This window comes from Ascaphus truei, unplaced genomic scaffold, assembly GCF_040206685.1.
Source record: "Ascaphus truei isolate aAscTru1 unplaced genomic scaffold, aAscTru1.hap1 HAP1_SCAFFOLD_2056, whole genome shotgun sequence".
NCBI classification, from domain to species: Eukaryota; Metazoa; Chordata; class Amphibia; order Anura; family Ascaphidae; genus Ascaphus; species Ascaphus truei.
In genome coordinates this window covers 1-51,268 of record NW_027454964.1, presented here as the reverse complement: position 1 = coordinate 51,268, position 51,268 = coordinate 1, and the positions used below count along the sequence as shown (strand labels likewise).

Sequence of the window (51,268 nt, the reverse complement as noted above, 5' to 3'; positions counted from 1 at the left end):
CAACACAGACCCCTCCCTCTTCCTGATCAGCAGAGATAAGCTGCGACACCCCCAACACAGACCCCCCTCTTCCTGATCAGCAGAGATAAGCTGCGAGACCCCAATCATTTCCACTTTTACATCTGATAAAAATTGTGGAAAATCAGTCTTGTTTGACCTGAGCAAAGAAACGTATCACATAATATTAGACTGTAAGCTCTTCGGGGCAGGGACTCCTTTCACTTAATGTTACTTTAATGCACGAAACATTTACTCCTATTATTTTATCACGTAAAGTGCTGTGTACATGGGAGGCACTATACAAATAAAGATATACATACTGAAGTACATTTATTCTGCACCTGAACCAACACGGTTCCCTCACACGCTCAGCTTCCCTCCCCCACACGCTCAGCTTCCTTCCCCCCCCCCCCCACACACGCTCAGCTTCCTTTCCCCACACACACACACACGCACGCACGCACGCACGCACACACACACACACACACACGCACACACGCACAGCTTCCAACACGGTTCCCTCACACGCTCAGCTTCCCTCCCCCACACGCTCAGCTTCCTTCCCCCCCCCCACACACACACGCACACACGCACGCACGCACGCACACACGCACACACGCACACACGCACAGCTTCCTTCCCCCCCCCCCACACACACACACCCACTCAGCTTCCTTCACCCCCCGCTCAGCTTCCTTCCCCCCTCCCCCACACGCTCAATTTCCTTCCCCCACGCCACACACACACACACACACACACACACACACACACACACACACACACACACACACACACACACACACACACACACACACACACCTCCCCCCCCCACACGCGCCACGCTCCACACACACACACACCTCAACTTCCTTCCCCCCACACGCTCAACTTCCTTCCCCCCACACGCTCAACTTCCTTCCCCCCCACACGCTCAACTTCCTTCCCCCCCCACACGCTCAACTTCCTTCCCCCCCCCACACGCTCAACTTCCTTCCCCCCCCCCACACGCTCAACTTCCTCCCCCCCACCACGCTCAACTTCCCCCCCCCACACGCTCAACTTCCTCCCCCCCACACGCTCAACTTCCACCCCCCCACACGCTCAACTTCCTTCCCCCCCCCCCACGCTCAAATTCCTTCCCCCCCCACGCTCAAATTCCTTCCCCCCCCCACACGCTCAACTCCCCCCCCCCCCACACGCTCAACTTCCCCCCCCCCCACACGCTCAACTTCCCCCCCCCCCACACGCTCAACTTCCTTCCCCCCCCCCCCCCACACGCTCAACTTCCTTCCCCCCCCCCCCCCACACGCTCAACTTCCTTCCCCCCCCCCCCCACACGCTCAACTTCCTTCCCCCCCCACACGCTCAACTTCCTTCCCCCCCCACACGCTCAACTTCCTTCCCCCCCCACACGCTCAACTTCCTTCCCCCCCACACGCTCAACTTCCTTCCCCCCCCACACGCTCAACTTCCTTCCCCCCCACACGCTCAACTTCCTTCCCCCCCCACACGCTCAACTTCCTTCCCCCCCCACACGCTCAACTTCCTTCCCCCCCCCCACACGCTCAACTTCCTTCCCCCCCCCACACGCTCAACTTCCTACCCCCCCCACGCTCAACTTCCTACCCCCCCCACGCTCAACTTCCTTCCCCCCCCACACGCTCAACTTCCTTCCCCCCCCCCACACGCTCAACTTCCTACCCCCCCCCACACGCTCAACTTCCTACCCCCCCCACGCTCAACTTCCTACCCCCCCCACGCTCAACTTCCTTCCCCCCCCCACACGCTCAACTTCCTTCCCCCCCCCCCACACGCTCAACTTCCTTCCCCCCCACGCTCAACTTCCTTCCCCCCCACGCTCAACTTCCTTCCCCCCCCACGCTCAACTTCCTTCCCCCCCCACGCTCAACTTCCTTCCCCCCTCACACGCTCAACTTCCTTCCCCCCCTCCACACGCTCAACTTCCTTCCCCCTCCCCCCCCCACACGCTCAACTTCCTTCCCCCCCCCCCCACACACACGCTCAACTTCCTTCCCCCCCCCACACGCTCAACTTCCTTCCCCCCCCCACACGCTCAACTTCCTTCCCCCCCCCACACGCTCAACTTCCTCCCCCCCCCCACACGCTCAACTTCCTTCCCCCCCCACACGCTCAACTTCCTTCCCCCCCCCACACGCTCAACTTCCTTCCCCCCCTCACACGCTCAACTTCCTTCCCCCCCTCACACGCTCAACTTCCTTCCCCCCCTCACACGCTCAACTTCCTTCCCCCGCTCACAAGCTCAACTTCCTTCCCCCCCTCACACGCTCAACTTCCTTCCCCCCTCCCACGCTCAACTTCCTTCCCCCCTCCCCACGCTCAACTTCCTTCCCCCCTCCCCACGCTCAACTTCCCCCCTCCCCCCACGCTCAACTTCCCCCCTCCCCCCCACGCTCAACTTCCCTCCCCCCCACGCTCAACTTCCCTCCACCCCCACGCTCAACTTCCCTCCACCCCCACGCTCATTCCCTCCACCCCCACGCTCAACTTCCCTCCACCCCCACGCTCAACTTCCCTCCACCCCCACGCTCAACTTCCCTCCACCCCCACGCTCAACTTCCCTCCACCCCCACGCTCAACTTCCCTCCACCCCCACGCTCAACTTCCCTCCACCCCCACGCTCAACTTCCTCCACCCCCACGCTCAACTTCCCTCCACCCCCACGCTCAACTTCCTTCCCCCCCACACGCTCAACTTCCTTCCCCCCCCACACGCTCAACTTCCTTCCCCCCCCACACGCTCAACTTCCTTCCCCCCCACACGCTCAACTTCCTTCCCCCCCCACACGCTCAACATCCTTCCCCCCCCACACGCTCAACATCCTTCCCCCCCCACACGCTCAACTCCTTCCCCCCCCACACGCTCAACATCCTTCCCCCCCCACACGCTCAACTTCCTTCCCCCCCCACACGCTCAACTTCCTTCCCCCCCCCCACACGCTCAACTTCCTTCCCCCCCCCCACACGCTCAACTTCCTTCCCCCCCCCCACACGCTCAACTTCCTTCCCCCCCCCACACGCTCAACTTCCTTCCCCCCCCACACGCTCAACTTCCTACCCCCCCACGCTCAACTTCCTTCCCCCCCCACGCTCAACTTCCTTCCCCCCCCCCCCACACGCTCAACTTCCTTCCCCCCCCCACACGCTCAACTTCCTTCCCCCCCCCCACACGCTCAACTTCCTTCCCCCCCCCCACACGCTCAACTTCCTTCCCCCCCCCCCACGCTCAACTTCCTTCCCCCCCCCACGCTCAACTTCCTTCCCCCCCCCACGCTCAACTTCCTTCCCCCCCCCACGCTCAACTTCCTTCCCCCCCCCCACGCTCAACTTCCTTCCCCCCCCCCACGCTCAACTTCCTTCCCCCCCTCACACGCTCAACTTCCTTCCCCCCTCACACGCTCAACTTCCTTCCCCCCCTCACACGCTCAACTTCCTTCCCCCCCTCACACGCTCAACTTCCTTCCCCCCCTCACACGCTCAACTTCCTTTCCCCCCCTCACACGCTCAACTTCCTTTCCCCCCCCCCCTCACACGCTCAACTTCCTTCCCCCCCTCACACGCTCAACTTCCTTCCCCCCCCTCACACGCTCAACTTCCTTCCCCCCCCTCACACGCTCAACTTCCTTCCCCCCCTCACACGCTCAACTTCCTTCCCCCCTCACACGCTCAACTTCCTTCCCCCCTCACACGCTCAACTTCCTTCCTCCCCACGCTCAACTTCCCTCCCCCCCACGCCCCACGCCCCACACACACACACACACGCTCAACTTCCTTCCCCCCCACACGCTCAACTTCCATCCCCCCCACGCCCCACGCCCCACACACACACACACACGCTCAACTTCCTTCCCCCCACACGCTCAACTTCCATCCCCCCCACACGCTCAACTTCCTTCCCCCCCACACGCTCAACTTCCTTCCCCCCCCACACGCTCAACTTCCTTCCCCCCCCACACGCTCAACTTCCTTCCCCCCCCACACGCTCAACTTCCTTCCCCCCCACACGCTCAACTTCCTTCCCCCCCCACACGCTCAACTTCCTTCCCCCCCCACACGCTCAACTTCCTTCCCCCCCCACACGCTCAACTTCCTTCCCCCCCCCCACACGCTCAACTTCCTTCCCCCCCCCCACGCTCAACTTCCCTCCACCCCCACGCTCAACTTCCCTCCACCCCCACGCTCAACTTCCCTCCACCCCCACGCTCAACTTCCTTCCCCCCCCACACGCTCAACTTCCTTCCCCCCCCACACGCTCAACTTCCTTCCCCCCCCACACGCTCAACTTCCTTCCCCCCCCACACGCTCAACTTCCTTCCCCCCCCACACGCTCAACTTCCTTCCCCCCCCACACGCTCAACTTCCTTCCCCCCCACACGCTCAACTTCCTTCCCCCCCCACACGCTCAACTTCCTTCCCCCCCACACGCTCAACTTCCTTCCCCCCCACACGCTCAACTTCCTTCCCCCCCCACACGCTCAACTTCCTTCCCCCCCACACGCTCAACTTCCTTCCCCCCCCACACGCTCAACTTCCTTCCCCCCCCCCACACGCTCAACTTCCTTCCCCCCCCCCCACACGCTCAACTTCCTTCCCCCCCCCCACACGCTCAACTTCCTTCCCCCCCACGCTCAACTTCCTTCCCCCCCCCACGCTCAACTTCCTTCCCCCCCCCACACGCTCAACTTCCTTCCCCCCACACGCTCAACTTCCTTCCCCCCCCCACACGCTCAACTTCCTTCCCCTCACACGCTCAACTTCCTTCCCCCCCTCACACGCTCAACTTCCTTTCCCCCCCCCTCACACGCTCAACTTCCTTTCCCCCCCCCTCACACGCTCAACTTCCTTTCCCCCCCCCTCACACGCTCAACTTCCTTCCCCCCCCCTCACACGCTCAACTTCCTTCCCCCCCCTCACACGCTCAACTTCCTTCCCCCCCCCCTCACACGCTCAACTTCCTTCCCCCCCTCACACGCTCAACTTCCTTCCCCCCTCACACGCTCAACTTCCTTCCTCCCACGCTCAACTTCCCTCCCCCCCACGCTCAACTTCCCTCTCCCCCCACGCCCCACGCCCCACACACACACACACACGCTCAACTTCCTTCCCCCCCACACGCTCAACTTCCTTCCCCCCCCCACACGCTCAACTTCCTTCCCCCCCCCCCCACACGCTCAACTTCCTTCCCCCCCTCACACGCTCAACTTCCTTCCCCCCCTCACACGCTCAACTTCCTTCCCCCCCTCACACGCTCAACTTCCTTCCCCCCTCCCACGCTCAACTTCCCCCTCCCCACGCTCAACTTCCCCCCTCCCCCCCACGCTCAACTTCCCTCCCCCCCACGCTCAACTTCCCTCCCCCCCACGCTCAACTTCCCTCCCCCCCACGCTCAACTTCCCTCCCCCCCACGCTCAACTTCCCTCCACCCCCACGCTCAACTTCCCTCCACCCCCACGCTCAACTTCCCTCCACCCCCACGCTCAACTTCCCTCCACCCCCACGCTCAACTTCCCTCCACCCCCACGCTCAACTTCCCTCCACCCCCACGCTCAACTTCCCTCCACCCCCACGCTCAACTTCCTTCCCCCCCCACACGCTCAACTTCCTTCCCCCCCCACACGCTCAACTTCCTTCCCCCCCCACACGCTCAACTTCCTTCCCCCCACACGCTCAACTTCCTTCCCCCCCACCACACGCTCAACTTCCTTCCCCCCCCCACACGCTCAACTTCCTTCCCCCCCCCACACGCTCAACTTCCTTCCCCACACGCTCAACTTCCTTCCCCCCCCCACACGCTCAACTTCCTTCCCCCCCCACACGCTCAACTTCCTTCCCCCCCCCCCCCACACGCTCAACTTCCTTCCCCCCCTCACAAGCTCAACTTCCTTCCCCCCCTCACAAGCTCAACTTCCTTCCCCCCCTCACAAGCTCAACTTCCTTCCCCCCCCCCCCACACGCTCAACTTCCTTCCCCCCCCACACGCTCAACTTCCTTCCCCCCCCCCCCACACGCTCAACTTCCTTCCCCCCCTCACAAGCTCAACTTCCTTCCCCCCCTCACAAGCTCAACTTCCTTCCCCCCCCCACACGCTCAACTTCCCTCCACCCCCACGCTCAACTTCCCTCCACCCCCACGCTCAACTTCCCTCCACCCCCACGCTCAACTTCCCTCCACCCCCACGCTCAACTTCCCTCCACCCCCACGCTCAACTTCCCTCCACCCCCACGCTCAACTTCCCTCCACCCCCACGCTCAACTTCCCTCCACCCCCACGCTCAACTTCCTTCCCCCCCCACACGCTCAACTTCCTTCCCCCCCACACGCTCAACTTCCTTCCCCCCCCACACGCTCAACTTCCTTCCCCCCCCACACGCTCAACTTCCTTCCCCCCCCACACGCTCAACTTCCTTCCCCCCCCACACGCTCAACTTCCTTCCCCCCCACACGCTCAACTTCCTTCCCCCCCCACACGCTCAACTTCCTTCCCCCCCCACACGCTCAACTTCCTTCCCCCCCCACACGCTCAACTTCCTTCCCCCCCCCCACACGCTCAACTTCCTTCCCCCCCCCCACACGCTCAACTTCCTTCCCCCCCCCCACACGCTCAACTTCCTACCCCCCCACGCTCAACTTCCTTCCCCCCCCCACGCTCAACTTCCTTCCCCCCCCCACACGCTCAACTTCCTTCCCCCCACACGCTCAACTTCCTTCCCCCCACACGCTCAACTTCCTTCCCCCCCCCACACGCTCAACTTCCTTCCCCTCACACGCTCAACTTCCTTCCCCCCCTCACACGCTCAACTTCCTTTCCCCCCCCCTCACACGCTCAACTTCCTTCCCCCCCCCCTCACACGCTCAACTTCCTTCCCCCCCCTCACACGCTCAACTTCCTTCCCCCCCCCTCACACGCTCAACTTCCTTCCCCCCCTCACACACTCAACTTCCTTCCCCCCTCACACGCTCAACTTCCTTCCTCCCCACGCTCAACTTCCCTCCCCCCCACGCTCAACTTCCCTCTCCCCCCCACGCCCCACACACGCTCAACTTCCTTCCCCCCCACACGCTCAACTTCCTTCCCCCCCACACGCTCAACTTCCTTCCCCCCCCACACGCTCAACTTCCTTCCCCCCCCACACGCTCAACTTCCTTCCCCCCCCACACGCTCAACTTCCTTCCCCCCCCCCACACGCTCAACTTCCTTCCCCCCCCACACGCTCAACTTCCTTCCCCCCCCACACGCTCAACTTCCTTCCCCCCCCACACGCTCAACTTCCTTCCCCCCCCACACGCTCAACTTCCTTCCCCCCCCCCCACACGCTCAACTTCCTTCCCCCCCCCACACGCTCAACTTCCTTCCCCCCCCCCCACACGCTCAACTTCCTTCCCCCCCCCCCACACGCTCAACTTCCTTCCCCCCCCCCCACACGCTCAACTTCCTTCCCCCCCCCACACGCTCAACTTCCTTCCCCCCCCCCCACACGCTCAACTTCCTTCCCCCCCTCACAAGCTCAACTTCCTTCCCCCCCTCACACGCTCAACTTCCCCCCTCCCCACGCTCAACTTCCCCCCTCCCCCCCACGCTCAACTTCCCTCCCCCCCACGCTCAACTTCCCTCCCCCCCACGCTCAACTTCCCTCCCCCCCACGCTCAACTTCCCTCCCCCCCACGCTCAACTTCCCTCCACCCCCACGCTCAACTTCCCTCCACCCCCACGCTCAACTTCCCTCCACCCCCACGCTCAACTTCCCTCCACCCCCACGCTCAACTTCCCTCCACCCCCACGCTCAACTTCCCTCCACCCCCACGCTCAACTTCCCTCCACCCCCACGCTCAACTTCCCTCCACCCCCACGCTCAACTTCCCTCCACCCCCACGCTCAACTTCCTTCCCCCCCCACACGGTCAAATTCCTTCCCCCCCCACACGCTCAACTTCCTTCCCCCCCCCACACGCTCAACTTCCTTCCCCCCACACGCTCAACTTCCTTCCCCCCCCCCACACGCTCAACTTCCTTCCCCCCCCCCACACGCTCAACTTCCTTCCCCCCCCCCACACGCTCAACTTCCTTCCCCACACGCTCAACTTCCTTCCCCCCCCCCACACGCTCAACTTCCTTCCCCCCCACACGCTCAACTTCCTTCCCCCCCCCCACACGCTCAACTTCCTTCCCCCCCTCACAAGCTCAACTTCCTTCCCCCCCTCACAAGCTCAACTTCCTTCCCCCCCTCACACGCTCAACTTCCTTCCCCCCTCCCCCCCACGCTCAACTTCCCCCCTCCCCCCCACGCTCAACTTCCCTCCCCCCCACGCTCAACTTCCCTCCCCCCCACGCTCAACTTCCCTCCCCCCCACGCTCAACTTCCCTCCCCCCCACGCTCAACTTCCCTCCCCCCCACGCTCAACTTCCCTCCACCCCCACGCTCAACTTCCCTCCACCCCCACGCTCAACTTCCCTCCACCCCCACGCTCAACTTCCCTCCACCCCCACGCTCAACTTCCCTCCACCCCCACGCTCAACTTCCCTCCACCCCCACGCTCAACTTCCCTCCACCCCCACGCTCAACTTCCCTCCCCCCGCCACGCGCCACACACACACACACACACACACACACACACACACACACACACACACACACACACACACACTCCTTCCCCCCCACACGCTCAACTTCCCCCCCCCCCCCCAGAGGCTCAACTTCCCTCCCCCCCCCCCACAGGCTCAACTTCCCTCCCCCCCCCCACAGGCTCAACTTCCCTCCCCCCTACAGGCTCGACTTCCCTCCCCCCCACACGCTCGACTTCCCTCCCCCCCACACGCTCGACTTCCCTCCCCCCCACACGCTCGACTTCGCTCCCCCCCACACGCTCGACTTCGCTCCCCCCCACACGCTCGACTTCCCTCCCCCCCACACGCTCGACTTCCCTCCCCCCCACACGCTCAACTTCCTTCCCCCCCACACGCTCAACTTCCTTCCCCCCCCACACGCTCAACTTCCTTCCCCCCCCACACGCTCAACTTCCTTCCCCCCCCACACGCTCAACTTCCTTCCCCCCCCCCACACGCTCAACTTCCTTCCCCCCCCACACGCTCAACTTCCTTCCCCCCCCACACGCTCAACTTCCTTCCCCCCCCACACGCTCAACTTCCTTCCCCCCCCACACGCTCAACTTCCTTCCCCCCCCCCCACACGCTCAACTTCCTTCCCCCCCCCACACGCTCAACTTCCTTCCCCCCCCCCCACACGCTCAACTTCCTTCCCCCCCCCCACACGCTCAACTTCCTTCCCCCCCCCCCACACGCTCAACTTCCTTCCCCCCCCCACACGCTCAACTTCCTTCCCCCCCCCCCACACGCTCAACTTCCTTCCCCCCCTCACAAGCTCAACTTCCTTCCCCCCCTCACACGCTCAACTTCCCCCCTCCCCACGCTCAACTTCCCCCCTCCCCCCCACGCTCAACTTCCCTCCCCCCCACGCTCAACTTCCCTCCCCCCCACGCTCAACTTCCCTCCCCCCCACGCTCAACTTCCCTCCCCCCCACGCTCAACTTCCCTCCACCCCCACGCTCAACTTCCCTCCACCCCCACGCTCAACTTCCCTCCACCCCCACGCTCAACTTCCCTCCACCCCCACGCTCAACTTCCCTCCACCCCCACGCTCAACTTCCCTCCACCCCCACGCTCAACTTCCCTCCACCCCCACGCTCAACTTCCCTCCACCCCCACGCTCAACTTCCCTCCACCCCCACGCTCAACTTCCTTCCCCCCCCACACGGTCAACTTCCTTCCCCCCCCACACGCTCAACTTCCTTCCCCCCCCCACACGCTCAACTTCCTTCCCCCCACACGCTCAACTTCCTTCCCCCCCCCCACACGCTCAACTTCCTTCCCCCCCCCCACACGCTCAACTTCCTTCCCCCCCCCCACACGCTCAACTTCCTTCCCCCCCCCCACACGCTCAACTTCCTTCCCCACACGCTCAACTTCCTTCCCCCCCCCCACACGCTCAACTTCCTTCCCCCCCACACGCTCAACTTCCTTCCCCCCCCCCACACGCTCAACTTCCTTCCCCCCCTCACAAGCTCAACTTCCTTCCCCCCCTCACAAGCTCAACTTCCTTCCCCCCCTCACACGCTCAACTTCCTTCCCCCCTCCCCCCCACGCTCAACTTCCCCCCTCCCCCCCACGCTCAACTTCCCTCCCCCCCACGCTCAACTTCCCTCCCCCCCACGCTCAACTTCCCTCCCCCCCACGCTCAACTTCCCTCCCCCCCACGCTCAACTTCCCTCCCCCCCACGCTCAACTTCCCTCCACCCCCACGCTCAACTTCCCTCCACCCCCACGCTCAACTTCCCTCCACCCCCACGCTCAACTTCCCTCCACCCCCACGCTCAACTTCCCTCCACCCCCACGCTCAACTTCCCTCCACCCCCACGCTCAACTTCCCTCCACCCCCACGCTCAACTTCCCTCCCCCCGCCACGCGCCACACACACACACACACACACACACACACACACACACACACACACACACACACACACACACACACACACACACACACACACACACACACACACACACACTCCTTCCCCCCCACACGCTCAACTTCCCCCCCCCCCCCCAGAGGCTCAACTTCCCTCCCCCCCCCCCACAGGCTCAACTTCCCTCCCCCCCCCCACAGGCTCAACTTCCCTCCCCCCTACAGGCTCGACTTCCCTCCCCCCCACACGCTCGACTTCCCTCCCCCCCACACGCTCGACTTCCCTCCCCCCCACACGCTCGACTTCGCTCCCCCCCACACGCTCGACTTCGCTCCCCCCCACACGCTCGACTTCCCTCCCCCCCACACGCTCGACTTCCCTCCCCCCCACACGCTCAACTTCCCTCCCCCCCACACGCTCAACTTCCCTCCCCCCCACACGCTCAACTTCCCTCCCCCCCACACGCTCAACTTCCCTCCCCCCCACACGCTCAACTTCCCTCCCCCCACACGCTCAACTTCCCTCCCCCCCACACGCTCACGCACACACGCTCAGCTTCCCGTCCCTCACACCCAGCTTCCTCTCGTGCCCCTCGCACCCAGCTTCCCCCCACCCCCCCTCGCACCCAGCTTCCCCCCTCCCCCTCAGCTTCCACCCCACCCCCCTCGCACCCAGCTTCCCCCCCTCCCCCTCAGCTTCCCCCCCTCGCACCCAGCTTCCCCCTCCCCCTCGCACCCAGCTTCCCCCCCTCCCCCAGCATCCCCCGTCCCCTCTCGCACCCAGCTTCCCCCCATCCCCCCTCGCACCCAGCTTCTCCCCATCCCCCCTCGCACCCAGCTTCCCCCCATCCCCCCTCGCACCCAGCTTCCCCCCATCCCCCCTCGCACCCAGCTTCCCCCCACAATCTCAGCTTCCACCAATCCCCCTCTCAACCAGCTTTCTCCCGTCCACCCCCGCTTTCCCCTGTCCCAGATTTCCCCCGTCCCCCCTGCTTTTCCCCGTCCCCCCCGCACCCAGCTTTTCCCCGTCCCCCACGCACCCAGCTTTTCCCCGTCCACCCCGCACCCAGCTTTTCCCCGTCCCCCCGCACCCAGCTTTTCCCCGTCCCCCCGCACCCAGCTTTTCCCCGTCCCCCCGCACCCAGCTTTTCCCCGTCCCCCATCGCACCCAGCTTCCCCCCCCTCGCACCCAGCTTTCCACCGCCCCCCCCCCTCGCACCCAGCTTTCCCCCGTCCCCCCCTCGCACCCAGCTTCCACCCCTCGCACCCAGCTTCCCCCCATCCCCCCTCGCAACCAGCTTCCCCCCACAATCTTTCTTCCCCCCCTCGCACCCAGCTTTCTCCCCCCCCCCTCGCACCCAGCTTTCTTTCCCCCCCCTCGCACTCAGCTTTCTTTCCCCCCCTCGCACTCAGCTTTCTTCCCCCCTCGCACTCAGCTTTCTTCCCCCCCCTCGCACTCAGATTTCTTTCCCCCCCCTCGCACTCAGATTTCTTTCCCCCCCCCTCGCACTCAGATTTCTTTCCCCCCCCTCGCACTCAGATTTCTTTCCCCCCCCTCGCACTCAGATTTCTTTCCCCCCCCTCGCACTCAGATTTCTTTCCCCCCCCTCGCACTCAGATTTCTTTCCCCCCCCTCGCACTCAGCTTTCTTTCCCCCCCCTCGCACTCAGCTTTCTTTCCCCCCCCTCGCACTCAGCTTTCTTTCCCCCCCCTCGCACTCAGCTTTCTTTCCCCCCCCCTCGCACTCAGCTTTCTTTCCCCCCCCCTCGCACTCAGCTTTCTTTCCCCCCCCTCGCACTCAGCTTTCTTCCCCCCCCTCGCACTCAGCTTTCTTCCCCCCCCTCGCACTCAGCTTTCTTCCCCCCCCTCGCACTCAGCTTTCTTCCCCCCCTCGCACCCAGCTTCCCCCCCCCTCGCACCCAGCTTCCCCCCCCAGCTTTCCCCCCCCCTCGCACCCAGCTTTCCCCCCCTCCTCGCACCCAGCTTTCCCCCCCTCCTCGCACCCAGCTTTCCCCCCCTCCTCGCACCCAGCTTTCCCCCCCTCCTCGCACCCAGCTTTCCCCCCCTCGCACCCAGCTTTCCCCCCCTCCTCGCACCCAGCTTTCCCCCCCCTCGCACCCAGCTTCCCCCCCCCCCTCGCACCCAGCTTTCCCCCCCTCGCGCACCCAGCTTTCCCCCCCTCGCGCACCCAGCTTTCCCCCCCTCGCGCACCCAGCTTTCCCCCCCCCTCGCACCCAGCTTTCCCCCCCCCCTCGCACCCAGCTTTCCCCCCCCCCCTCGCACCCAGCTTCCCCCCCCCTCGCACCCAGCTTCCCCCCCAGCTTTCCCCCCCCCTCGCACCCAGCTTCCCCCCCAGCTCCCCCCCCCCTCGCACCCAGCTTTCCCCCCCTCCTCGCACCCAGCTTCCCCCCCCCTCGCACCCAGCTTCCCCCCCCAGCTTTCCCCCCCCCTCGCACCCAGCTTTCCCCCCCTCCTCGCACCCAGCTTTCCCCCCCCTCGCACCCAGCTTTCCCCCCCTCCTCGCACCCAGCTTTCCCCCCCCTCCTCGCACCCAGCTTTCCCCCCCTCCTCGCACCCAGCTTTCCCCCCCTCCTCGCACCCAGCTTTTCCCCTCCTCCTCGCACCCAGCTTTTCCCCTTCCCCCCCCCCCCTCGCGCACCCAGCTTTCCCCCCCCCCTCGCGCACCCAGCTTTCCCCCCCCCCTCGCGCACCCAGCTTTCCCCCCCCCTCGCGCACCCAGCTTTCCCCCCCTCGCGCACCCAGCTTTCCCCCCCTCGCGCACCCAGCTTTCCCCCCCCCTCGCACCCAGCTTTCCCCCCCCCCCCTCGCACCCAGCTTTCCCCCCCCCCCCTCGCACCCAGCTTTCCCCCCCCCTCGCACCCAGCTTTTCCCCTTCCCCCCCCCCCCTCGCGCACCCAGCTTTCCCCCCCCCTCGCGCACCCAGCTTTCCCCCCCCCCTCGCGCACCCAGCTTTCCCCCCCCCTCGCGCACCCAGCTTTCCCCCCCCCTCGCGCACCCAGCTTTCCCCCCCCCTCGCGCACCCAGCTTTTCCCCCCCCCTCGCGCACCCAGCTTTCCCGTTCCCCTCGCGCACCCAGCTTTCCCGTTCCCCTCGCGCACCCAGCTTTCCCCCCCCTCGCGCACCCAGCTTTCCCCCCCCTCGCGCACCCAGCTTTCCCCCCCCTCGCGCACCCAGCTTTCCCCCCCCTCGCGCACCCAGCTTTCCCGTTCCCCTCGCGCACCCAGCTTTCCCGTTCCCCTCGCGCACCCAGCTTTCCCGTTCCCCTCGCGCACCCAGCTTTCCCGTTCCCCTCGCACCCAGCTTTCCCCCCCCCTCGCACCCAGCTTTCCCCCCCCCTCGCACCCAGCTTTCCCCCCCCCTCGCACCCAGCTTTCCCCCCCCCCTCGCACCCAGCTTCCCCCCCCCCTCGCACCCAGCTTCCCCCCCCCCTCGCACCCAGCTTCCCCCCCCTCGCACCCAGCTTCCCCCCCCCCTCGCACCCAGCTTCCCCCCCCCCTCGCACCCAGCTTCCCCCCCCTCGCACCCAGCTTCCCCCCCCCTCGCACCCAGCTTCCCCCCCCCTCGCACCCAGCTTCCCCCCCCCTCGCACCCAGCTTCCCCCCCCCTCGCACCCAGCTTCCCCCCCCCTCGCACCCAGCTTTCCCCCCCCCCTCGCACCCAGCTTCCCCCCCCCCTCGCACCCAGCTTTCCCGTTCCCCTCGCACCCAGCTTTCCCGTTCCCCTCGCACCCAGCTTTCCCCCCACTCGCACCCAGCTTTCCCGTTCCCCTCGCACCCAGCTTCCCCCCCCCTCGTACCCAGCTTCCCCCCCCCCTCGCACCCAGCTTCCCCCCCCCCTCGCACCCAGCTTTCCCGTTCCCCTCGCACCCAGCTTTCCCCCCACTCGCACCCAGCTTTCCCGTTCCCCTCGCACCCAGCTTTCCCGTTCCCCTCGCACCCAGCTTTCCCGTTCCCCTCGCACCCAGCTTTCCCGTTCCCCTCGCACCCAGCTTTCCCGTTCCCCTCGCACCCAGCTTTCCCCTCGCACCCAGCTTTCCCCCCCCCTCGCACCCAGCTTTTCCCCCCCCTCGCACCCAGCTTTCCCCCCCCTCGCACCCAGCTTCCCCCCCCTCGCACCCAGCTTTCCCCCCCCTCGCACCCAGCTTTCCCCCCCCTCGCACCCAGCTTTCCCCCCCCTCGCACCCAGCTTTCCCCCCCCTCGCACCCAGCTTTCCCCCCCCCTCGCACCCAGCTTTCCCCCCCCCCTCGCACCCAGCTTTCCCCCCCCCCTCGCACCCAGCTTTCCCCCCCCCTCGCACCCAGCTTTCACCCCCCCTCGCACCCAGCTTTCCCGTTCCCCTCGCACCCAGCTTTCCCGTTCCCCTCGCACCCCCATGACGTCACGTGTTGGTACAGTTAGGGTGTGAGACGCAGGTACAATGTAAATCCTGTGACGTTAACTAGTCGTGTTGGTGCCAGCTCTGACGTCACTGCTGACTGTTATTACTCGACGTCAGACGCTTGCCCTGCTGACGTCACTGGGCAGCCCAGGGCCCGGGCGGTAACGGGTGACGGGACACACACACGACGGGACACACACACGACGGGACACACACGACGGGACACACACCCCCCCCCCCCTTTCCCGTCGCCATTTTCCCCCGCATAGCAGCGGGCGCCATGTTGTCGTCCCCCTCACCCTTCTCGCAGCCAGGCCGGTGCGCTTGTCCCACAGGAAGTCCGTGTTGGCGGTGAGTGTGTCCGGGATCCCCGCCCGCGCTTTCCTCCGCCCTCCGTACACCGTGCGCGTCACCGCCAGACACGCTCCACGCGCTGCAACGTCACGCTCCGCTACTCACGTGACTGGCCGGGAGGTTTCCGGCGGCCATCTTGGGTTTGGGCACAATGTTCCTCAGTAGTGCGCGCAGTGACGCAGGTCCCAGTGACGCAGTAAGGGCAGCGGGAGGGGGGGCAGGCATTTACTGCACAAGGCCTGATATATATTATTGTATGTGTAAAACACCAACAGTGTGCGCAGGCGCAGCTCGTCACAAAATGTCAGTGCAGCTAAATAAAGTACAACACTGAGAATAAGGGCAACAGCTACATAAATCGGGACAAATCTCACGTGTGTTAGAAAAGACTCCGACTCCACTGATATAATCAGGAAACCTGGTTCAGTTCATAAATCAGCATTCTTTTTTATTCTTCAATCAGCTTTCATGTACCAAGGATACATGTTATAAGATACCTTTTTATGGCTTCTGTATCTAAGAAGGTAGATTATTAGATGCTTCTATTCGATGTAACAAGCATCTTATGGGCCGTTCTATAGAGCCGGGTGCGCGTGCGGAATTTTAGTTGGCTGACAGACAGCCTTTCTATAATGGCGCTGCGTGCACAGGCAGGGAGCGGGATGCCGACAGACAGCGGGGAAGACTGGCAAAATAATGTTTTTGCGCCGCTACCGGCGCTGAAATGTATGTATGTGTGTGTTTGTATGTATGTATATGTATGTGTGTGTATGAATGTGTGTGTCTGCACAAAGTTAATAAATATTTTCTTTTTACGAAAGTGTTTTTTTTATTTAATAAATAATAAATTACACATTACATACACACACACACACATACCCACAAACACACAGTACCTGCTCACAGTTAACAGCTCAGCATACACACGAAAAGCATGCGGCATGTGCACGCGCGTACGCAAATGCACACGCGCGCACGGCCGCAAACAGTATAGAACGGCCCTAAGGCCGCGTCCATGTTTAGTGCTTGCGGGCGGAGGCGCACTTCCGCTCAGCCCTGAGCCCCTACAGCCGCAATGAGAGCAGCTTTAGTAGGGGTTCGCCTATGCTTCCGCTCGCTTGCGGAAGGGAAGGTCTTAGGGACATTTTAAATTTCCCGGCGCGCAGGGCCGGTCACGTGAGCAGTTTGCCCAATGAGGGTGAACCAGCTCCGTGATGTCACTGGCCCGCCCGCCGACACGCCCCCGGATGGCGCGCTGTCTAAGGCCAGGGAAAGCACCCGCTTTCCCTGAGCCTCAGCGCGCCTCCGCACGCCAGCAGGAACCCTGGCCGAGGCCTAAGATGGTAGAAGGTAGAAAGTAGTAATGTATTATTAACATTGCTCCCTTCTTAGGCCGCGGCCAGGCTTACCGCTGGCGTGCTGAGGCGCACTGAGGCTCAGGGAAAGCGGGTGCTTTCCTTGGCCTTGCGGTTGCTTGCCCGGCTCGCCGTCAGGGGGCGGGCCAATTGCGTCACGGAGCTGGTACGCCCTCATTGGGCGAACCGCTCACGTGACCGGCCTGTTGCGCCGGCAAGCGGGGGAATTTTAAATTCCCCTAAGACCTACGCATCCGCGCGCTTGCAAGACCTACGCCTCCGCAAGAGCTTCCCCTAAGACCTACGCCTTCGCAAGCAAACGCTAAACATGGCCGAGGTCTTATACACTCAGAACAAAAAGACTAATCACTCACTGGTCTTAGCTACAGTAACTAGACTAAATGACACTTGTTTCTCAGGAAAGAAAACACTGATTTCTCAGGAAGATAAAGAACTAAGAAAGATATATCAGAGCTAGGAAATAGACATACAGTATCAGACAAGAATCCTAGGAACCGTTTAAAATAACAGACATGGCTAGACAGAGCTATAAAATAGGCTCACACCTTTCAGAATATAAGTTATAGCTTAGTTATACAATGTGTGAGAAAGGCAGTTTGCAAAGTAATTCTTATCTCTAACATATACATCCTGTCACACTATTTCAACTAATAAAATACATTGTATACCATTAGTTTCAAGCTGCCCATAAGAATCCTTTCATGAGAAAGCATGAGCAACTGTGTGACATTTTAACCTATTGTGTGCTTGTGACAGGGTAAATAAAAGCCAGCAGCTATATGCCTGGAAAACCTATGTCTAGTCTGCAGTGCAGCAGTGACTAGGTTAACTTCAGCTGGGAACCTCAGGACAATTAGTTGGATCCCAGCTGCCTAATCAAGGTGTGTTAAAACCCCAGGCTGTAGACACATGGGTGCTGGCTGTTGAGGAGAGAGGAGTAAACTACTGAAGAGATTACTGATACAAGGTCTGTGAGCAAAGTAGATAAATTATGAACTGTCTGTCCCCTGCATAGAAAAGGGTAGCTGCCTTATTTTTAGACTGTCTGCTAAAGAGAACTGTTTTGTTTGGTCTGCTGAAGAAAAAGCCATTTTTCTTTTGTTTGCTGATGAAAAGCCATTTTTTCCTTTTGTTTGCTGATGAAAAGCTATTTTTGTTTTGTGTGCTGTATATCTTTTAAGGCTAAATAAATAAACCTTGTCAAGAAACCCGCGTGTGTAGTTGCATGTACCCTGCAACAGTGCTGAATATGTTTATATACTATCCTACTTAATATAGAAAACATAGATATAAAATAATATTTATCAACGCATGCACTGTCGGCGCTTACTGGCTGTGCGCGAGCATTCCCGGAAGTGCTGACCCTCATGCTCCCGAGTAGCCAGGAAGCGCTGACCGTGCATGTGTCCGAGCTGCTGGGAAGCGCTGACTGTGCATGCGTCCGAGCAGCCAGGAAGCACTGACTGTGCATGAAGTGCCAACCGTGCATGCACACGAACAATCGGGAAGCTCCTACAATGCATGCGCACGAACAGTCGGATGTGCACAAGCAGCTGGGAAGCGCTGAGCGTGCATGCGCACGAGCAGCCAGGAAGCACCGACCGCGCATGCGCACAAGCAGCTGGGAAGCACCGACTGCACATGCGCATGAACAGTCGCGATGTGCCGACTGTGCATGAGCACGAGCAGCCAGGAAGTGTCGACCGCTCATGCGCACGAACAATCGGGAAGTGCCGACCGCGCATGCGCACGAACAATCGGGAAGTGCCAACCGCACATGCGCACGCACAATCGGGAAGTGCCAACCACATGAACAATCGGGAAGTGCTGACAGCGCATGCGCACGAGCAATCAGGAAGTGCCGACCATGCATGCGCATGAGCGATCGGGACGTGCCGACTGCGCATGCACACAAACAATTGGGAAGTGCCAACCGCTCATGCGTACAAGCAATCGGGAAGTGCTCACCGTGCATGCGCATGACAGCCGGAAAGCGCAGACCATGCATGCGCATGAGCAGCAGGGAAGCTCCGACCGCGCATGCGCTCAAGCAGCTTGGAAAGTCGGCACATCCCGACTGTTCATGCGCATGCGCGGTCGGTGCTTCCCAGCTGCTCATGCACAGTCTGTGCTTTCCAACTGTCGTGCGCATGCACGGTGTGCACTTCCCGATTGCTCGTGCGCATGCACGAGCAGCCAGGAAGTGCCGACCGCGCATGCGCACGAACAATCAGGAAGTGCCAATTGCGCATGTGCACGAGCAATCGGTAAGTGCCGACCACGCATGAGCACGAGCAGCAGGGAAGCTCAGACCACGCATGGGCACAAGCAGCCGGGAAGTACCGACCATGCATGCGCACGAGCAGTCAGGATGTGCCGACCGCGCATAAGCACGAGCAGCCAGGAAGTGCCGACCGGGTGTGCGCACGAGCAGCCAGAAAGTGCCAACCACGCATGCGTATGAGCAGCCGGGAAGCACCGACCGCTCATGCGCACGAGCACCGTGAAGAGCCGACCATGCATGCACACGAACAATCGGGAAGTGCCAATCGCACGAGCAACCGGGAAGTGCCGACCGCGCACGAACAATCGGGAAGTGCCAACCGCACAGTAGTACAAGCAGCTGGGAAGTGCCGACCGTGCATGCACATGAGCAATCGAGAACTGCTAAGCGAGCATGTGAACAGCCGGGAAGTGCCGACCATGTATACGCACGAGCAGCCGGGAAGCGCTGACTGCACATGCGCATGAACAATTGTGAAGTGCCAACCGCGCATAAGTACGAGCAGCTGGGAAGTGCAGAATGCGCATGCGCACGAGCAGCTGGGAAGTGCCGACCGTGCATGCGCACGAGCAGCTGGGAAGTGATGGCCACGAATGAGCACGAGCAGCTGGGAAGCACCAACCGCGCATGAACAATTGGGAAGTGCCGACCGCGCATGCGCACGAGCAGCTGGGAAGTGCCGACCGCGCATGCGCATCAACAATCGGGAAGTGCCGACCGCACATGCGAACAGCCGGTGAAGTGCTGACCATTTATACGCACGAGCAGCCGGGAAGCGTCGACCGCGCATGCACATGAACAACCGGGAAATGCCGACCGCACATGCGCACGAACAATCAGGAAGTGCTGACCGAACATACGCACGAACAATCGTGAAGTGCCAACCGCGCATGAGTACGAGCAGCAGGGAAGTGCCGACCACGCATGCGCATGAACAATCGGGAAGTGCCGACCGCGCATGTGCACAAGCAGCTGGGAAGTGCCACATGCGCAGCTTGGAAGTACCGACCACGCATGAGCAGCTGGGATGTGCCAACCTCGCATGAGCAGCCGGGAGGCGCTGACTGCGCATGAGCACATGCAGCCGGGAAGCACCGATCGCACATGAGCATGAACAGCTGGGAAGCGCCGACCGCGCATGCGCACGAACAATCGGGAAGTGCCGACCGCGCATGAGCATGAGCAGCTGGAAATTGCCGACCGCGCATGCGCAATAACAATCAAGAAGCGCCGACTGCGCATGAGTAGGAACAGCTGGGAAGCACCAACCGGGCATGAGCAGCTGGGAAGCGTGGACCACGCATGAGCACAAGCAGTGGGGAAGCGCTGATCGCACATGAGCACAAGCAGTGGGGAAGCGCTGATCGCACATGAGCACAAGCAGTGGGGAAGCGCTGATCGCACATGAGCACAAGCAGTGGGGAAGCGCTGATCGCACATGAGCACAAGCAGTGGGGAAGCGCTGATCGCACATGAGCACAAGCAGTGGGGAAGCGCCAATCGCACATGAGCACAAACAGTGGGGAAGCGCTGATCGCACATGAGCACAAGCAGTGGGGAAGCGCCAATCGCACATGAGCACAAGCAGTGGGGAAGCGCCGATCGCACATGAGCACAAGCAGTGGGGAAGCGCTGATCGCACATGAGCACAAGCAGTGGGGAAGCGCTGATCGCACATGAGCACAAACAGCTGGGAAGCGGCGATAGCGCATGAGCACAAGCAGTGGGGAAGCGCCGATCATGCATCAGCCCAAGCAGCTGGGAAGCACCGACCACACATGGGCACGAACAGCTGGGAAGCACCGACTGCGCATGGGCTCAAACGGCCGCCATCGGCACAGAAAATTGGGACAGAGCCCGAAAAAGTCTGGACTGTCCAGGCTAAACCGGGACATCTGGTCACCCTAGCCGTAAATTACAACATAGGGAAACTCTGTTGAGGCTCGGTGCCGGGCCACTTACTTTCTCTGGCATCTCCTCCTGCGCCTCATCTCGTGTTGTCATAGCAACGCAGTGCCACAAGCACAAGATGCCGGAGAGAAGAGGCCCTGCGCTCTCCCCCGGCAATCAGTTTAAGTGCTGTGGGGATGAGCGCGGGAAACGGTGCAGCAATCATCAAGCCAGGCCTGCCCGAAAAGCTTACAATGTATATTATATATATGCAGAAACCTTCACAATGAGCTGCTGTGAGCTCAGCAAAACATCCGCAGGCTGATCACAGCTCTGCTTGTTGTACAAAACCCATATTCTGTGCATTAAAATGCCCCTCAAGACCCGCGCAGAGGCAGGGTTAGTGAGTTTTGGCTCTGTTAAAACCAGACACAGAGCCACTAGTTTTTTCTCATGGCCGTTCAGCCGCTGGTAATGCGGGTCTTTCACTGCCCAAATCAGGGGAGCGCAACGAAATGACCCGGAAAGTGGAAGAAAATGGACATGTGCTTCTCTCTGACGCCTGATGAAACCTTGAAGCACGTACCTGCACACATCCATAGGACAGAGAGGGGGATGCGGGTACAGTGTCGGTGAACATGTGGGGGATCCAATCCGGGTGTGTGGAGACTCTCCAGCGAGACTTTGAGTCCGTGAGAGCGCAGCCTTCCATCACACCAAGAGTACAAAAGGAAAAGAAGGGGTGGGGGAAAGGGAGGTGTGGGGGTACAGTTCAGTGTGTGACAATAGGGGCAGCCTGCCTCACATAACAAAGGTGAAGCCCGGCTAGCAGTACCAAAACCGTGTGTAATGGCCGCCTCAGTGAGGCTCTTTTGGCCTGAATGTAACGTATATATTTTGTGTAACCCCTTGCAGGACAGAGCTAATCACATTGTGATATCTATACGGGGGAAACTGTATGTCTTGGGGACTGGGATTGTATAAAAAGCACTTTTATTCCCTGTGCCACTTAGCAAGTCAGCAATGTCCTGTGTGTTGCTAGCATTTCTCTGCGTGCTGACACAGTAATTCACTTAGCTAGGCTGCATACGGAGAAATGCCAGTTCATAGCAGAGCTTGGGAGCGGCTTGAGGACCGGGAAGATGGTAAGTGAGGAAGGGCTGAGACTCAGGTCCGGGAACTGGTTTCTAGGCGGTGCAGAGCCATTGTTCTCCCAGGCACCTACCCAGCGGGAGGTATGGGGCTGGCCAAGGGAACCGTTGCCGGGACTCAGTTCCGTAGGCATGATTTCCCATTGTCAGTCCCGTAGGCAGGATTCCCATTGGCCAGTTCAAATTTCCCACTCGCCAGCAGCTGATCTTCAATGGGCAGTCCAGAGTGCCTAAGCCGGCCCCCTCCTGTTGCAGACAGACAAGCCCTAGTCTTCCGATTGGCTGCAACATCACGATCCGTGTTCAGATTGGTCGGTGGCCTCTGCTCCATGAAAAATATAGGAGACCAAGGGCTATGTAAGGAGCGCGGCCGATCAGAGTACCAGAGCGAGTTGAGTGTTCGGGGATACTCTTGGAATGTGAGACGGAGGCTGTGACTTCACAACTGGCGGCTATTTGAAAGTGCTATTGGAAGAATAGCACAGAGAAGCTGGAGAAGAAGCTGTTCAGGGCAAGCCTACAGAAGCCGGCACTTAGTTGCGGCTAGATTCTTCCCCCTCAGGCCCCAGTTGGTGAGTGTTACATTGCGATTGTGTATTTCGTGTGTTTGTTGGCTTGCCAAAATAAACTTTTGTTTATTCAACTATTGTGTTCTGTCTGGTGATGGTGATCCCGGGGGTAAGGGTGTTAAAGGTCCTGGTCTCCCGTTACACAATGTATTGTCGCTTCAACATCTTGAAAGCAGGGAAATACAAAATGCAGACTGACACTTTAATTAAGACATCTTAGTACATCATATATCATCAAATCCTAAACCAAAGGGCCGTAGAGGGACTTGTCCCAAGAGGTCACCTTCCCTTATTTTTGTGTTGTTTTAGTTTTAATGATCTGTGCTAAACCCTCTGGGTTTTAATTGGCGGCTTGTCTAGAAAGCCCTCATATCATAATTGTATATGTATTTAATCCCTAAATTTCCACGTTTAGAATCCATGGGAGCCACACTTTCTGGAATTTAGGGCAGGCGTCGTTCAGGAGACTGGTCAGTTTCTCCGTACGACAGATAAACCAGACTTTATTTTTGATCTTGGATATGGAGGGCCGCACATTTTGCTGCCAGACCGCAGCGATTTCACATCTGGTGGCTGTTGAGATGTGGGACACCAGTTTAATCTCAGACCGAGACAGGTCCTGGTGGGGTCTGTTTAAGAGATGTTGCCAAGGATCTAAGGGGATATCCCTATTTGGAATCCTCTGCACCCACGAGATCACTTCTCTCCATAGAGCCGAGATCTCAGGACATGACCACCACATATGGATAAATGAGGCCTGGCCTGGGCAGACCGGGGGGTAACCTGGTATGAACTTGGACAATTTTAGTGGGGTTAGGTACCAACGCATCAGTACCTTGTAAGCGGTTTCTTTTATTGTGGAGCATTTGGCCGCTGCCTCTAGGACCTCTTCCCAGTCCTCCTCCCCCAAGTCCTGTTCGCATTGTAACATATATTTAAAAAAACTGGAGCTAGGGGTGTAGAATTAGTTAAGAGGCTGTAAAGCTGGGATATAAGTCAGGGGGTGCCCTTATTGTCCAGGCACATGGTTTCAAATTGTTTTAAGGGTTTGGAGGGGGCCCGATTTGGAATAGCATGTTTTTAGTTGAAGATAGTGGAGAAATTCTGTTAGGAAGGTTTTTCTCTTTCTGAAAATACTCAAAAGGTTTAGGTTTTAGGTCTGGACCCAGGTCCTTGAGTCTAAGAATACCCGCCATGACCCAAGTTTCACAGTTTTAATATGCGTTTGAAGAACAAACACATTGTGTTCCATTTGAAATGCCAATATTACATAAAGAATAGTTTATATCGGTCTCCTTTGTGTAATTTCCCTTGGACGTCTCCTCTTCTAGCAGACGACCAGTGCAGATTATTTGCCATAGATTTGGGAATTGACTTTATTATTAGGGAATATGTGAGTAGAACTCATATCATCAATCCACATCCTGGGTCTTGATAAGGCTTATTGTACTATATTGTGTCCGTTTTCTTCTACTTTCCAGGTTATTTCATGGTGCTCCCCTGATTTGGATGACGAAAGGCATGTGTGAAGAACTGGTGCAACAATTCTCCTAAGGGTTTGAGCAGCAACCACTATTCCACTTTTTATTTTTGTATTATTGTGCGCACTGTTCTATCACTATGAATGTGAAATATTGTTGTGTCACTTGTTTGCGATTGTCCCTTTATACTACACACTTTGTCATCATGCACAGGTCACTTTGATATTTGATTAGGTTCTCATTCTGAGGATTTATTCTATTTGGGTTAAGAGCTCCAGTTCTAACACCTAAAACCGGTAAGGTTGGGGCCGGTGCTGATGCAGGCAGACTGTACTCCCCCATCTCAGTAATGTATGTTGTAATATAAACGAGAGAGAGGCCTAGTCATTGAGGCTCTGATCTTTGGGGTGCTGGATCCCTGCTCGAAACCAAGTACTGTTAGGTTGTGATGTCACTTTATTCCGCTGCTTTACCAAACAGATTGCAAGCTCCTTGGCTGACTGTGCCTGTGACTTATACAGACGTCTGGTAGGAAGGTCAGAGAGATCTCATGTTCTACTGATCTATCATTATAATAATAATGACAAAGTTATTATATGGAGCACCATTGTACAGTGCAGCACAATCCTACAATGGGACGCTGAGAGTTTTATATACACGTGAATTGTTTTACCCTTTCTATGGGTCAGCATGAGGGGACACTCTGGAGTGGAAAACGGATATGAAACTGGAGCTCGTCTTGAGTTGGAGATCTCTTTCTTATGTGCATTGTACTATAATGTAATATATGTATTGTATACTAGTGTACATTCTGTACATTTCCATACACACAATGACAGAGATTGCAGTGGACACTTGGACATGTTAAACATTTTCTCACAGGGAAGTTGCATACAGACTAGAAAGAGAGAATGAGACATTGATCAGATACACGTCTATTCCTGAAGATTATCCCAAGCATATCTTGCCCGGTGTATTACAATACCCACAGCTCAGACATTGGAGGGTCACTGTCCAGTCCCCCCACCAGGTCACATGGCATCCCTTATCCACGGTGATATCACAACAGAAAAGATGACGTTACAATCACATCACAAAATTGTCTCTTGTGTTAACCCCTTTTGACCCAGATAATAAAGCACTCGGTGACGTCCATACACAGCTTTGATGCCGTCAGGTCAGTCTGCGGGGTCAGAGGTCAGCGGGAGGCATTTCCTGTGCTTGGAGAGTTTCTCAATGTTATCCATCCAGGAACACTAGAAATAGGGGAGACAGGTTCCGTCTGTTCAGGTGACCGTAATAAAGCAGCAGGCCCCACACCAACAGAACCCCTCCAACGCAGCACATTTCTGACCAAGTGAACGAATAATTACTGGTAGCAAACAGGAAGTGTTTCTAATTAGCTGCAGAAGAAAGATGTGGAGCATCTGTAACACAACATGACATCTACTGTACACTTCCCAGTTTTACGGAAATCAATATTGTGACAGCAGGGCAGCAAGGTTAGGCCCACTCGTTGCCCCTACTAGTCAAGATAGCGATCCAGGTACAGGGTCAAAATATCCATCTCAGAGCCACAAAATGGCCACCAGCCACGTTAATAAGTTATCCCCAGTTATCTGTGCACAGCATTTATTATGTATCTGTTGTTTGTGTGTATTACTATGTGACGCAGTGTGTGCTTGGGCCACTAGCAATGGTTGAGTGGCCGGCCTTTGTGTGGGGCCAGGTGCAGAGTCTCTGGATAATGATGAGGTGGGGAAAGGCGAGCCCTCCTGCTGGGAATTTACATACTCTAAAAGCGGAGCATTGTTCTCTCCCCAGCAGCCAGGTGTCTGCTTTGCGGGATAGACCTGTAAAGTTGGGTCCCAGCCCTGTCGGCTCCATTCCTATTGGGCAGTTCCAGTTTCCCACCCCCTGGGGCTGTTCTTCGGCGCGGTCACAGCCCACCGCCATGAGACTGAGCGTCACAGTGGAGGACAGGTCTCTGCTGATTGGTCGGCACTCAGTTCCCCATGTTTCCAGATGGAGGCTGTGTAACTATACAAACCGATGCTGATCAGGGCTTCACAGTGGTTCATGGTCGGTCTCGGTGTCAAGGGGCCAATCCGGAAAGTGAACTGTACGGTGCCAAACATCAACACTGTAAATAAGCATTCAATATAACAGTCCCCTCATTGTGCCCCTGGCTGTCACACCTCAACAAGGGACCAAAGTGCTCTTCAATGGTCCCAGTATCATGCGTGAGTAACATTAGGTGAGTCACATAAAGGGGTTTACTAAACAATCACTTGCTGATGTCCAATAACTGTCACGGTACAGTGTGACTGTGCCAAAACAAATACAATTCTAGTCTATACCCACTAGCATAGTAAAGTGCCACTAACCCGGTCCTCCGATGGGGTCACCCCACGAGTCTAGATCCTACATACTAGGGCACCCCACCCGTCAGCCGGACTATACCAGCTCAGAGAGCGGTTTCTGGGGGTGGTGTGGGTCTGCACAAAGCCAGAAATCTCCACAACCCCCAGAACACACAAAGTTATAAAAAAGAACCCAACAATTTGCCTTACCGGGAGTCGAACCGGGGATCCAGACTACCTAAGACACACAGCTAAGGCTCAGGGACCCTGGCTGAGTGAATTACAGAAAGAAATAATGTTATAAAAATAATGTGGTAAGGTGTGTCCCACGGGATCACACCCAGAACCTTGGGATGCAACTCAAAATATTATTATGAAATAAAACTCCGGGACCAGGCGGTAAAATACACAGAGAAATCCCCTCCGGCACTTCTACCTATTCGGTATCTATTCAGTATCTGCACCGGGGATTACACTGATAACTTAGCCAGACAAAGGAGGGACCAAACTGAATGTAACCCTTTCACATCACAGTAAAGGATAAGATTGGCAGCTTTCCGCCATTTTCAGGTGTTCACTCAGAGGGTGGGGAGCAGCTGGTGCAGGTCCTGCTGTGCTCGCCGGTAGAATAACATTAAAGCTAAGCAATGGAAAACACAAGGAATTACCCTCCAGTTAGTTATTACTATGGGTTAGCAGGCACGCTATAAAAAGGCAGACTGGCACAACGGCAAGGACAGTGCATTGGGACCACAGGAGATGTGCAGAGATTCTCAGCACCAGCATACAGAGCGACCTGTTTATATGCAAGGTTGGGGACCGCTTAGCCCTCTCTCAGTGACCATGACATTAATGTGTTCCTAGCCCCCCTGCCAGTGAAAGGGTTAATGAGATCAGGTGGAAAGCTCAGAGAAGAGGGGGCCCTCTCGTGTGCTGTGCTGGTCAGTCCCTCTTACCAGCACTTTGGTGACCTGGAGAACGGAGACTTGGTACTGGGTGAGAGCCTGCATGTTCAAGGTCAGTCTGTCCAGCTCAGCAAGCAGCTCCTGTGCGGCTTCCTCAAGATCTAGGGAGAGGATTTACCCGGTGTGACTGTACGCCCTGTAATTACCCAATGTGCAGTCAGTGTCACCGCATGTCACTATCTAGTGTCACAGTCAAAAGGCTGTCACCAGCACTGTACATGTATATAATGCATCCTATTGTCACATGGCATCACTCCAAAGGTTTCTGCTGACCTTTCACCCCAGTCCCCCTTGAACTTTCACCCCAGCTCCTTCCTGACCTTTCACAGCAGCCTGTGGGTCAGCAGCATCCATGCTCCAATTGCTATTTCTTCTCCTCCTGTATACAGCATATATAATATATAAGTGCAGGGTGTTACAGTGTATCCCTGTATATAGTGTTTAAGTGCAGGGTGTTACAGTGTATCCCTGTATATAAGTGCAGGGTGTTACAGTGTATCCCTGTATATAGTGTATATAAGTGAAGGGTGTTACATTGTATCCCTGTATATAGTGTATATACGTGCAGGGTGTTACAGTGTATCCCTGTATATAGCATATAAGTGCGGGGTGCTACAGTGTATCCCTGTATATAGTGTATATAAGTGCAGGGTGTTACAGTGTATCCCTGTATATCGTATATATAAGTGCAAGTAGTAGGGAGGCATACATTATGTCAAACTTTTTTTGACAGGTACCACGCCCCCTTTTCCCCTAAGCCCCGCCCCTTTTGGCCTTAAACCCGCCCTATGTCCCGCCCCTTCCGTATCCGGTCCCGCCCCATCCGTATCCGGCCCCGCCCCCTGCGCATTTTTAGGTTGCCGCCCCCTGCGCCAAAAAAAACGCGGTTGACGCCCCCTACGCCAAAAAACCGCAGTTGACGCCCCCTACGCCAAAAAAACGCAGTTGACGCCCCCTAAGCCAAAAAACCGCGGTTGACATCCCCCAGACTCCATTTTTTATTATGATGTGCATTTTTTATTCTTTTTTGTGATTGGTGCGTACTGTTGACGTAGATTGGAGGGGGCGTATACATACGCGGGGCATGTCCGGGCATGTTTATAGGCTTTTGGGGCATGCCCGAACATGTTTTTTTCATACTGGGGCATGTCTGGACATGTTTATTCTGAAATAACGCCGTGCGCATGTCAGAAAAGTTCAAATGACGTTGAAAAGAGGGCGTAGCATTTTTTTTTAAATTCAGACAGAATACGGCTTTAAGAGGCTAAACCCTCAAGTGTCAGGGTGGCCGAGTGGTTTAAGGCGTTGGACTTAAGATCCAATGGACGTATGTCCACGTGGGTTCGAATCCCACCCCAGACATAATATTTTTATATATTTTTTTTTTATTTGTATATATATTTTTTATTTGTATAGAGACGGTACAGGGATTAGCCGCAACAGTCGGGGGTTACATATAAATAAAAAGCACAATTGTATGAGTCAAAAATTGCTTATTTTATTTTTTAAAAGATAACACAGTTTTCACCAGGAAATAATTACAAGACGTATTTACAAGTAAAAAAGTAAAACGGCTGTTAAGGCCTTAATAGACTAAAAGCATCTAGAGGCGTTGAGTTAGTACGATACATAGTATAGAGGGACAGCAATACAATGTCTTATTTTACAGAGGGAAAAAAAAAAAAAATTAAACAGCTTATTTACAGTTTCAACCAGTCAGCCGACGGCAATAATAGACTACCCCTCCTCTTGTTTAGTAAATAACCCGGCGGGGATGTTAAGCCAGGGGCACTTAAAGAACTGTAACGCAAATCAGAGGTTCTTTTCTGCGGAGTTAAAAGGGATGATGAAGGAGGGTTCGTTGTATCGGGGGGCAGTATTTTTAAGCGATCCAGGCTTTCTCTATTTGTTGCATTACCCACAACCGATGAGGGGATATTCAGTTCAGCCATCGCAGCCAGAAAAGGGCTCCAACCCTGTGGTATTTTACGCTTTGTAACAGTGTGACTTTGTGTAACACCGCGTACCAAATCCAGTAAATTAGAGCCCGGTATAACCTGTTTTTTATAAATAAACTCCCCTTTGTCATTCCAGCTTGTAATATGTTTAGCCTGAAACATTTTACTGAGCAATAACTCTGCATTTTTCTTGAAGCGGACATTCACGTTAGTAACAACCTCACGAATCAAATTGTCAGGCGTATCTGATGATGCAATATCCTGGAAATGTAAAGGGTGAGAGGCTGTTTCATCAGTGGGCATTAAAAGGGTTAGGCGGTTCTTCTCCCCGTCGCTCTGTTTAGCATGCACCAAGTATTTCTGCAGTACAGTAGTGTATCTTTTTATCTTTTCATCCTCTGATAAATTATGGCTATTTAAGATCGCATTAATGTCTGTATCTAGGCGATGCATGGCAACTTCACGTATGTCGCCCACTCGTTGTGGGGGGCGCTGTAAACGATCCATATCTTGTTTGGGGACCAGGTACATTTTCTCAGCATATTCCATTAGCGGTTAGTGAGAAGGCCAGTCAGCAGCGGTATAGCAAAACCCAAAAGAGAGCCAATAAAGCCGCCGGACTGCTTCACCAGGCGTTTCTTTTTTACAATTGTAAATTTTTTGTCGCTCAGCTTTTTTATAATTTTACGCCACTTTTTAAGTATGCCAATTTGCCGTTTTGATAAAGGTATTTTACCTTTTAGAGCATTGAGGGCTATCTCGCATATGGCGGTGACTAAATCATTAGATGCTGAACACAGAATAACTTTTCTTTGCTTTGGTGAAGCCCTTATTAATGCTTTTAAAGTATGCCAATTGCGGCGTAGTCGGTTAGACATGTTTACAACGGCGGAGCGACTACAAGTAATGACAATTTACAGATAGTTATCTCTTTTTAGAAACGCTTTTTTTTTTTAAAACATAAACTGTGGGGTTGTCAGGCGGAAAGATACCGGTTCTTAAGCGGTACTCATCAGGGGTCGTGGCTCTTAAATCTACTAACAAAAAACCATAGGGGGACCGTGTGGCATCTTCAAATGCCTCTAAAAAGAATTGTGATTTACCAGGATACATTTGACGAGCTAAGGTGTTAATTTGTAATTTATCCCTTGGATTTTTAAAAAGAACCATATATTTAGTGTTTAAATTTATGGTTCTGCTTTTTTTACCCTGGCAAAAAACATTTTGTACGAGGTACATGATACTGAGGTTTCTGTGATGCACATACTTGGTGAATGCTTTTTCAATTTCAGAGCTCTCACTGGCTGCTTCCATCAAGTCATCAACGATTGTCAAATTCACTTTACCAGGGGGAAAAAGAGCATCGTCATTAAATGTAGCGGGTATACCCTCAATAAATCTAATGTGGGGCATAGTGCTTAACAGTTCATCATAAAGATATTGCCAGCATGCATAAAACCATACGATATTATCAGGTCGGTGCGACAAGTGAGTGCTAGAATGTTGCAAAAGCTGTTTAACAAAATAGCTTTTCCCTGAATTTGACGGCCCGGCTAAAATACATGAGAAAGGATGTTGAAGCCTGATATCCATTACAGATTTATAATTAGTAACCAAAGGGTAGGGTTGTGAAGTCGTTGGTCAGCTGTCGTTTCGTGTACACACACTTTTGTGTTTTCTGTAGAGGACGAGTCTCAATCTGCCAGTAACGTTTATTTCGGACAATCCCAGCCTGTTGTACCACAATCTTTTTCTGATCTTCAGGATCAGAGTGTAAGGGGTAGTCCAGGACAATATCTTTTAAAGTGTCAAAGTTAATCAATTCAGCGTTTGCAGCGTTCAGTGTTATACCTTTAACTTTTAGACACGTTTTACCAGTAGAAAGCTTGTAACCGTAAGTCTTGGGACCGGCGGAAACAAATTCTGTAATGTGTGTACCATTCGGTAGTTCACTAGTCAGCTCCCCTAAGTAGTCACCCAGAGGCGGATTCCAGTCACCTGTTTTGCTAACAAAAATGACAGAGTCAGTGTCATGGTAGAGACACCGCTCTTGTAGCTTGTCCAAAACATTGTACAGTTCAAGACGGGCATAGGCCGTCGTAAAACAGGCAATAAAAATATTGACATTACGACCTACAGTGTATCCCTCCTTTGTATACTTCCAGCTAACCATGGCCGTGTCATCATCTAGGAAGTCTAAAGATGACACATCGTATTGCGTTGAAAAGGCGTAACCAAAAAGTTCATCAGGGCTTGTTACAATGCTTGTATTTTGTAAATTAGTCTTTTGACCGAATTTACCCCACAAAGAATTTAGAAACAGTTTAGAAATTTGTCTTTTTGCCGGGTTAATGTCTATTTTATCAGCGCGTAAACGTATACCCTCTTTTGAAAAATACTCGCTGATGTATTTTTGTTTTTTGACCTCGTCTGTACACCAGCTGGGGTATCCAGATGCCTCCTGTTTGTCCCGGAGGTGCACCTTAATGTATTTAGCAAACAATTTTTTTGTATAACATGCAAAGTGCCAAATTTCAAAAATTTTACACAGCCGGTACCCTTTCTTCAACGCTGCCTGGATTTCAACGGTACACCACGTACCGGTCAATGAGCGCTCCTCATCCGTATGACAGCAAGGCGTCGTCTGATTGGTGACGGCGCATGTGCTGCATAGCGGAAACATGAGCTTGCCATTCATTTTAACAGGAAGGATGGGGAAAAATAAGCCTCTAGGCGGATAGACTTTTACTTTAGCAATCCCAAAGTACCTGTCAAAAGAGAGAAAATTCTCATAGATGATCTTAGGGTGACCGGTGGGGTACATTTTGGTTTTGTTGATAAAAGGATACAAGCTGGTAAAATCATAGTAATGTATACTCTCACCGGGCGCCGTTTTGTGGTACAGCTTAATAGCGTTTGTGCGGCCGCCGTAAAGTGCATCACGGGGGTTCATGGGTTGTGGAAAATCACTTTTAAGTAGAAACGCCTTTAGATCCGTATCGGTCTCTAACATGTGTTTCCACTCGTGCTCCCACAGCTCACGCACCGCATAGCCACATTTGGTTTTTAGAAAATGTGTTTTGATGGCTGTTTTGTGGTACAATTGACCATATGTGAGAGATGTAACAGTGTTTGTATCTTTTTCATTGTAACACATGGGACAGCCGTGGTAAAAGCAGCCGTTGAATTCAAAGGCTGTTTGAACACCATTAATCACCGCATAACCATCCAGAAAATAGTTACCCACCATCTTTTCACCGCCCCTTAAAGCATGTTGTATGACTATATTCTCCTTGTAGGCCACATACAGTAGCCACTGTGTGGCGGGCGTAGAGAAGCGTTTTTTTGTGATGTTGTAATTGTCAGGGGGTACAATGGCGATGGTGTTACTGGGTAAAAATTTGAGCCGATACATAGCCATGCACACAGAGGCGAGGGTTGTCAGCTGAAAGGGGTCCACATTATAGACATCTTCCTCACCAATCTGAGACTCACGGTCGCTCATTACCGTATGCTCTGTCATTTCTATGACACTGGTTCTAAAGCAGATACAGGCTTTCTTCAAAATTTTTACATCCTCAATGCAATAGCTTTTAAGCTCAGCCTGAAAATTGAAATCACAATGTTTGTTCGCTTCATACCATGTCATGAACCCCGTTTTCTCGTCGGCCATCATGTACTGGGGGCCGTAATGCTCTATAGAGGGCATAGAACCGCTGTAATTTTGATTCTGTACTGTGTTAAAAAAGTGTGGGAAATATCCTTTACTGCCTGTAAACCCCAGGGCCTGTGGCAACTTACTGAGCTTCATGGGGAGGAAATTTAAAGAGTCGATAAATCTGATATTCAGATCAGGTATTGTTACACATAATAATTTACCGCCTTGTGCTAGTAATTCTATTTTTATCTTCTCTTTAAGCAGCTGTTGCACCACAAAATAGGAATCGTAACGGCCGGCATTATGTGCGATGAAAGTGTACTCCCTAAAGGGCCTGTCTATGAATTTTTTTACAAAATCAGCCAAACACTCTGGACCCTGGAACTCCCAACCCACAGTGCCGTCTAAAGACTGGGCACAACCTTTTTCTTCATCATCCCTTAAAGGCATGGCGTAGACATAATTTGGTATGTGTACGCCCGTCTCCTGCATGCACTCAAAGTCATAAAAAATGTAGTTGTCAGTGAGGACCGGTGGTTTGTATGGGCGCATGTAGCACAGGTGATTGTCAAAACTGGCGATGTAAGCATAACAGACTCTACACTGCAAACCTCTGCATTCATCATGATCGTCATCTGTGTAGCGACCGCAACGGTCGCAGTATTTCTTGCGTTTACAATCTATTTTAGCAGCTTGGGCTAGTTTCTTGTGTTCACTCAAACAATCCTGTGAACGACAAAATGCCCGACACATAGGACACCTAGGCATGTCTGCTATGACCTCAACACAATTCCGTCTGTGGCACGATCGGCAAAAATAGCGGCATGAATGGTTATTTTTGTGAGCGAATGGAGTATGACAAAAATCGCAAAAGTAATTGGCCCCGATGAAAGCGTTTATTTTTTTTACGCCAAAGTAATGTGTGTCTTCATGGTATATAAATAAAACCCTCTCTTTGCAGGGCTCACTTGTATTAAAAAACTGCCATTCTCCCCGATTGTGGTAGAACACTTTAATGGTTACATTCAAGTGCTTTTCAAAGTCGGGTATGTCGCTAAAACTGACTAGACGATCATCAGGAATACCCAGGGTGCGATGTATCAAACGTGCTTTCTCCAGTAACACAGCGTCAGCCGTATCTCTCTTTTCTAACAGGGCACAAAGACTGGCTGCTAGACACAAGTTATGGCTGTCGTTATTTAAGTCAAAGAGTAATTGTCTTTTTTTGTTTACGATGCGACTGTAAGGCGTTGAATTAATGCGTCTACGGTGCATCACACCACCAACTCTGTTCTTAACAATTATGACCAATAGTCTTAAAGTACCGTCACCAAGAACCTCCGCGTTGCTTTGTAACATGTTTGCCACATGTTCCAAAAACGTCTCAGCGCTTAAGGCGTCCTTAGAGCGTTTAATAGAGTATAAAGCTCTATTTAACGTGTCACCGTCTAGACGTAATTGCACCATGTCATGGGGTCCTATGTCGGGCAGTAGTCTATTCAATGTACACTGTATAGAATCATGTACCGCCTGTAATGCCACTGAAAATGATGTTATACGATCAAGATTTACAAATTGAAAATGTTCAAAATGTTCCACAGCATTAAAATTTTGTCGTACTCTTTGGTACTGCGCTACACGTTCCAAAAATACAGACTGATCCGCCGCATCGTTAGGGGGCTGTATTATCAGTGGTGTATGTATTTCAACACTATTTTCAACCGGCAGTACAGACCTTTCAACATTAATTTCATTTACAGATGACTCTGACTGTACAGAAATTAATGGCATTATACCCCTCTGGGGATGTTCGACCGCAATTAAGTTGGGGCTCATAACGGGGGTCGATAAATCACCTGTACTAACGGGCATTAATGAGCATTCTGGCGTGTGTTCTGAGTTGTTGTCTACAACATAATTTATCTGCTGGCTGCTCTGCGTGCTTCTGTTTAACGTGGGGTGTTGATCTAAGCCCCTGCCCACCATATTTAGTCATGAATTGGTTAGTAATTGGGCCCCGTTGCTAAATACAGTCGTTAAACGATCAAGTTTTAGTTTGAACGCCGGCTCCATACACATGTTGCGTTCGACATGAGGCACCCAACAATGTGAATACAGTTCACGCATGAATGCGTTGATAGACCTCTTTACATCCACCCAGAAAAGGTATTCAGTACAACCCCGGCTCTCAATGTCAGATTCGTCCTCTATACACAGCGCTGTTGTGGCTTTTGGGTGTGTATTGTCAGTACACGGTGTTGTTATTATTACGTCGTGTATTATGTTTTGGTTGTTGGCCCCTGAATCCCCCTTTAGATGCATTACACCCTTGTGAAATATATCGCTTGAACGGCGAAGCCTTAATAACAAGGCTTTCATGCGCTCTAAATCGCGTTCATGCTCTTTCACAAAAATCAATGTTTTCAAGTCGCTTATTACATTTTCTATAAGCCGATTTAAATCTATCCAAAAAACAAAATGATTATAGAACCATCGCCAATAATGCGGTGTATCAATGTCATTAATCGTCGTACAGTTACCTGACTGACCTTTCTGCGCCCCATGATCATTGTTTGTGACAATCGTGATGTCCTGTAAAGGAAACCCTTGACTTTTACTGTTTGTGACCGGTGTGATGTCCTGTAAAGGCACCCTTCGTCTTTTAATTGTTGGCTGTGCAACAGCAGGGTCATTTACACGTGGGCGTCTGCCAAAGTCAATTCTACGCAATATATTTTCCAACTGGGCTTGTTGCAGGCCTGATACAGGTGTTGTGTTTATGCGTGCTGACTCACCGCCGGTGGCACGCGAAATGATATCCGCCTTTGCTGTTGGGGAGTTCAACATTGTAGCTGGTGGTGGTTCGATTGTAACCGTAACCGTTGTTGTTGGTCGCTTTACACCGTACAAAGCTTTTGATGTGCTGGGCTGCTCATTGTCGTGTGCAGGGGTACATTTATCAGGAACACGTCTAGTGGCATGCCTTACGGTCGTCTTTGAGGCTAAAAACATCAACAACAAAAAAAAAAAAAAGAATACTGTCAGCTCATTTCATTAATAGATTAAAGTCCAGACAGCTTGAGGAACTATGTTAGTACTACATTACGCAACATCACGTATATAGATGCTTGAATTACAGCACAATAGACTCACCATGCTTTTCAGGTTGCGGGGCCCGTGGTTTCTTGTTCTGGGTTTGCATTTCAGCGTTGACTTTCTTTTCAGGTTGCGGGGCCCGTGGTTTCTTGTTCTGGATTTGCATTTCAGCGGCGACTTTTGGGCTTCTAACGCTTTGGTGCCGGTGCATTTTTGAAGCTGTGAACAATGACCTCATTATTAAAAAGTTTTATAATAGACAGCAGCATTTAAAAATAAAAAAAATAACTACACAATTATTGTGGCTGCATGACCCCTAATGTCGGCTATAAAAAAAAAGTGTAATAAAATGAATAGAAACACTATCTTAGTCCACTTAGATATATAATTACAGCCGTAATCTATAAAGTTTTAAATAAGTTCAAAACATGTCTATAGTGTTAGTTTTAAATATAACAGCGATACATTGTCATACAGTACATACCCCGTTTTTGATTTGTCATTATGGACGGATCAGGGTTGTGCTGTTTGATCGTACGTTTGACAGATCGTACACCGTTTTCCGTACCCCCCTTGGTTTGTTCTGTACGGCATAAAAGACCGCATAGGCGTTTATTCATGTACACAGGTAACTTTAAAAGTAAAAAAAAAAAAGTATATGCAACCGCTTTTATATAAATACGCACCATCGGTAACCTGTTTTCCAAATCGACAGTCTAGAGCGTCATTAGCCAACCGCTCAGCTTGAAGTGCAGCAGCCAAAACTACATGAAAGAAAATTACAAAAATAAATAAATAATAATAAAGAAATAAAAATAAAAAAAAAGAGCTGTCTTAAGCGGCCTCTGTCGATTCTTACATTCTTGGTCTGCCTCTGTGGAACTCCCCTGTGTATTTTCGGCAATATATGTTTGGAAGCGGTCAGCCTGCATGTATTATAAAGTACAATCAATTCTAGGCCTTTAAATATTATCATTAAAAGTCCTTCAATATAGTCTGATAAAAAAACGGACAAAAAACAAAACAATCAATGCTATTAAAATACACTAAATATCATGATATAAAATAGATGATACTATATTATCACGGGGGCCCCCTTTTTAGAAAAATAAAGTACATTAAATGTTACTTTGAAAAGACATATATGAATAAAACAATACACTTGCCCCTTTTTAGAAAAATAAAGTACATTAAATGTTACTTTGAAAAGACATATATGAATAAAACAATACACTCAATATACGCTAATAAAAAAAAAAAGGTCCTGTATATTACATAAAGTTTACATAAAAATACATTCAATGCCCTTAAAATACAGTAATTAGCAGTCTATAAAATAATATATCAAGGGTTTAGGTATATTATATCACATTTTTAGGTCTAATATATTATGGCCTTAGGTTCTACAGTATGTACTATATTATCAACGGGGCCACTTTTTAGAAAAACATTAAATGCTACTTTGAAAAGACATATATGAATAAAACAATACACTCAATATACGCTAATAAAAAAAAAAAGGTCCTGTATATTACATAAAGTTTACATAAAAATACATTCAATGCCCTTAAAATACAGTAATTAGCAGTCTATAAAATAATATATCAAGGGTTTAGGTATATTATATCACATTTTTAGGTCTAATATATTATGGCCTTAGGTTCTACAGTATGTACTATATTATCAACGGGGCCACTTTTTAGAAAAACATTAAATGCTACTTTGAAAAGACATATATGAATAAAACAATACACTCAATATACGCTAATAAAAAAAAAGGTCCTGTATATTACATAAAGTTTACATAAAAATACATTCAATGCCATTAAAATACAGTAATTATCATTCTATAAAATAATATATCAGGGTTTAGGTATATTATATCACAGTTTTGAAAAAAAGACAGACATGAATAAAACAATACAGTCAATATTATGTTTACTCACCATGCCGTTATATTGAGAGCACTGCTAGGCACAGACTGGATGTAAGGGCACTCACGATCAATGAGGCTAGAGACAGAAGTATTTCAAAAGCCCCCTCTTAAATAGTTTTTTCTTGAGGCTCTAACAATTCGTAGCTCCACCTTCAATGGCTAGTGGGGGTGTGAACAATCCTCTTGAGGCTGTCTTGTTCTTTGTTTAATAGCTTTAATTATTATAAGGTCTGTTCTTAACCCTTCTGATTTATTATATATATATTTATTTATTTTTTACTAACTTATCTATATTATCAAAGTGCTGCAAAAGACCATAAAAATAAAACAAAACAAGACATTGTTGGCAGTGTATAATATAATTAGTCTTTTATTAAACATTACACATCAGACACATGTTTTTAAAAAAATGGCCTTATATATTTTTATAACAGGCCACACATTTTTGTGTACAGTCAATGTGTACATATCGCCGCTTAAAATGGCTCATACGCTTTCTCACAAAATTAGCGACTATGCGGTCATTTTTTTTTAAATCATTAGTGAAACTTTTTAAGATCTCTTCAAATGTTAAACCTTTACACATGTGATGAATGAAAAAAATACAAAATTCACCGCAGACAGAAGACAAAGTATCTTGCAACTGTGCGTTCTGAAACGTTATACGATTCACGTTCGTATTTAAAAACTGTAAAATTTCTTTAGGAAAGAGTTCACTTTTTGGTGATAATCCGTATGAGTCGAAAAAATGTCCAGAACCATCTGTATCAAAAAAAATCGCCAACCAGTGCTCACCAGGACCGTTATGAGGATGTGTATTTATGATGAAACATGTGGGTGCATTTGTCAGCGCGCGACGGGGTAATAAATCGCAGGGGTAAACTCCTTGAAACAATCCACGGGTGAATCGATCGGCGCTTAAAAACTGTGTTATTTGCACGGTATTCATTCTTTTTTTTTTTATTCAGAGAAAGTCATATAACACTTCTCTTCTCTGATTTATCTCAATAACGTTATCAAAAACGCCGTACACAATAATATTAACGGTTCTATCCAGAGCCCTTGAAAAGCGTATTTCAGCCCTCAGGTTTCCATTGCGAATTAGTGAGAAGTGACCACCGCGTTCCTGATCGGGTGACAAATCAAACGCAAATAGCGTGTACCCCTCAACATACTCTTCACGATTAATGAGAAATCCAGCGTCTGCATTTTGTTTACCGGCAATTTGTACCAGGGCCATGTATTCTCTAATAGAATTAGCATTCTCAAAGTCTGGTTGAAACGGTTTTGTCGGTATTTGTTCGCCGTCTAAATACAGCGCTGCAAAATTCACATGGTTGTGTTTGAAACAAAGGGGGTTTTTATCGTAAGCACCAGAAAAAGCGTCATTATCAACGAATCCTATAATGACCAGTTTGGGTAATTGACCCAAAAACAGGTTTTCTAGATTGCATACGCGACTTCCGACCGCGATGCTATAAATTTTCATCCCCACACGGTCGATAGTGTATTTTGCGTTGCCGCTTAAAAGCCCCTGCGCATGACCTATGCGCACTGCCGGCGCAATTTGCACCCTTTTGACAAACAGCGACGCGTTTAGAATTTGAATCTTAAACGGCTCAGCCTCAGCAGACATTAAACAAAATGTATCTTTATTTCTAGTGAGTTTAATTTTTAAGTCCAGACCGTTCAGTATAAGTTTCTCTTGAAAAAATATATCGCTATGTAGATGTCCCAGTAATTCTACGGCTTTACCACGTTCTGTCATTTGGGAACGCTTTGTAAAACCATGGTTATCACCACCCACTGTGCGGGTTTGGTGTTGCCCCGCTGTATCCTTGTAAAATAAACCGGTGGTAAACTGCGTGGATAATGCATCAGCGCTATAGTTCAGAATTGTTTCAATATACGCCCGATATGCGTACAGGTTATTGGATTGCGATATGAGTCTGTCCCCCAAAGTTACATCTAACTGATTGAAAAGCGTTGCTATCGGATAATTGATTAGACTCACGCGTGCTCCATCAGCAATCGGTGTATTGTCCTGTTTGACGATTTTACACGTAATGTAAATCAAAGTATTATTGAGGTCGAAATAATGTTCCCCGTTGCCAGCGATATAAAACTCCAACGGTGCCGTTTCTGAAAGGGCGGCCAACGGTTGTATTTCCACATACAGACTTTTTTCTATGCTCGTCTGTGTAGGCTGTATTTCAAAGATATCCAGTTCAGATTTAGCGCATTCTATGGAGTTGGTGTGAATAAACGCCATGCTGAAATAACTTTTATTTATTTTTTTGTCTTGTCAAATGAATCAAAAGATGTCGTTTAAGTTCTGTCGCGAGGTTTTTTTCTTCTTTCTGACGTTGCGACTGTTCTTTTTGTTTTGATAACGGGTTGTGCTGGGTGGGAATGCAACGCTGCGCTTGCGTTTGCCTTTAGCACTGCTTCTACTGATGTACACGAGTCCTGATCCGTCTTGTGCTGCACCACCCATTTTATTCGTCACAGCGGTTGAAACACGACCCACAACGTCTCTAGCGATATTTAGTGCTGCAGTTTTTACATGAGGTTTTACAATATCAAAGCCGCGCCTGAATAAAGGCACCGCCCGTCTAAAGAGACTGCGGAAAACGCCTGCTAATCCACGGCCGTACATATAAGGGCTCCCATGAAAGCCCTGTAAGCCATTTCCCGCTTGTGCTCTATAGTACATACTGTAAACCTGTGGTTCTCCATAGTTTTTAACAGCCACCATGTTGCCGGACCCTCAATACAGAGAGCCTTTGCGCGGGCGAAAGTGCAGTTTTACAATGGCCTTCCCGTACTTGAATGAGACGTTCTTATTTTGGTCGTTCTTTATCTCGATTGTAATGCAATCGATGTGATATTTACTGACGGGTATGTAATCAGGCTTTATGTAGCGCTGCGTAATGATATCATTATTATTGCCGGTGATTTCAACAGTCCGCAGTAGGGGGACAAAACTGTGACCTACGCGTTGATGCATAATGATATCGGTATAAACAAATATTGTATAAAAGCCGTTTTTTATATCTGCACATATTTTATCACATTTTTCAATTTTATCGATATTATTAGAATCCATGCCTAGAATGTTCATCATACGCTCTGAGGCTGTAAAGCGATGTGAACCCGGAACAGATACTGTTCTTTCAAAGTCGTCATATTTCAATTTCACTTTACTGATGGCCATCGCCTCGTTAATAGACCTAATCAATTCATTAATATCACTATAATACCCCGCTTTTACCATGAAGTTTGATTTAATGGCGTTTAGCGTTGATACATGTAATGTGCTGTCTGGCGCAGCATTCCGTAACGGCGGTCTTAGTTGTGTTACAGATACGTTACCGTCCACGTTTTCAAATGTATTCCAAGTATGCGGATACTGTATTTCTGTTAAAGCAACCTCCCATTCACCTTTTAAAATAATGGGCTTGGCTAGTTTTGTCGTATAATTAGAAATGTCATTTTGGGGGAACGTTTCGTATGACGCATTACTAGGCAGCGTTACATAAAAGGCAATATCCTCCATGGTGACGTCTTTTTACAAACGAGTTAGTTGTGCTTTTTCTATCCAGCTGTTGAATTTTGTAGGGTATCCACACCATTTAACGTAGTAGACGATTTTACGCCTTACGCTTTTTTGTTTTAATATCTTCTCAATTCTGTAAACGCGATTTAAATTCTTTGGTATTTTTTGTATCTCTTCAGCGTAGAATGAGCCTTCTATGGCCTCACCAGCGCTATCTGTGATCTTATACAGCGGTTTTACGCCTTTCGTGCGTACATCAGCAATAATAAATATTTCATCTGTAAAGCACTGTTCATAACCCTTTGTAAAAACTCCTTTATATTTTGATATCCGAACGTGGTCTCCAATTTTTAAAAGTGGCTTAAGTTTCTTAGAACACACATGTGACCTATAAATAGTATTCCAAACGGTGAGAGAATTCGCTTGTGTTACATCCTTTGGCGCACACTTAATGGTGCGATGTGGCGTGTGGTTATAGCTGTATATTAAGTCTGATAACACATCGCTGTACCTGTGCGTATTATGTGCTGTGAAAAAACGCCACATTTTCGTTTTTAATGTCCTATTAAAGCGTTCAATAATGGCTGCCTTAACGGCGTTGCCGGCGATGAACCTGTTAACGCCATATTTTTGGAGCAGTAAATTAACATTCTTATTCAAGAATTCTTTACCCCCGTCAGTTTGTAACTTTTGAGGCACCCTTCCCTCTAAAAAAATCTCTTGTAACGCATTAGCGACGCTTAACCCTTTTTTATTTTGCAACAATTTTGCCCAGGCGTATTTTGACAAAATATCGATAACGGTCAAAATATAACGATTTCCGTCGTTACACTTGGCAAAATCAATCATTGATACGAGGTCGGCTTGCCACTGCGAATCGATATTGGACACTAAAATCATATTCCTTTTGAAATTTTTTCGCGCCGGTTTGTATAACGTATAGACATCTTGCTCTGAAAGATAATTTTTGACCGTTGCGTTTGAAATACCGTATTTTTGTGCTGCATTATTTAAACTCTGTATGCCGCCAAAGGAACCAGGCGTTTTCGGCGTGTAATATATTTTTCGTAATTGTGCATCCGCTTTTTTTGAGCTTGTATGGCTATGCATTCTTTAATAGTATTTCATAAAACAATATAATGCTTCTATGGTGTTTTCAGCTTCTGTTTAAAACAATCTCCCGCAGTTCAAGGCTCTTCCAAGTCTTTTGAAATGCCTTATTTACCGCTGTTAATGAGGCTGTTCCCACGACACCTCTGCTCTCAGTTAACAACCATGGTGTTTGTCTAGCTTCTTGTCATTATGACCCCACACCATCTGCTAATGAGGTTATTGCGTCAATTGCTATGACACGCTTTTCAAAGACTTTTGAAATGACTTATTTACTTTTTTTACTATGGCCCCACAACATCTGCTAATGAGGTTATTGCATCAATTGCTATGAAAAGCTTTTCAAAGACTTTTGAAATGACTCACTTACTTTTTTACTTGTAAATACGAATTGTAATTATTGCCTGGTTGAAACTGTAAATAAGCTGTTTAATTTTTTTTTTTTCCCTCTGTAAAATAAGACATTGTATTGCTGTCCCTCTATACTATGTATCGTACTAACTCAACGCCTCTAGATGATTTTAGTCTATTAAGGCCTTAACAGCCGTTTTACTTTTTTACTTGTAAATACGTCTTGTAATTATTTCCTGGTGAAAACTGTGTTATCTTTTAAAAAATAAAATAAGCAATTTTTGACTCATACAATTGTGCTTTTTATTTATATGTAACCCCCGACTGTTGCGGCTAATCCCTGTACCGTCTCTATACAAATAAAAAATATATATACAAATAAAAAAAAAATATATAAAAATATTATGTCTGGGGTGGGATTCGAACCCACGTGGACATACGTCCATTGGATCTTAAGTCCAACGCCTTAAACCACTCGGCCACCCTGACACTTGAGGGTTTAGCCTCTTAAAGCCGTATTCTGTCTGAATTTAAAAAAAAATGCTACGCCCTCTTTTCAACGTCATTTGAACTTTTCTGACATGCGCACGGCGTTATTTCAGAATAAACATGTCCAGACATGCCCCAGTATGAAAAAAACATGTTCGGGCATGCCCCAAAAGCCTATAAACATGCCCGGACATGCCCCGCGTATGTATACGCCCCCTCCAATCTACGTCAACAGTACGCACCAATCACAAAAAAGAATAAAAAATGCACATCATAATAAAAAATGGAGTCTGGGGGATGTCAACCGCGGTTTTTTGGCTTAGGGGGCGTCAACTGCGTTTTTTTGGCGTAGGGGGCGTCAACTGCGGTTTTTTGGCGTAGGGGGCGTCAACCGCGTTTTTTTGGCGCAGGGGGCGGCAACCTAAAAATGCGCAGGGGGCGGGGCCGGATACGGATGGGGCGGGACCGGATACGGAAGGGGCGGGACATAGGGCGGGTTTAAGGCCAAAAGGGGCGGGGCTTAGGGGAAAAGGGGGCGTGGTACCTGTCAAAAAAAGTTTGACATAATGTATGCCTCCCTACTACTGGTGCCCATTATAAGTAATTAACACGTCCAAAAACGAAATTTGGGCTCTGCTCCAATTTTTGGTAAACTTTACCGGGGTATTAAGTTGTTCTAAATTATGTAAAAGAACTCCACCAGTTCCTCATCATTACCCTCCCAAATAAAAAAAAAAAACAGGTCGTCTTTGTAACGACAGTAATGAATCATTTTATCATAATAGGTGGTATTAAGAATGAACTGCTCTTCAAAATCTGACATATACAAATTGGCATAGAAGGCTGCCACATTACTTTCATAGATTGATGTACATGCACACTGCTGTACAGGCATACCCTGCATTAACGTACGCAATGGGACCGGAGCATGTATGTAAAGCGAAAATGTACTTAAAGTGAAGCACTACCTTTTCCCCACTTATCAATGCATGTACTGTACTGCAATCGTTATATACTGATGTAAATAACGCATGTGTAACAGGCTCTATAGTCTCCCTGCTTGCGCACAGCTTCGGTACAGGTAGGGAGCCGGTATTGCTGTTCAGGACGTGCTGACAGGCGCATGCGCGAGCTGCCGTTTGCCTATTGGGCGATTTGTCCTTACTCGCGAGTGTACTTAAAGTGAGTGTCCTTAAAGCGGGGTATGCCTGTATGGTGCTGGAGGGGGTACTTATCTGCCGGTGCACTGGGTCCAGGGAGGTCCAGACATCCCAGAGGAATACAGTGTAGATAACGGAAGCAGGCACACGGACTTATGCAGAAGGTATTTAATGTGCCACCAAAGGATCCAACGTTTCGGCAAAGACACTGCCTTTATCAAGGAGAGGGCTACTCCGCCGAAACGTGGGATCTTTTGGTGGCACATTAAATACCTTCTGCATAAGTCCGTGTGCCTGCTTCCATTATCTACGTTGCCACATTACTTCCCATAGCCGTACCAGTGATTTGCAAATACAAACTTATTTTGAACCTGAAATAGTTCTTATGCAAAATTAAATGCAATAAAAGCATAATATAATCAACTGGTGGGGTTCCTGTGTGTTTGGTTTCTAAATTTTCTCTGACCGTGTTCAATCTGTGATTATGAGGAATGATACTGTAGTGTAAAGACTGGTGACGTCTATGGCCACCAGGAGTATGTCTTTATCCTGTAGTGGCAAAGATCTTATTTTGTCCAGGAAATCAAACTTGTCTTTTATATAGGATCTAACCTCAATAACAATTGGCTGTAGAAACGTGTCTAAGAAAATGGCTAGGGGCTTGTTAATTGAACTGGTTGGCGATATGATAGGCCTGCCAGGAGGGCTGTGCAGACTTTTATGCACTTTTGGCAACAAATATAAAACTGGGCGCCGTGGGTTATCCATTGTTAAGAAATCTGTTTCTGCCTCAGTGAGCCATAGGTTACCCAAACCCAGTGGGAGAATCTTGTCAATCTCCTGCTGATATGTGCTCGTATGGTCGTGGTTTAGTATAGCAATTATCATCCGCCAACTGTCTATAACCCTCAGATCTATATTGTACGTAGTTTTGCGAAACTAACGCTCCCCCTTTTTCCGTTTTTTTATTTTTTTTTTAAAGATAATCTTTGGATTCTCAACCAATTTTTTCAGGCAATTTTAAATCTGATGATCAAATCCGTAGTGCTCTGGATCCACTTTTATTTTACTCGGCTTGGATTAACCTTGACAGGTACTCCTTGAAACATCAGCACCAGTAACTGTATTATTTTGATTTTTCTTTTTGGTTTGCAGCATACCACTCTTTGAATTATTCATGGTCACATGCTTTACATATATCAATAAGAAAGAAAAAAAAAGGGGGGGGGGGTACATTTTTCACAACTGTGAACTTTTGCAACGTGGCAGAAAATTGACAATCTTCGTGAATATCAACAGAAAACCTGCAAAAAAACACCATTAATTCACAAGTTCTGCAGACAACAGCAATCGGCAGCCATCTTATTCCCTTTTCGTACCTGCGCCAGTGATTGTTGACTGTCACCCATTGCCAGAAAGCATTATTGAAATCCCTGCTTTCTGATTGGTTAACATTCTGGGCATTATTCATTCAGTAATGGGACAGAATTTTTGGTGCCTTGCCAAGTTTTTATTTCCAGCCAATCCGCTTTCACTTGTCAGAGCAGCTCACAAACAGGGGAGGTGATTGGGCAGGAGGCAGCAGCCAGACACTGACTCCTCCCCCTTACTGCTTGCCGAGAGCTCCGCACAGGACATAGTGAGGAGGGAGAGTTTGTGTATCTGTGTAGCTGCGGTTTGTGTGTTTTATTTTTATTTATTTATAAAATGTTTTACCAGGAAGTAATACATTGAGACTTACCTCTCGTTTTCAAGTATGTCCTGAGCATAGAGTTAAGACAAATAATACATGGTTACAAATACAGTTACATAAATGAACAGGGTATATATACAAGACATTGCATGCACAGTTAAAGAAAATATATATTATAGGCTTATGTAACAGTTACAGACCAGATTAAAATGTGAGACATCCTTAGTTTTGAAAGAACTTAAACTGGTGGTGGATGTGAGAGTCTCTGGTAGGTTGTTCCAGTTTTGGGGTGCACGGTAAGAGAAGGAGGAACGGCCGGATACTTTGTTGAGCCTTGGGACCATGAACAGTCTTTTGGAGTCTGATCTCAGGTGATAAGTGCTGTATGTGGTAGGGGTGAGGAGCTTGTTCAGATAGATGGGTAGCTTGCCAAGAAAGAAGGCAAGACAGGAAAGGTGAACTTTGCACCTAGACTCAAGTGATGACCAATCTAGTTCTTTGAGCATTTCACAGTGATGGGTGTTGTAGTTGCATTGGAGAACAAAACGGCATATTGAATTGTAGAGGGTGTCAAGTTTGCTAAAGTGGGTTTGGGGTGCTGAGCCATATACTATGTCTCCATAGTCGATAATTGGCATTAGCATCTGCTGTGCGATACGCTTTCTGACCAGCAGACTTAGGGAGGATTTGTTCCTGTAAAGCAGGGGGGCGCAAACTTTTTTCCCCGCCCCCCTGATGGCTGTCCCCTCGCTCCCGCGCCCCCCCCAACCCCAACTTACCCGCGCTCCGGCGTAATGACGTCACGTTGCCATAGCAACGTGACGTCACATGACCTCGCGGCGTCATTTTGACGCCGCGTTGCCATGGCGCCGCAGGGAGGAAGCCGCCGGAGCCACGGTAAGTTAGGTTTACAGAGGCCCTGCAGCTCCCCCGGCACTTAATTTAAGTGCCTTCGGGAAGCGCGCGGGGCCTCTGTAAACCCCGCGCCCCCCGTCGGCAGTGTCGCGCCCCCCCTGGGGGTCGCGCCCCACAGTTTGCGCACCGCTGCTGTAAAGTACACCTAGTTTGGCATACTGTAGGTCTTGGATGTCAGGGTATCAATGTGCATTCCAAATGTTAAGTGGGAGTCAAACCATATGCCCAGGTATTAAAAACTAGTGACAGGAGTTAGGGTGGTGATAGCATTCTTTCTGATCTGGAGCTCAGTCACTGGAAGCGTAACAAATTTAGTGTTGTCAGTGTTTAAAAACAATTTGTTTTGGGAAATCCAGTTTTCGAGTCTCAAAAAATCAGACTGAAGTATGTGTTGAAGGTTGGAGAGGCTATGATTGTGTGCATATAGGATTGTGTCATCTGCATACATGTGGCAGTGGACACATTTTCCCATGACTTTAGATAGAATTGGGAGAAGGGAGATTGGCCTGTAGTTTTAGACAGTGTTTTTGTTCCCACTTTTGAAGATTGGGACAACTCTGGCAGTTTTCTAGGTCTTAGGGATATGGCCTGCAAACAGGATAGAGATTACTATGGAAGCTATTGGTTTGGCAATGGCTGGTGTGTGTACTGTAGCTGCAGAATGTGTATACGTGTACGGTAGCTGCAGTGTTTGTGTGTGTGTGTGCTTTATTGTTTTTAGAATTTTGTTTTTATAAAAAAAATCTAACTATACAGAAGGGTCTATTAATTATGAAAAAAAGTTTTCTATTGTGTTTCTATACAGAGTGGGAATGCAGTGTGTGTTTGTGTGTATAGATGGGTGGTTGCAGAATATGTATAGAGGGGGGGGCTGCAGGTTTTTTGTTTTTGTTTACAGAGGGGAGGGAGCAGCAGTGTGTGTGTGTGTGTGTTTGTGTGTGTGTGTGTGTGTGTTTATAGAGGGCTTTAGTGTATTTACAATTTTATTTTAATAAACAAGTAGAGTAAAAGAACAAAATAAAATTGTATTGTATGTCTTTATTTATATAGCGCCATTAATGTACACATTTTATATGTTGAATATGTTTATAAAAATCAATATAACTATACAACAGTGTCTATATTATTTATGAAAAACATAGATTTAGCCTATAATCATAATAATCCCCTCAGAATAGGGCATTACTGGCCAATAATGCCCTGGCTGGAAGAGTTGAAGGCCCGAGGCGAAGCCGAGAGATATTAACCCAGCCAGTGCATTATTAGCCAGTAATGCCCTGTTCTGAGGGGATTATTACTTAAATAATTTCTGAAAATACTAACTTTTAACTTGCATATGGCTAAAGCTGAAGGGTGGGTGAATGGATCGAAGTCATTTTTAATCACCACTTATATCTGATTCTGCCCGGATATTATTTCCTTAATTAATTTGCCTGTAGCGTTTTCGTTGTAGCGGCTATTTTTCTTCCAAGAATGTGTCATCCCAAGTTGTCCATGATTAACAAGGAGATAACGCATTTTCCTGGCTATATTCTTGAAAATTCTAACAGCTTGCATTCATTATAAACCAGCTCATCAAAACATGTTATTTGATTAATTTATTGTCTGACATGTATCCCTTAAATTAATTGCAAAACACTTTTTTGAACAGGCTGTGAAATATGTTGTAAAAATCTTTGATAAGTAAATGATTTTTAAATTAACATCTGGCTATGAATAATCATTATTAGAATTAAACAGAAATAATACGGAACATTAAACCTGTTTTAACCTCTTCCTATTAGAATGTTTCATCTTCAATCCAATAGTATGAGTCCTATAGTGAGCATGTTGGGTGCCATTTTGTCTCTTAGAGCAGGGGTGCTCAACTCCCCCAAGCCCCCTCCCGCTCCCCTCCCCCCCCATCCTGACAGGTCACAGGTCAGGTCTTCAGGATAGCACAGGTGGCTCAATCAGAATGTGCTGCAGCAGGGACTGATTAAACCACTTATGCTGAAGCTACTCTATCCTTTAAACCTGACCAGTTGGAGGGCGGGAGTTGAGCTCCCCTGTCGTAGTGAATAATTTGGCAATGGAGTGGTACTATAACTCTTGCAATGCCTTCTCGACAACACGACTGATAAATAGGATTTTTTAATACTTGGATATGAGACCATCAATACAGTATGTTAGTACAGAAGCTCTGTGTCCCACTGCTTGATTACATTGCAGTTTTAAGACAAACTGTACAATGATTCTAGAAATAACTATATTGTAATGTTTTGTGTTAATGTCTTAATCAGTGTCTCAGATGTTTTGCAGTAATGTATTCATTACACCACATGCAATACCTAGTATTCTTGCTGCCACATATCATGCGTGCATTTAAAAATGGCATATAGCAGTTGGACATCTCCAGAACTTGCACAGGAACCAGACTGCATGTTTTAATTTCACCACATGTGTTCCCGTCGTACGTGATATCTCTGATGCTCATTAAAACCCAGAATTGTCATTAAAGATCATGTGCAAATAGCATCATAAAAGTGACCTTCAAGGTTAATTGTTTTAATGCCTTTAATGTTTCCAGTTTCCAGTGCATGTTAAGGCCAGGACACGTTTCATACTGTATGCTTTCTCAGTAAAATGCAAGGCTAAAGAGAGGTGCCTCCTTATTTAATGGTGCAATACCACATAGATGGCCAAAAAACAACATTTTATTAATATATATATATATATATATATATATGTATATATATATATATATATATATATATATATATATATATATATATATATATATATATATATATATATACACCATATTATTGGCTCCATTAATTAAAACGAAACATGCTAAAAGCAAATACTGTAAGTGGCTGATTCTGTTTCTTTTGAAACTAATTACAAGTTGTGTTTCTTAAAGCAGCAATCCATGCAATATCCTACATGTGTCTTTTTGTAAATAAATCAGTTCTGTAGTATTAGATTTTACTTAAAAAAATAACAACACTTTCCTGTTTATGATAATTTGTTGCTAGTATTCCCAGCAGTTTGAGCTGCCAACTGCAATAATAGATGTTATCTTAGTAATATAAGAATACATTGTAGCTGCTGAGTTACGCTGACTGAAGGATTGATTGAACCTGAAAGGTGGCCATTCAGTGAACCCTGGGAGGCAGAATCTGTACTGATTGATCACAGGAGAACAAATTGATCGGTTTAGGTAATTCATATTCTATAAAGTTAATTACTGGTTGCATATATTAAAACAATATTTATTTTTTTGTTTTTTAAAGTGCCGCTTGGATTGCCTCTGTAAAGTCATCTGAATGGGGGAGTGTTTGTCAATGAAGTATTTATTTCTTTTGTGTTTGTTTTTACCCATATCCAACACTTCTTGTCAGAGAGCCAATAAAGGTAAGGGCGGGAGGGGGGGTGGTTGCCTGGCTATGGTTTTGTAGAAAACACGGGTGCATCAGACAAAAGGGAATAGAGTACATGTGACCCCCTCCTCTCAGCTCACCATGTTTACAAACGAACTTCAATAAATAGTTACTTATAATTATAGGGGTCAGATTTTGGTTAAAAATTGTATCAATAACCCAGATGCAACCCCATGAACATGTCACTGTAATTAATGCGCTTTGGTCCTAGGAGGGATTGCCTCTTTAAACTTTGCTGAGAGCTCCGGCGGCACCAGAGTATGCCACAAGACTTCCAAATGTACGACCATGTGATCCGTAGTGATCCTGCCCGCCTCTTGATGATGGAAGTGGAGTGCTCTACACTTTGTATGTTTTCGATCACGTACGCGGTCTCCCCATGAAAACGAGCAAAATGTGCCTGACATACCTGGCACATCGAAGAAGGGGATCAAGAGCGTATATACTCTCAAAATGATGTGAAAAACAAGAAAAAGAACATATGGTGCAATATTGTATAACAAATGGAATAATACGGTGACGCTTCAATGGTATCTCACTCCCATTTGTGATGGTGAATATGGGCGGTGCGGT

General features: G+C 50.2%; 2 protein-coding genes, 1 long non-coding RNA gene and 2 other non-coding genes across 5 annotated transcripts; 1 reads left to right on the top strand and 4 right to left on the bottom strand.

The window, feature by feature from the left end:
• Window positions 1-24,877: 24,877 nt before the first annotated feature.
• LOC142477224 (uncharacterized) lies at window positions 24,878-27,824 on the bottom strand. Its single transcript, XR_012792254.1, has 3 exons — window positions 27,666-27,824; window positions 27,337-27,446; window positions 24,878-25,273 (listed from the first exon to the last, which is right to left on the bottom strand). It is a non-coding gene; the product is annotated as an uncharacterized LOC142477224 (long non-coding RNA).
• Window positions 27,825-28,623: 799 nt separating this feature from the next.
• TRNAL-UAA (transfer RNA leucine (anticodon UAA)) lies at window positions 28,624-28,707 on the top strand. Its single transcript has one exon. It is a non-coding gene; the product is annotated as a tRNA-Leu (tRNA).
• Window positions 28,708-28,807: 100 nt separating this feature from the next.
• Window positions 28,808-37,126, bottom strand: LOC142477223 (uncharacterized). The gene is made up of 5 exons (XM_075582220.1): window positions 36,917-37,126; window positions 36,744-36,821; window positions 36,542-36,640; window positions 36,115-36,276; window positions 28,808-35,963 (listed from the first exon to the last, which is right to left on the bottom strand). Exon 5 carries the CDS (start codon window positions 34,945-34,947, stop codon window positions 30,910-30,912), a length of 4,038 nt encoding a protein of 1,345 aa, XP_075438335.1. The 5' UTR covers window positions 34,948-35,963; window positions 36,115-36,276; window positions 36,542-36,640; window positions 36,744-36,821; window positions 36,917-37,126; the 3' UTR covers window positions 28,808-30,909.
• A 1,831-nt stretch (window positions 37,127-38,957) lies between these two features.
• LOC142477225 (uncharacterized protein F54H12.2-like) lies at window positions 38,958-40,265 on the bottom strand. The gene has a single exon (XM_075582221.1). It carries the CDS (start codon window positions 40,263-40,265, stop codon window positions 38,958-38,960), a length of 1,308 nt encoding a protein of 435 aa, XP_075438336.1.
• Window positions 40,266-43,418: 3,153 nt separating this feature from the next.
• Window positions 43,419-43,502, bottom strand: TRNAL-UAA (transfer RNA leucine (anticodon UAA)). Its single transcript has one exon. It is a non-coding gene; the product is annotated as a tRNA-Leu (tRNA).
• Between the last annotated feature and the right edge of the window lie 7,766 nt (window positions 43,503-51,268).

Bases quoted from the DNA above. Each gene is read 5' to 3' on its own strand.
- LOC142477223 (XM_075582220.1), bottom strand. From the start codon at position 34,947: ATGGTGGGCAGGGGCTTAGATCAACACCCCACGTTAAACAGAAGCACG.
- LOC142477225 (XM_075582221.1), bottom strand. From the start codon at position 40,265: ATGGCGTTTATTCACACCAACTCCATAGAATGCGCTAAATCTGAACTG.